This window comes from Vigna umbellata, chromosome 11, assembly GCF_029865625.1.
Source record: "Vigna umbellata cultivar VRB3 chromosome 11, Vumbellata_1.0, whole genome shotgun sequence".
Taxonomy (NCBI): Eukaryota; Viridiplantae; Streptophyta; class Magnoliopsida; order Fabales; family Fabaceae; genus Vigna; species Vigna umbellata.
In genome coordinates this window covers 20083805-20155893 of record NC_142175.1, presented here as the reverse complement: position 1 = coordinate 20155893, position 72089 = coordinate 20083805, and the positions used below count along the sequence as shown (strand labels likewise).

At 33.7% G+C, this 72089-nt stretch overlaps 3 protein-coding genes and 1 pseudogene across 3 annotated transcripts; 1 reads left to right on the top strand and 3 right to left on the bottom strand.

Annotated features, from left to right (window-relative positions):
• Positions 1-27192: 27192 nt before the first annotated feature.
• LOC148191119 (uncharacterized) lies at positions 27193-27854 on the bottom strand (the record flags this gene model as incomplete). The annotated part of the gene is made up of 1 exon (XM_088101302.1): positions 27193-27854. A coding segment is annotated over one exon (603 nt), but the record flags the coding sequence as incomplete, so codon positions are not given.
• Positions 27855-27857: 3 nt separating this feature from the next.
• Positions 27858-35703, bottom strand: LOC148191118 (uncharacterized; annotated as a pseudogene).
• Positions 35704-42306: 6603 nt separating this feature from the next.
• Positions 42307-46244, top strand: LBD19 (LOB domain-containing protein 19). Its single transcript, XM_047301407.2, has 2 exons — positions 42307-42848; positions 45495-46244. Exons 1-2 carry the CDS (start codon positions 42546-42548, stop codon positions 45828-45830), a joined length of 639 nt encoding a protein of 212 aa, XP_047157363.1. The 5' UTR covers positions 42307-42545; the 3' UTR covers positions 45831-46244.
• A 1330-nt stretch (positions 46245-47574) lies between these two features.
• Positions 47575-52680, bottom strand: LOC124828174 (uncharacterized). Its single transcript, XM_047301404.2, has 3 exons — positions 50801-52680; positions 50060-50190; positions 47575-48941 (listed from the first exon to the last, which is right to left on the bottom strand). Exons 1-2 carry the CDS (start codon positions 52561-52563, stop codon positions 50121-50123), a joined length of 1833 nt encoding a protein of 610 aa, XP_047157360.2. The 5' UTR covers positions 52564-52680; the 3' UTR covers positions 47575-48941; positions 50060-50120.
• Between the last annotated feature and the right edge of the window lie 19409 nt (positions 52681-72089).

Here is a 72089-nt window from a genome sequence, read left to right as displayed (position 1 = left end):
AACGGACGTCGAGAGTTTCACTTATTTTGAACACAGTCTCCCCTTCTGATCCATTCATTTTTGCAAGCAGGGGGGCGATCTTATGGCCTCTCTTTCTTACCGGAAGGGCAATCTTATGGCCTTCACCTCCCGCCCGGCCCGAAAATGTCCTTCGATGCTGTCTTTTCGAAATGTCCGCTTCAACCGCAGTTTCACCTCCCAAAAAGCAAAGTTGGCTTGACGAGCGCAGATGCGAGGAAGCGGGAGCAAGATAAGCGCTTTTGGTACTGAGAAAGCAAATGCGCGATGGTTCAAGCGTTGTAGTAGCGCCGGCCGATGCTGAGCCAAGGACGCTCCGCCTTATTTATAGAAGCAGTCAACCGAGTGCACAAACAGACGTCTGGCAGTGCACAAACGAACGTCCAACCCCAGCCCTACCACAAAACAATTCAGGCAGGTGGTCGTCGCGGGACGTCTGACAGTCACGTGGGACGTCTACGTCGACGTCCGAGGGTGTACACCGGACGTCTGGATGGGCGTCGGGCCTGACAAATCGGACGTCTATGTACACGTCCGATGTGGATCCCCGACGTCTTAGCAACGTCACCCACAAAGACATCGGAGGAAGGTCGGACGTCAAAAGGCCAAAAGAACGGACGTCTAAAGCCCTTTCTGCACTAGTGGTTGTTAGAAACTATAGGAATCTAAATAAAAGGAATATGGAAGACAAATGTAACTATCTGACATGCACCACAGTTGAAATATGGAAATATTCAACATCCTGTCTCCCCCAATCACCTTCAATGCATCAGGCAATGTGATATATACTAGCACATGGGGGGGACAGACCAAATACTCTCAAATCCCAGTATAATTCTAATGGTGCTCTCTTCAACCTGGGTAATCTTGTCATTAGCTTTGATAGAGGATCATCCTCCGCTTCAGCCATGTCATCATCTTCATGTATGACTGTATCATGAATCGGCTGCTTCTGAGGACGTGTGAACTGAAGATAAGAATTTCATCAAAGAGTTATCAACAAATATTTTTAATTTAACATAGAAATACTAATAACAAAGACATTACACCTGTGGAGTAGTGATGTGTGACATGATCAATGCTCTGGGCCAGGCTATAAATGATCCTATGGCCTCCCCCACAAAATTAATTTCTGGAGTGGGTACAGGCACCTGAGCCTGGGGATCCCGAATCTCGTCAATCGTCACACGCACGTGGTAGGGTAATATGGAAACACCATGAATAGTCTGCCCTCCCTTAAGCACTCGTCCGACAGCCACAATGCGTGGGGGATCCCCATCAACCAACAGCTCATATTGACCGTTATACTGAGTAGGTTCTACAGTAGAGCATGATCCTCTAGTGCTGACACGAGGTGGTGTGGGAGTTTCAGCGGGCCTCATGTTGGCCTGCATCATGGAATGCAGCTTCTCTTCAAGCGCTCTTTGTATTTCTTTTTGTTCTTGTAGCTACTTCATGAATCGTTGCTCCATTGATCTCATGCTTTGGTTGAGTCTTTCCTTCCACTGAAGATCCATCTGCCTCAGTGCCTCCTGACTCATTGATGAAGTGGTTTTCTGTGTAGGGCCAAAGTAGTCACGAAGAGCTATCGCCCTAGGAACTCCACGTACACGTCCTGGGTGCTCGGGCTTTCCAATGGCCATTGATAGAATGTCGTCCCTACCGTGGCCAGCAAATGTTCCCTGAGTCTGTTGCTCAACCAACTCACCCTGCACACAAAAAAACCAAGTTACTTAGAAGACATGTTGTGATAGATACACAATCAAACAATGTTTAGAATTTGAACTTACAATTCAATGTGAGATCAAGGCAGCTGAGGAAGATGTCATGTTCCCATCAGATTTAGTCCAAGCAGCCTTCCACAGCTCGTACCTAACAGGTGCAGGTGCTAGTTCCGGTGACTCAAGTCCCAAGTCATCCGCTCTAGACTTTCTATTTTTTTTTCCAATTTTGCATAACCACCTCGTGATAACAAGTGTGGTGCATCGTTTAGCCTTTGTCTTTCTTGGGCGGCTAACCTTTTACCCTATGAAACCATGTATATAAATAACTGTAAAATCATAAGAACTCAATGAAAGACTTTTCCGATGTTAAGAAACATACCTTCCATTCCTTAGACTCTCTAGAAGCACGAAACTGTATCCACTCCTCCTCTGTGAAGGTATACTGCTGACATGGATTTTCATGTTGTCTGTCTCCAAAGACATATAGTCATGTCAGCCTTGTCTTGAAATCCCTCCATCTTATCGCTATATGCGATAACACTTTCTTTCTAATTTGTATTGTGTTTGGAATATCATAATGTTGCTGTTTAAAACAAAAAAACATGTTATTGATAAGAAAAGATGAAAGAAATAAGTATATCAAAATTCTTTTAAGTAAACATACCTGAATATCTTGCAATAAGAGGTTCTTGTCGACCTTTGGGACGTCATCCCAAGTTGCATGAAGGATGGAGACATGGCTTTTTGCTAACTTACCCAGATAACTCCTAAACCTATCAACATTTGGCCTTGATGCCTGACCTGATCTGGGGTCAATGTCAACATGTCTCCTCTGCCCATCAACGCGTCCGGATGTCACATCTGCCAATCGTGTGACGTCTCGACCACGTCTAGTCTATCCCGATCCTGAGTCTGAGGCCGACATACCTGAAAAGTTATACAAGGTTAATAATAATTCAATTATGATGAACATAAATATAAAGTCAATACAAAAAATATCACAACCTATTAAGATATTGTTTTCTCCTAAATCCCTTCATTGTGATCACTACGAATTGCCTGGATGACATCGGTAACTGTTTAAGAAGTGTGAAGGTTCCACAAGGTTATTCTTCAAATATTAGTAACCTTGTTTCTATGCAAGAGTTAAAGTTAGTTGGTTTGAAGTCTCACGAATTTCATGTATTGATGCAACAATTATTACCTGTTGTTATTCGAGGCATATTACCTCCTTCTGTTAGGGGTATTCTGACACGTCTGAGTTTGTTCTTTAATGCCATTTGCAAGAAAGTTGTTGACCCTCGATGTTTAGATGAATTGGAAAATGAAGGAATAAGACTACTATGTCAATTGGAGATGTATTTTTCACCTTCTTTTTCTGATATCATGGTACATTTGATTGTTTATCTAGTCAGAGAAATTCGAATATGTGGGCCGGTCTTCTTAAGGTAGATGTACCCAATTGAAAGATACATGAAGATCTTAAAGGAATATGTCATGACAGATGACTTTGGTTTCACATTGGTAGACTTGAACAAGATGAATTACACTGATGAACCATTTATCATGGCTAGTCAAACAAGACAAATATTCTACGTAAATGATCCAGCGAATAAAAAATGGTCAGTGGTTTTAGAAGGAAAAACATGCATGGACATGATGATGACGATTCTCTTGATATACTTGAGACAACATCTGTTGCATATAGACCCATTGAAGACCCGCAAATCGATTGTGGCGACTCTAACTATAGGGGTTTGAAAAACCCCTGGAATCCATTTTGCAAAGGGTAAAAACCTCCGCAGATTGAAAAAAAAAACCTCCACTAAATAACAGTTTTTTTGTAGTGATGTGGGTCGTGTTCTTGGAGGAAGAGGAGGGAACCAGGGAAGAAGCTTCGAGGGCAGTCGCAACTCAGTCATTGGAGGTCGGGAGGGGTGCGGAGCAAGCTTTGACGAAGAAGCGGAGGACGAACACAGAGACGTTCAGAGGAGTTGGATGAAAAGAGTGGAATTACCCACTTTTGAAGGCACCGATCCCATGGGTTGGATAACAAGGGCCGAGAAGTTCTTTGAACTGCATAACGTGACAGAAAGGAAGAAGATGAAGCTTGCGTACATCAGTATGGAAGGAGGAGCGAGCTACTGGTTTCGTTTCTGGTGCAAGAAAATCAAGAATTCAACTTGGGAGGCACTAACGAGGCGATGATGCAAAGGTTTAATGGAAGGTACAGAGTAACCATATTCTAAAAGTTTGTAGCGGTGCAACAGAGGGGAACTGTGGAAGAATAGTGCAAGAATTCGAGATTCTTATGGCACAAGCGACGGGTGTGACGGAGGAGCAACTTCTTGGATTCTTCTTTGCGGGATTACAAGAAGGGTTGAGAAATCTCATCAGGCCGCATGACCTAAGCGATCTTTTAACGGCAATGGAAAGGGTGTGTGACTTGGAACAGGTCGGGCTCTTGCCGCAAGTGATTAATGGCGGGACGATGAGTAAAGGAGGTCAATCATGGGGGCGATACCCCGCTAGCATGGGATCGGTTACAAAAACGAAAACTTACAGGGGGGGCTCAAAAGGCTCTGGGAGTGTCGGTAGAGGGAACGGGTTGAAGAGAGAAGGGGTTTCGAATACGGTAAGCTCCAAGGTGGGAAGCACAATCGGGGGAAATGCGACAAAGGCGTTGATAAGGAGGTTCAAAGATAGAGATAAAGGTTATGTTTTTGAGAAGTTAGGCCAAATTTCATAAATCACATAAGCTACTGTTGAGAAAGTCGTTGGTGTTGCTGGGCTGCAATTTAGCATTCAGAGGAAACAGTTAGCACACACATGATGATGATGAAGAAATTGGATGGTCAGATCAACAAGTTCTTTCCTTTTTAGCTTCTAAGATGAAAAAATCTGAGCAAGGAGAGGGCTTAGCCTGTGCTGCGGCCATAAAAATACAAAAAAGGTTTTAGGGTTGGAAGAAGAGAAAAGAGTTATTGATCATTCATCAGAAAATAATTAAAATCCAGGTCCATGTAAGTGGTCAGCAGGTTAGAAGACAATATAGAACAATCATACAGTCCATGGGAATTTTGGAAAAGAAGAAACTCTTAAAGGAGTCAACAATTCTTTCATATAGACCACCACCCAAGCCTCCAAACCTGAATTGGAGGGTAGCAGCCAGTGGTTCCCTTCCTGTGATGAAGATGAGCCATGGGAACAAGCATTATTGTACCAACCTTGAAGACAAGGTTGTTTTGTAGTAGGATGTACTGTTAGGATATAATAAGATAAGTTATGATGGGTAATAGGTGCAAGACAGACATTTTTAGGAATTAATTGTTGTTGGGTAGTTAGAAGTGGGTTGCCTTTATAAGAAGGCAAGGGGGGTCTGGTAGAGGGGAGTTTTTGGGATTTGTGAATTGTTAGACTGGAACATTGTCCAGTGAAGGGAGGAAGGCTCCCTTGGGGGTGATTCTTTGTATTCTGATTCACTCATACAACAATAATACATAGTATTCAGTTATTTTTGTGTGTTTTTGAGAGAAGGAGAGATTTGATTGACTTCTTGACTAAAGAAGCCTAACAACATCAAGATGAAACATCATATTCCAACCAATTATAATCTTAAATACATCAACTGAAGTGATCAAACAAGAAATATTTAACAAGCACTCTTAAATAGACTCTTCCAATATCAGACAACACATATTCACTCCAAAATCATGAAACCAAACTACAAAATAGAAATATTTCAGCAAGCTCACATTCAACCATTCCATATACCAATTCATCAATTCCAAACCAAATCAAGCGTGCAACAAAATTGATTTAAACATTACCAGTATCAAAAAGTGGTAATTAGCTTGTCTTACCTATTAAACAACCGAATGACTTTATAGAACCCCAAACAGCTCTCACAGATCAAAGGAGACTATCTACGAACAACAGAAACATGATCAGATAAGTCATTACAACCATTGATCAGTAGAGATTTGCATAGGAAACTCAGATGACACATACAACCACAAATGGTGTAAATGCAAAGGAAGGGAAAACAAACTAAAGAAAAGAGCAAAAATCAACTTACTATTTTGCAGAAACTAATCAACTAGACTTAAAGATTTTGCCGCAAGGATTGCTCAAACGGTCTATGATCTTCAAAAAGAAAAACGAAGAACGAAAATCCTTAGAGTGAAGTCAGAGGATTCTAGAAAGTGGTTTAAAAAGAGATTTTGTGCTTTAAAACAATAAAACTCAATCATAATAAAACTATTTATATTAAAACCAATATTAAAATAGTTGAGTTTCACTATTTTTTTAACACCATGACTTCTAAAATGTCATTTAGTAATACTATATTGTATTTTATACTTTCAAATTTAAATTAAAAATTTTATTAAAAATTATCTGTATTTTATTTGGTAATACTTAACTTACATTCTTTTCATCTTTATAATTTAGTTACTTGTACTAATTTAAAACTTTTAACCTAGATTCTTTATTTTATGCATAATTTTGTAACTCTAAAAATTTGAATTTTCTTTTAATAATTTCTTTAATTATTCATTACTTTTAAATATTTTAGCATCTTTGTTGTTTATGAATTAAATTAATTAGATTTAAGAAATTACAATAACACAATATCTAAAAATGTACACATGTGCACTATAGCACATATGTTTACATTAGAATTAGCTAATATTTATAGGACATATGAAGGAGAAAACTTGGAATTTCATAGATTTCTCTTCTCACAACTTCATCTCTATAATTTTTTGAACAATCCTTGTACCTTATAAGAAATTTTTTTTAAAACAATAATAAGTTTTCTAAAACAAACTTTTTCTTAATGAAATATGAGAAGATTTTCAAAACGAATTTTTTGAAATAAGTTTTTTAGAATAAATTTTCGGAATATATTAGGTATTGTTGAGAATATAATCTATGAAATAAGTTCTCTCATAAGTTTTACTTTTTTTTTTATGAAATAAGTAACATATGTAATATATACTTTTAGAATAAGTTTTTTCTCAAACTCAGTGTTTTACATTTTATTTTCATCGTCTTCTTCTTAAAGAGTGTTAAATAAGAAAACACATTAACGATTATGACTATAGTGAACCCTCATGATTGAGTGAAAGAGACTATTTTAGTCTTTTTATTGTTAGTATGTGCGTGCAGGTGGTAATGAGGGGAGTGCAGAAAGAAAACCTTGCACACAGAAATGTCCAGCTTTTGTTGGGCTCTAGCCCAGCAGCATTTAGCCCAAACTCCTTAGCCCAAAATTCTATAGCTATTATATATATCTAAAATATGCTTAGCAAAATTCTATAGTTATTATATATATATATATATATATATATATATATATATATATATATATATATATATATATATCTAAAATATACTTTTTTTTAAAGAAAACAATCTTGAGTTTTATAATTATGGTTTTAATAACTTTTTTAACATTTAAACTTTGTAAGTATTTAAAAGTAAAAATTGGAGTTTCTGATTAGTTTGGAGTTAAATTACAAACACACTCTCAAACATACTCTTTTGAATATATTATTTTTTATTAGCTAAACTTTAATAGAATCCAAGTTTTATGACACCTAATTTAACTAACAAAATTGATTATTCATTGTTCCTGTTTGATTATATGAACAAGAATTTTTAAGTTTAATTGAAAATATTGATTATTCACTATTTATATTAATTCACTAGATTATTCAGTGTTCATAATCCATTATTTATGAGAAGAAAGATTTTGAATTTAATTAAAATAATTAATTATTCACCGTTCTTAATCAATTATATGTGAGAAAAAAATTGGATTTAGTTGATATAATAGACTATTCACTGTATATAATTAAATATGCGTTAAAAGAAATATTTTAAATTTCATTGATATAATCGATTTTTCATTATTTAATTATTTGCAAAACTCCGTAAAATCCAAGTTTGGTGTACCTTAAAATAAATAATTATAAAACTAGTTTTTAAGATGTAAATTTGCTTAAAATTATCTCAAAAATTTATTTATATATTATATTTTCAGCAAACTAAAATAATTAATAATAGATAAAGAAATCATTCAAAAATTATCGAAATCATCATCTATGTTTTCTTATAGTTTTCTAACAACAATATATTTAATTTAAATATTTTGAATTTGTTCAATAGTAATAGTTATTATTATGGTTAAATATGATAGCATATTTAGTAAATTATGTTAATATTGAAAATAAAAGAAAAATATATAATTTATCAACTAGTTTCAATAATTGGAAATTGCAGTTATGAAATGTTTTTAAACAAATTATTAGCTAATGATTTTTGTGTAGCAGACCTAAAGGGTCCAGATGGCCCTTCAAGCTATCAATGCAAACCACCTAACACAGTGACGGTGGATGACTTTGTGTTCTCTGGTTTGGTAGTGGAAAACACCACAAACACTTTCAATGTTGCATTAATCTTTGTATTTGTCACTGATTTTTCAGGTGTGAATGGTCTTGGTGTTTCCACCACACGGTTAGCCATAGCAAAAGGTGGATCAATCCTAATGCACACACCCCGGAGCTATTGAACTTTTGATACCGGTGGAAGGTCAAATCACTACTAGTTTTTTGACATTGTTTGCTCTTTATCACTTCTTAAACAATTACTGTAAATGGAAGCAATCAAGCTCAGAAAATGCTTTCTATCCCCAATTTTCTTCATCGTGTTCGCGACAATCAAAGTGGGCACGGTCAAGTGGAGGGTATAGCACAAGTCACAAGGCACTAAGAACTAATATATCGGCCATGAACATTCTAATATGGATTCTTTATTTTGGCCTTTAAACGTTCAACTGATAATCGAGCGGTCTCGCTTGCCCAGTCGTCCAGCGTTATGATAAAATACATTATTATTAATTGTTTAAAGTCATAAATGTGTTAGTCTGATTGTCTAACATTTTTTCTGATCGTTTAAGTTGAATTATTATTCTTCAGTGTAGAGGGCACGACTCTGTGTACAAATCACTTGGCCAACTAGAGCTTACTCCTCGGTGAGGAAAGTTCTTCGTGAACTATCACCTGATCTTTCCTACCTAGGGAATGCTTACGTAGCTCCTAGAGTTTGTCACTCGGTGATGAACGCTTCTGTAGCTCTCACTTGAGTCTTTCCGACCTAGGGAACACTTCCATAGCTCCTAGAGTCTGCCGCTCGGCAAGGAACGCTTCCGTAGCTCTCAGTTAAGCCTCTTCGACCTAGGGAATGTTTTCACAACTCGTAGCGTTCGTCGCTCGGTGTAGAGAGGAATGAAGACTTAAACTGCATCGAAAATACAACGTGAACGGTCTCTCTCAGGCTCACAATAACCCCTACGCACATCTTCCAATAAAGAGTTTGCTTGGGCTTGGGGGACTTGCGTACTGTAGGACCACCTGGTCAGCCAAAGGATCGGGCGAGTGACCGTCCAGCAAGAAAATGACTAAGAGATCTGGAGATTAACCTGAGCAATCAATGGGAAGTTAATGAAAATAATTGTCATTTATTGACAATTAATAGGAATAAGTTCATTTATTGGTGATTAATGAGTCAGACTTAATGGTAAGCTCATTATAATAATTTATAAATATTTGTCTGATAGAAACAGCAGTAAATTAATTCTAATTACTAATCTTTATTACAAGATTATTAACAAAGTCACTGACTTGAGTGTCAGAGTGTCTTTTATAGGCACCCTCCCCCACGGCTAGGACAAGAAGAAGAGACAAAATAGTACAATTGGATGATGAAGCAGACAACTTTGAATGTTTTAGGTCAGGGATCTCAATCCTACCAAAACAAATGTTATTTATATTAAGTTTATAGATTCTTAGTTAATTATGTTTAGGTCATAACTAATTACTATGATTAATCTTGTTTAACGATATTAATAACATGATTTAAGATTTAACTCCTTACCTATTGTAATGAGATCTACATTATCTTAGTTATTAGAGACCATATGATAAAGGGTAAGCAAAAGCCGAAACCCTTTAGATTATATACAAGGTTAAACCCCTTTAGTTGTCCCTATTTATGTAGGTTTTTCATAGTTCGATCCCGTCTTTTTAAAATCCCTAATTAAGTCCTAAATAGTGTTAATTTGAATCAATTGGGCCCCTGCTGTTAAATTAGGTTAACGAGGGTTAAGTTTTGCTGACCTGAGATGTTTACGTGGCTAGCTTTTTTAAACGTGGCATTCACATAGTTTTGTACGTGGAATTTAAGAATATTTAATCATTTAAAATTAGGGATTTTTAATGTAAAATGTAATTAAGGTTTGTTGGTGGATTTTAAATTAACCCTAAATGCTAATTACATAGGGCAATGCTATGCCGTCAGCGGTGACGCCACCATAGTCTTGCCGACAACCATCTCACTGCCACGGCCAACCACCATGCTCATCTCGCCAGACCACCCAAAGCCACCACCTAACCCTAATTTGCGCCACACTATCACGCCGACACCATTGTTGTTCATCTTCACAACCGCCGCAGAGACCACTCAACAATCGACGAAATCGTCGCGAGAGACCTCTATCGCTAACCCCATCTTCCTTCAGCCTTCTTCAAGAACAACAAACCCTAAATCCCTAAATCGGAACAACAAAAAGTGGGGAAAGAAACTTGGAAAAGAAAGAAAAAAGCGAAGGAGAAAGAGATAAAAAAGAGAATTCTTGTTGAAAACGATAGCAAGGAATCGTACTTGAGAGGATCCTCCAAGAAGAACTTCAACTATGCAGCGCGCTGAGCAGAGGGCCACTCCAATGGGAATCTGCACGAATCCTATCGACATCTCGCAACACTGCCCTAATATCGAATCGTAGTCAAACCCCTGCACGGGTAAACCCTCCAGCGACCGACCCGGCAGTCTCTGCACCGTCGCACGACAGATCGTAGTTGCCCGACCGCAATCCCCAAGGCACGAATCCAAGGCGTACGACGGGACCGACCCCGAAACCACCGCTTTGTTGAAGGATATGGAGCGTGGGAGAGGGATTTGATTGTGCTTTATCTTCGAGGCAGGGGAGTTGAGGAGCGGGGCAGGGGCCAGGGGTGCGAGAGTCTTCGCGGAGGACAGTCTCCTTATCATAGAGCTCGTTGAGGAAGGCACAGGAGGTGAACCCGAAGAAGCCGGTGAGGTAGACAGTAGAGGCGACGAGGGAGATGGAGGCTAGATTTTTATGAAATGCCACGTTCAAAAAAAATTGACACGTCAACTTTCAACCTCAGCAAAAACTTAATCCCATTAACCTAAATTAACGACAGGGACCCAATTGATTCAAATTAACACTATTTAAGACTCAATTGAGGATTTTAAGAAAACGGGGATCGAACTGGAAAAAACCTACCTAAATAGGAACAACTAAAGGGATTTAACCTATATACAACACAAGAGTCATCTCGGTCATCTTGGTTACCATATGATAAAGTGTAAGAAAAAGTCAGAACCTTTAGATTATACACAACACAAAGAGTCATCTCGATGATCTTGATTGTCATAAGCATAAGAGGCAATCCCGAAATGTGACATGGTTGAGATGCTGTAAAACAAGAGTCATCTTGGTTATCTAAATAGGGACAACTAAAGGGGTTTAACCTATATACAACACAAGAGTCATCTCGGTCATCTTGGTTACAATATGATAAAGTGTAAGCAAAAGTCAGAACCTTTAGATTATACACAACACAAAGAGTCATCTCGATGATCTTGATTGTCATAAGCATAGGAGACAATCCCGAAATGTGACATGGTTGAGATGCTGTAAAACAAGAGTCATCTTGGTTATCTAAATAGGGACAACTAAAGGGGTTTAACCTATATACAACACAAGAGTCATCTCGGTCATCTTGGTTACCATATGATAAAGTGTAAGTAAAAGTCAGAACCTTTAGATTATACACAACACAAAGAGTCATCTCGATGATCTTGATTGTTTTAAACATAGGAGACAATCCCGAAATGTGACATGGTTGAGATGCTCAATTATTTTAGCATTTTGAACTATGATAACGTAAGTAGGCTTAATATCTTTTATTAAATTGTTAATCATTTAACTACAAAAACTAAAAGAAATAAAAAGGAAAACAATTAAAATAAAATTGTAGAATTTTACATAAAAATTTGCAATATTGAACCCTAACATTTAATATAGTGACCAAAGCTAAGGTATAATAAGTCTAATCACTAAAACATATCAACTTTTTTTTATTAACCACTGGATAGTATATTATTATTAATAAAAACAAGTTTATTTAAAAAACTGAAAAACAGATATATTTAAATTTTTATATAAATGAGAATTGCACACCAAACTTTAAGAAAAGGTGTATCCTAATTCATTACTTTTACAAGTCATTATTAAACATGATCACAATTAATAAATTATAAAATTTACCAGAGAAATTACAAACTATAACATTTGTTTTCTGCAACAAATTCAGGAAGCAGTAAAAGGAAGTCAACAACATAACAGTACGGACTCATTATTGTTTTTAAGCGCAATTTCATCTTTTAACATGTTTAATTCTTTGAAAATTTGAAGTAAAAAAATAAGAAAAATATGTCGTATTTATTGTATGCAATTGGTAGAGAAAATTTGATGAAAAAGAAAATTGAAAACACTAAAAACTGACATCAAAATATTCCTTTGGTGTCAGAAAGAAAAATAATAGAAATAAATGAACAATTTTTAGTAACAGTTGATAGAAACAGTTGATAACAGTGTTGACCGCGCCGTCCGGTGTGAAGAGAGTTTTCTGTGGCAGAGGCTTTAATTAATGTGAACTGTTCAAAGATGCATTTTTTGGTGCATCAAATGAATGCAAGCATTGTTCAACACTCACTCAGTCCACCTATTTCATTTCAACTCAATTCAATTCACATTTTCAGTTAATTTTAAAAATATAGAATATTTCAGTTTACTTCCTTCAATATTCATTATTCACTTTTAAAATTTTATATTAATTTATAATGGTGAGACATAAAATATCAACTACATTATAATGGTCCACTTTTATCATTTAAAATATTTTTTAAATTATTTTTTAAATTATTAAACTCATTACATCAATCACTAACTTTTCCATAGCTTATTTCTCATTTTCTTTCACTTTTTACAATAATTTTCTTAATCCAAACATCATTTTGCTTTTTCTTAATCCTGAAACTCACTCATCTAAATTCGTTTTAAAAAATAATTCCACATTAAATGAGTTATTAAAAATATAAGAAATCACATTATTTATCTATTATTTTCACAAAGATTATATTGAAGACAAATATTGGACTCATATTAATGTCTACGTAGTTTAATATAGAAAAAAATAAGATTAAATATGTTTTACTCTATAAATTTTAATATAAAATTAAAATTTGTCTTTGTTCTAAAATTTCATATAATTATATTTAATTTTCAAACTTAAAAAATAATAGATATAATCCTCATCATCCAATTAGACTAAATTTTTTTTAATGTATCATACCACGTTTCAAGTTAATGTTCTAACATCTTGCATCGTTCAAGTCCAAAGCAGAAAGGGCTTTAGATGTTTGTTATTTTGGGTTTTTAACATCAGATCTCGATTCGACGTCTTTATGGGTGACATTAATGGGACGTCAGACTCTATACTGCAACTCGTGTCTTTGGGTAGCGTAGTAGCACCTTCTTCCTTTGCTAGTTTCGTCATAAGAAAATCTCTTATGGAATTTCAATCGAAAACCGAATCTGGGTCCTTGCCTAGTTCCATTCCAACCGGCAATGAAAACGAATACGGTGACATCCAAAAGACGCAAACTTTCCTTACGAGGAAACTAGCAAAGGGAGAAGGTGCTACTACGCTACCCAAAGACACGAGAAAAACTGCACCAAAACACAACGAAAACGCATTTTAATCGGTTCAAATGGAAGATAATCCATCAAAGACTAATTTAATCAAAGTAAAAGTAAGTTTAAACGGTTCAAAAGAGACAAAACGCACCTAGAAATGCAACGCCGCAGAGAGAAAAGGCGAGAAGGAAGACGATGAAGTGCGCGTAACCGCGGCTTTGATTTCTGATTTAACAAGAACCAAGACGTCGGGCATAGGGGGCACCGACGTCTATTCTCGACTAGGCATTGGAGACCTTACTAATATGACGTCCATTCGATTTAAAAATTAATATTCGCGGTGTATATCGACGTCGGACGTAAGGGGAGCCGACGTCCAAAACAACTTTTCACCTACCCTCTCAGACCATTTAGACGTCGGATGACGGGATCAGATGTCTATCTGGCGGAAAAAACAACTTTTCACCTACCTGTCAGGCATATAGACGCTTGTGACAGGGGAGCCGACGTCGATAATCGTATATAGACGTCGGGATAGCGGGATCAGACGTTTATATGGCGGAAAAAAAAGAACTTTTCATCTACCTGTCAAACATATAAACGTTTGTTAGGAGGGGCACTGATGTCTATAATATTATAGACGTCGGGCACGCCCCTAACCGACATCTATATGCACAACTTATTTACGAAAATGTCACCGGTCAATAATTTACGTTGGTTATTTTGAGGTCCGACGTCTACGGGATGACGTTAAAGGTCAATTCTGTACTAGTGAAAAGTATTGTTAATGAATTATAAATTACTAAAATCACAAAAAGTTAAAAGAATATATATTAGTGTTACTAAATACTATAAAACTATATTATTGTTTCAACCTTCATGCCTCTGACCTATTCCAATGTTTATGACTGTAGTAGTTGTGACTAGTTTAAAACTAGAGCTCTCAAAATGGGTCACACCCTGCGGGTTAACCTTACCCACCACGGATTTGAGTCGGGTTGGGTTTGAAAAAATTGTATTTTTTTATGCGAGTCAGATTTCAACCCGTCTCATTTAAACCCGACTCATGTGAGTTGAACCCATGGTGGACCGGGTTGACCCACCAACCCACCTACCTAATTTTATTTTATTAAAATTTAATTTTAATTTTATAAAAAAATATTTATTATTTTGTTTTTGTTTGAAAAAATTATTTAAGTTTCTTATTTTCAAAATTAATTAAACACTCATGTTGGGAATGAAATTTGTTTAGATTTAAATTATAAAAAGTTTGTAATTTTTTTTATTCTAAAAAAATTGTAATTAAGTGAGCTAGTGAGTCATCCTGTTTACCCACCAACCCGTGGTGGGTCGAGTCGGGTTCAAATTTTTTTGGCTAGCTAATAAATGAGCCGGGTTGGGTTAGCTCACTAAGTGACCAACTCGTGATGGACCGGATCGGACCGGGTCGGATGGCCCGTTTTGACAACTCTATTAAAAGCCTATAAATATTTATATAAGTTAACATAAATTCATAAATAAGTGGTAATTTAATTCATTAGTGTATTAGTGGATTATAATATATTACTTAATCTTCACCACTATCGATTTTAGCTCATACAATAGTCAACATTCGTTACGTTACATAATAATCATACTCACATCTTTAATTTGTTTATTAATAAACATAATTAAGTCAATTAATTACAAAAAAAACTAAGTAAAAATGCAATAAAAATGTCTTAAGTTACCTAAAAATAATCAATTAATTAATACATAAAAATAAATACAAAATGCAATCAAGCGAAATTTTGTGATATATAATACTTGTAAGTTCTACTTATCAAATGTTGGATTCTAATTATGATCTTAGTAATCATAAACTTATCTCAAAATTTATAAATACGGATAAAAAGTAAGAAGGTAAGTGATGAAATTTATTACGAATTTAAGATTTTACTGACCCTCGATCAGTTAGATTATTAACTTGAGTGTCAAAGAAGCTTTCACTAGTGTAGAATTGGGCTTTAACGTCACCCCATAGACGTCGGACCACAAAATAACCAACGTAAATTATTGACCGGTGGCATTTTCATAAATAAGTGGGCATATAGACGTCTGTTAGGAGGGGCCTCGACGTCTATAATATTATATACGTTAGGGCCCTCCTAACAGACGTCTATATGCCTGACAGGTAGGTGAAAAGTCATTTTTTTCGTCTTAGAGACGTCTGATCCCGCCATCCCGACGTCTATATTTGATTGTAGACGTCGGTGCCCCTCCTAACGGATGTGTATATTGTTGAACTTTTGGCAAGCGTACCAATAGTCAACTGTAGTATAATGATTTTAAAGTAAGAGTATCGATCCCACGAGGAACAACTTCAATTAAATAGATAAATTTATCTCAAACAGCATATATACAAGGGTATTCAAACTGATTCATAATGGATTTTGATAATTTATACTACGTTGCGTAAAAGTAAAATATTAACAGCAGATAAGTTAAAGGAAGTTTAATACGAGAAGTTAAGATTGAATTCATCTATCTCACTCGTCTACAATCTGAATGAATATAAACATATAGCAACTGAAATTACTAATATTGATGCAACACACAAAAGTCATTTATACCGATTCCTCGCGTATAAAATTCATAAGATCAGTTCCTTGAATATTGATTCCTCACATATCCAACAAAATGTCCAGCATTATAATCAAGTGTTAAAAGCAATTGATAAACTGAAATCTATCCCTAGCATCACACGATATCAAGTATTCTTGTTCAGATCAGATTTTAGAAATACTTTCCAGTCAAAACTAAAATCCACATTCATGAAACTATTGATCAGATAGAATCAAGCACTAAGAGCATAACAAAAATACCAATATTGAATAAAATAGAAATGCTATATATAAATATCACCATATTACATCTGAGTTCGAATCGATTACATTCAATCCCAAGAGAAAAGATCAGCCACTCATGGTGGCCGTTGACATTCTAAGAGATGAAGAAGAAGATCCTACAACTAAGGTGGAAGAAAAACTCTTTGGGTAGCTCTGTGTCTTCTTTTCTCTACGCTCTCTGTCTTCTTCTTTTTTCTTTCTAGCTCATGAGTATATATACTGCCCAAATTCTCGCTTAAGCTAAATTATTCTCGCTTAAGTGAGAAGAAACTTCTTGGAGAAGATAGTCATTCTCGCTTAAGCTAAATTATTCTCGCTTAAGCAAAAATGACTTTAAAATTAATGGCTTCCTGGATGAATCTAGCTTAAGCGAGATCAATCTAGCTTGGGCGAAATGTTGCAGGATTTACTCTTCTCTCTTAATTTACCTGAAATATATACAAAATAGGGATCAAATGATTTCCTTTTAATCAACAACTCAGAAACATGTGATTACTTTTCATCTTTCTTAGATTGGGGAAAATTGATACAAATGTACCCTTATCAAAACAGAAGTGCCAAAATTCCATATGAAAATTTACTACTTTTTTACACTTATCATATATGTTTTACAGGTGGATGAAAAGTTATTTTCTCGTGTCTTTGGATAGCGTAGTACCGCATTCTCCCTTTGCTAGTTTCCTTGTAAGAAAAGCTTGAGTCTTTTGGATGTCTTATAGCGTTTCAACCAAAAACCGAACTTCGGTCCTTACCTAGTTCTATTGTCACTGTTAGTTTTCATTGGCGGTTTTAATGGAACTACGCAAGGACAAAGATTCGGTTTTCGGTTGAAATGCCATAAGAGATCCAAAAGACGCAACCTTTCTATGACGAAACTAGCAAAGGAAGAAGGTGCTATTAGGCTACCCAAAGACACGAGCTGTAGTAGACATCGGTTAATGCAATGTCCGATATCTATAGAGCCCTTTAGACGTCGGATCATGCAGTAACCGATGTCTATAAAGACGTCGGACGTGTTGAGTCTGACGTTTGATTAACATCATCCACATAGACGTCGGTTCTGGAGCTGACGTTAAAAGGCCAAAATATCAGACGTTAAATGCCCTTTCTACACTACTGTTTGTACAGTTTGGAGTTCAAACATTAAGATTGTGGAAAGAATTTGACTAAGAGTGTTTAAGATAACCTAAGTTGATATAGAGGAAAGTGAGAAGAATTGTTTTGTAAAAATCATTAGCCTTACACCCGAAACATTCTATATATTTTTTTTTATATAAAGCAAATAATAAGAACAATTCAAATTGAATATATAGTTGACAAATATTTATATTGAATCTCAAATCTAAAACTAATATTAACTCAATGCACACATATGTCCAAACTTTTGGCAACTAAAACACTTAAAATACGAACTTTTGAAAATATAAATAATACAAACCAATAAATTCAACACACAAAGTAAACGCAATTATATATATATATATATATATATATATATCTAAATTTCTTAAATAATAAAATTAGGTTTAATGTCTCCATAGGTCCTTATTTTAGTCCGAAATCTTAAATAAGTCCCTTTTCTTTTCAGCGTATCAATTGGGTCCCTTTTATTGTAAAATTGATTCAATTAAAGGCTTGCCGTCAAATTCAACAAACGGTCGTTTAAGTTTTGATAACACGGCATGGTCAGTTGAATGAGTTATCACACGTGGCATTCAAATTGAGTTTTGTATTAAAAAATTTATATGGAAAGAGGTGAAATCAGATTGAGAGAAGGGCAAAGGGGGAAAAATGAAAAGAATTTAAGGACAGTCCCTTTAATTGAGATATGCAACTCAGATTTATCAGGGTTCGTTTGAAGGGGAAAAATCCCGTTCTTTGTTTGATTGGAAGTGCCAAGGTTCGTGGGTGAAGAATCCATAACATACATGATTCGATCCCAAAATAGCACCAAACAGAATTTGACGAATACTGTGATGCAAATTTTTTAATACAGTTGGAAAAGCAGAAGAAGTGAAGAGACAAAGCACGAAGAAGACGACCTAACTGAGGCAGTATTAAGCAACAAGAAGCAGAAGATGAAAGGAGAATACATAAATAAAAAATGAATTTTAAAAAAAGACGTTAAAGTGAAACACAGGTTAGTTTGTACAATTTTTTATATCCTCTGTGACGTTCTCTCTTCATCGAACCCTCCCGCGGATCCAGCACAGTACGCGGAGGATACCATCACACACCAGATCTCTCTCTCTCTTCTCTCTCTCTCTTCTCTCTCTCTCTCTCTATGAACAATTTCGATGGTCTCTTAACCAGCAATTTCGGGTTCAAACCCCAAGGAAAATCGGCGCCAATGGCAGCATCTAAAGCTTCGTCCAACAATTCATCTTCTGTCAACTTCGATTTAGGTTCGTTGTCCGCTCGAGCTTCCAATTCTTTGGTTGGCCACGACTCTGTCAACGCCGCTTCCTTTGACGATCTCTTCAGCGGCGGTGGCAAGTCAGACGCGTCCTATGACTTCGAGTCCGTTAACCTCCCGACTCCAAGTTCTCCTACGATGATGTTTTCGCTCCGGCCGCATTCGATGATCTTCTCAACGGGATAGGTAAATCGAAGCCTTCGGAGAAGGAAGAGCGAGGTGTCGCGGATTTTGATCCACTTGATCCCTGGATTCGGCAGCGAGTGTTTTTTTCATTTTCCCCTTTCCCTTCCCTCAATCTGATTTCACCTCTCTCCATACAAATTTTTTAATAAAAAAACTCCATTGTAATGCCACTTATGATTACTCATTCAATCGACCATGCCACCTTAGCATCACTTAAACTACTCATTCAATCGACCATGCCACGTTAGCATCACTTAAACGGCCGTTTGTTGAATTTAACGGCAGGCCTTTAATTGAATCAATTTGACAATAAAAAGGACCCAATTGATATGTCGAAAAGAAAATGGACTTATTTAATATTTCGAACCAAAATAAGGAGCTATGGAGACATTAAACCATAAAATTATGACATTAATTTTTGTTTTCAACATAAAAAATAACTTAATATATACAAAATTCTAAATAAAAATTTTAAAGCCTAATCTAACAATAATATATTTTAAATTTCAAAGTTGGTCTTATGGGATTTTGAACATAAATTTATGGATAACTAACAAGATCCTAACTGTTGTTTGATTGCTCTTTTTGTTTGAAAAACGTCTTCTTATTGTTGAAAGGGAAGAAATCTGCTTACAAAAGACTCTCGACACTAAAGTAAGTAAGATTATGGATCTTTGTAAATATCATGTGTATAAGTGTTTATCAAAGAGTGTCTATTCCTTCAAAATACTAGTTATGTTCCTATTAGAATAATACTCGCTTGGAAAATATAATAAAAGTATAATAAATAGTAATGGAATAATAAATAATAACCAATACAACAAATTACTGATATTTGGTTATATTATGTAATTATGACCTAAATAAGTGTAAATTTGAATTGTTCCATAATTGAGATACTTAAAAAGATTATTAAAACGTATTATTTAATATGTCTATCGAATCGACTAAAAACAAGAACATGTACATTAGGAGTATAATAATAAAAAAAATAACCAACAATAATGACAATAAACATAAAGACAAGCCGAATGATTGTGGGAACAACCACACCTGAAACAATCACCATCATAGAAAAAACAAACATCATAAACAATAAAGAAAACACAAACACAAAAACATATTAAATGACATATGACAATAACATGTAATCCTTTTTGTTTTTAACTTTTTAACTATGGTACACTTTTCATACATTTTTCATAACATAGAGACCTAATGTCTTCATTTTTAAAATCGGGTACTAAACAGAAATTCACCTCTTAACATGAGGACGAAGTAAACATTTAAGCATTTTTGTTATTATTATATTAAAATCGAAACATGTATTTATTTTATGAAACTATTCACTTACCCTTCTTTTTCACTTTTATACAAAATGAATACATTTATTCATGTTTATTCCAAGTAATAAATTAAGCATAGCATTATTCGGACACAACCATTTTCATCATGAAAAAAAAAACTCAAGGTGAAACTAAAAAAAAAGGGAGTAATTTAAGTTTCAGTTCTTAAATAAAACTTATATTTTAATAATATGTTTTGGTTGGTAAGACTACCGAAGCCCATAATGATTCAAAGAGAGAGTGAGAGCAAGAACATCAATAAGAGAGACTAATTAAGACCAACATCACAAAATCAAAACTGCCGTGAAAGAATATAACACAGGGTACCAACAACTTTAGACAAGGAGAGTGAGAAGAGAGACGAAAGCAAGACCAACAACTTTGCAATGTTGCGGTACTCCAAACCATAAAGAATGACAATGGAAAATCTGAAAAACGAAGAACAACAACGTTAGGAAAAGGAAAAGATAAATAAAAAAAAGATATATATGAATCTCAACAAAAGCTAATATTGAAGAAAACACAAGTTTGTAACAGCACTGAAGAGGAATGCAGAGTAAAAAGACACAAAAATAACAAAACTAAACAATATATTTAAAAAGTGATAGGTAGCCCAAGCCAAAATGTCAAGGATACGCAAATAATAATAATAACAACAAAATGAATATAAAAACTATTAGTTGTGCATTGTAGCACATATGATACAAGATCCAGAGTTTAATTCTTTGAATTGACCAAACTTAATTGTCTTGGAAGTGTGTTCTGATTAGGCCTGTCTAAGCTTCTGCTGACAGCAAAAAGAAATGCACCATCAACAATTAACAATTCTGATTAAGGACCCCACACGTGCGATCAACACATGGGGATGACAAAAATCAACACACATCAATTTAATTATCACCACTTTCAGGAATTTCAGTTTCAATAATTGTGTTTTGAACCACAACATGTCACCTAAACAAGAGGCAAATTATAGCTTCTGTAGAATTGTCTATGTGCCTAACAAACCATAGCCAAACAAAAACTATATATAAAAGATGTTCTTAAAAGACTTCAAACCAAAAGGGGTCAAACAGAGGGCATGGACCAGATCAATCATGGCATCAAAATCACTTTTTTCTTTTCTTTTCACTATTCTTATAATCTCATTTCTAGTCAAATTATGCATACAACTAGTGGCTCTAGGCCTTTATATTAGTTATGCTTCTATTGCATGCAAGAGCCATTTTCCACTTCATGGGGTTTCTTATTCTTGTGGATGAAGAATATGTGTGTTTGTTAATTTCACACAAAGAATCGCGTTTGTGTTGAAATGGCATATTATATGGGATACTTTCAAAAGAAGCCATAAAGTGGCAAAATCATTTTTTTGACCTAAAGTAACACTCATGAACTAGTCAAGAAGGCGTTTTCAGTTTATGTAAAGCAAGAGAATTTGACTTTTTTTTCTTTTTTGTGTGCATAGGATTTTCTTGAGCCTAGTTAAAGGCATCAACGTGCTTAAATATAATTAGGTTTATGAACTTTCTACATCATCTTTTTATTGGATCGAATAAAGTCTTGAGTTAAAGCAAACAATTTTTTGTTTTTCAAAAAAAACTTTCTATAGTAATTAATAGATAGCTTGCAATTATAGTAAGAAAAATAAATCATATGTACTACTTGATTGTAAGTGTGCATAGATGGAACTTTTAAGAGGCCAGAGCATATTGATTTATTAACGACTTATGAATTAGGAAAAAATTAATTTGCATCTATTTGGAGTCATACTAAATGGCACGTATATATAATTTTAGAAGGATATTTCTTTTAATATAATATTTAAAAATAATAGTGTTTTAGATATTAATTATACGATAAATTATACTTTGTTTCAAATGAAATTAAGATTATAAATATTAACTACTAGTTTCTAAGTGATAGGAGACAAGCCATGGAGCTCCGTTAACTACAATAAATTCTTATAAATAAAAATTAATTTTAAAAATAAAAATAATTAGTCACGCGATTAATTTAGATATCAATTTATAAACAAAAAAATATTATTATTTAAAATAATCTCTAGTATTTCCGAATTTGTTTTACCTCGAATTCTTTGCATGAATTTTCTACATTCATATTTAGGTGGAGAGTACTTTCCAGACCATCGCAAAATCTATTAAACAACAATTTTTGAAACCTTCGTCAACCAAGCAATACTTCCAAAAGAGAATGATCATTTTTGACAGTGTTTTAAGGTAACACGTAACACCCAAAAATAAAACATTTCACACACTAATTATTTCATAAATAATACATCGTACAATATCACAATCATCCATTTAAGAGTAAAAAAATTCACACTAGATATACATTATGCTTCAAACATCGTTAAAAACACTCATAATTTTTTTTCTTTTTTTTCTCATCTTAAACTACTCTTCATTTCTCTGTTGCTTCCTGCTTCACTTGTATTGGTTCAGACGTCGTTCCCTCATCTTCTCCCATATAACATAAACGTTATACGATCATCGCAAAAATAAGATTTTCCGGCACAAACAAACAAGTAAGGATGAGCTACCATGCAAATTCTAAAAGAGGCATAACACTATTATTATACATAATAAATTCACCATAAATTCTTGTAAGATGCAATTATTATACTAGACTCTATTTTCCAGATATAATGTTGATGGAAGTCTCGGGTGGTCATGCACTTATGGTGACCTCTACTCCTCTCACAACACAATCTTGGACAAATACAATCTTTCATATCACCCACAAGGTTAGTCCGTTAACATCTATGACCATAAATGAACATAGACTAGGACCTCCTACCACTCTCACCACATAACACATCCTTCTCTATTTGAGACTAGATAATTATTAGAGTATTAGGATAACCACCAACAATAGGACCTCAAGATCAACATATACACTAATATCATGACATTATAGAGTCTCTCCCCGAGACTCATACTATGTTCAAGTGCAAAATTTCATACCTAACATTGTAAAATACATTCATCACAGAAATTATACAAAATGAATATTTCACAAAATAAATTAAAATTTATAAAATATCACAATATAAACATTCTAGGGAACTAAGAAGTTGAATCTGGCATAGCTAGTTAGACATCTTCTTATCCTTCCAAAAAGATGCAAAAGAAAAATAAAAATAACCATAAAAGTTATGGGGAAATAAGAACACTAGTACAAAATAGGGATAAGAACACGGGTCATACGTCTCGGTTTTTAGAAAACCGAAGCATATGTAGAAGCGGTGGCATTTTCGCAATTTCGACAAACTTATATGCCTCGGTTGTAAAAAAACCGAAGCATAAAAACCAAATTAACTCGGTTAAAAATAAGATCGAGACCTGATGTTCTACCACGTCCCACCTAAAACTGGTTAATTTTTTACTACCTCGGTCCTCTAACCCAACCGAGGCATAAACGTTCCAAATACCTCGGTCCTCTGACCCGAGGCATAAACCTTCCGAAATGCAAAAAGGGGTATCCTCTACTACTCCCTCACTTGCAACATCCAGAGCACACATCCAAATTCGCTTTCCCCTTGCTTATCCATCCATGCGAAATACAGAAGCAACTTAACGTTGGCGGCGAGTGCGGCGAGGCATAGCGAGGTGGCGGCGAGGCATGGTGAGGTCGTGGTGAGGTTAGAGCAAGGTGGCGGCGAGATCTCTTCTTCCCTTGTTTCTTTTCAGGTTCAGACGCGATTTATCGTAGGTAGGGGCGACCGCCGCGACTTGATCTCCGCGGCGTGACGGTCCGTGTTCGTGGAGGTGGGAGGTTGTCCGCGGCTTCGATTTAGGGTTTCGATTTGGGGCTTGGCGACACTTTGGGGGGCGCGACTCAGGCTTCGTTGGTGGCGGCCGGCGGCTGGTGGTGGATCTCGCCTTCGTAGGGGATGAACCAAAGGGCGAGGTGATGGAAAACCAAAGGTGCGACGATGGACCGACAAGGGCGAGCTGATGGTGCGGCGGCGGTGGCGCGGCAAGGGTTTCGTTGGCAGCAAGGGTTTCGTTTTTGGCAGCGAGGGCTTCTGCGTTTTTGGGTTCTCTGCATTTTTGGGTTCTCTGCGTTTTTGGGTTCTCTGCCTTCAGTTTCAAAACTCATCATTCAATTTTATTTTTGTAAATTTTGCCTGCAATTGGAATGCATGCTGGAGTGATGAGAAGGGGCGAGAGAAGGCACCACGGAGGAAGCCATGGAAGCTTTGGAGATCCTGCAGGAAGCACTGAATAATGAGAAGAGGTTCTTTGGTCTCTGGACGCACTTCTGCTTGTGTAACCACTCTCTCTGGTCTCTGGACGCACTTCTGCTTCCTCATGCTCCACAAGGTGTGGCAGAAAAAAAAACCACTTTACTGCCTCGGTTCATGTTTCAACTGAGACAATATAAGACAAGATACTAACTCGGTTTACAACCGAGGCATAAGAGGAAGACTTTTTACCTCGTCCGAATATACCTCGGTTTCTCAACCGAGGCCTATGACCAAAAACAACCGAGGCCATTTCCTTCACCTGTACTAGTGGAAGTTGAATCTGGCATAGCCGGTTAGACAACTTCTCATCCTTCCAAAAATGCAATATAAATAGATAAAAACAATAAAAGTTCTGGGGAAACAAGAAGTTGAATCTGGCAAAGCCAGTTAGACAATTTCTCATCCTTCCAGAAAGATGCAATATAAATAGATAAAAGCAAAAAAAGTTCTGGGGAAACAAGAAGTTGAATTTGGCAAAGCCGGTTAGACAACTTCTCATCCTTCCAGAAACATGCAATATAAATAACTAAAAACAATAAAAGTTCTTGGGAAACAAGAAGTTGAATTTGGAAAAGCCGGTTAGACAACTTCTCATCCTTCTACAAAAATGCAATACAAATAGCTAAAAACAATAAAAGTTCTGGGGAAACAAGAAGTTGAATCTGGCAAAACCGGTTAGACAACTTCTCATCCTTCTAGAAAAATGAATATAAATAGCTAAAAACAATAAAAGTTCTAGGGAAACAAGAAGTTGAATCTGGCAAAGCCGGTTAGACAACTTTTCATCCTTCCAGAAAGATGTAAAAGAAACAACTAAACGTTCTGAGTAACAATAACGTAAATACAACATAACAACATCAATATCACGTTTTACAACCATCAATAGACTAGGATCTCATCACAGAAGCATGTTCATATTCAAAATTCAAGATCATACAAAAACAAAATACTCCATATTCAAGATTTAAGATCAGACAAAAGCAAAAGATTGCATATTCAAGGTTCAAGATCATACAAAAACAAAAGGATTCCATATTCAGGATTTAAGATCAGACAAAAGAAAAAGATTACATATTCAAGTTTCAAGATAATACAAAACAAAAGACTCAAGATTAGCTCCTCTTACCTCTATTCCAGAATTAATCTTCTACTTAGAAATCGTTCCTCGAAAACTTTCAGAATTTTCACTTTGCAACTAGAATTTCCTCCGGCTCTCTCTTCTCTCAAAAGTTTCTCAATTTTTGGTGCAATTTCAGTCTTCCCCCTACTTGCTATTTATTGGCTAAGATTTTGCACTATTTAGATTTTTATAATAATATTTTATTATAATAATATTTTATTAAAATAATATTTTATTAAAATAATATTTTATTATAAATAATATTTTATTATAAATAATATTTAAATCCCATTACTGAAAGTTGTTCCCTTAACTCTACTTCTAAAAGTATTTTTGTCTTTTTGCAATAATTTTTTTTTACTTTTCTTTTACAAAACCTTCTAAATTAAATTCTCAAAATTTTGAATTCCTTCTTCTAAAATTACTATCATCCTTTATCCTAAATTTTTAATTTTTCTTATCATAATTTTCTTATTAATTATATTTTCTACCTATAAAATTATTACTACTAACAAAGAAAAATTGATACTATTTATTAAAAGGGTTAAATATGTTTTTTCAGAATTTTCACTTTGCAACTAGAATTTCCTCCGGCTCTCTCTTCTCTCAAAAGTTTCTCAATTTTTGGTGCAATTTCAGTCTTCCCCCTACTTGCTATTTATTGGCTAAGATTTTGCACTATTTAGATTTTTATAATAATATTTTATTATAATAATATTTTATTAAAATAATATTTTATTAAAATAATATTTTATTATAAATAATATTTAAATCCCATTACTGAAAGTTGTTCCCTTAACTCTACTTCTAAAAGTATTTTTGTCTTTTTGCAATATTTTTTTTTTACTTTTCTTTTACAAAACCTTCTAAATTAAATTCTCAAAATTTTGAATTCCTTCTTCTAAAATTACTATCATCCTTTATCCTAAATTTTTAATTTTTCTTATCATAATTTTCTTATTAATTATATTTTCTACCTATAAAATTATTACTACTAACCAAGAAAAATTGATACTATTTATTAAAAGGGTTAAATATGTTTTTAGTCCCTAAACTATTGGCCGTTTCTGGTTTTCGTCCCTCTTTCAAAATAAGGTACAATTTGGTCCTCATTCTTTCCGAAACTTTGGTTTTAATCCTCGAAAACTAACACCGTTAAAAATGTGTTGACATGGCTAACGGTAGACTGACACACAGTATCGTCGGCAGGCACAAAAGAAAAATAATATTGCTGTTTGCAATTCTCTGGTTATCTCTTTCCACGAAAAAATATAGCAAGTCCAGAAATTTCAACTTTACAATATTAATTAAATTATAATTAGACTATAGCAAGAGATAATTAATTTACTAGTTAGGTTGGAGAACTTCAAACAATTATTTACGTACAAATCAATAAAATTTTTGAATCAATGAGAAGAGAAAAAAATTATTCTCAGTAAGGATGAACATTCCTGCTCAATTCGTGGAAATTGGCGAAGAACCCGAACAGATCTTGCCGGTACGGTAAGTAGGACTTGCGTTTATCGTTCTCTTTCCTTGCTCTATTCATCACATAATGTTTCTTGTGCGCAGACGATGCTGTCGTTTTCCCCTTCTTCACCTCAACCTTCTTCACCACCACATTTCTCGCCTTCTTCGCTGGCTTCGCCGTCGGCGCGTGGTTCAAGAACACGAATGTGTCCTTCCCGTCGCTGTTGCTTCGCAGTTTCACGTCACGGAATCTCCACAGCTTCGAGAATCCCGTGGAGTTGCTCTTCACTGCAGACTTTGGATTCCATTTGCAGTACGATCCCTCCAGCGGCGGAGCCGCCGTAAGTTTGTCTGTCGCCGAAGGCGACAACAATAGCGACTCTTCCGGATGTTCGACGAATAGAGTTAGTGGAGGGTGGACGCCGCCATCGTAATCATCAAAGAAGAGAAGATCCTGGTTGAAAATAGGAAACATCGGACGAATCTGGCCGTTGTCGAAGGCGTCGGCGGCGGAGATCGGCGATCCGTCGGAATTCACAAGCATGAAGCTAAATTCCTCCTCGTCCTCTTAGTAAGGATGAACATTCCTGCTCAATTCGTGGGAATTGGCGAAGAACCCGAACAGATCTTACCGGTACGGTAAGTAGGACTTGCGTTTATCGTTCTCTTTCCTTGCTCTATTCATCACATAATGTTTCTCGTGCGCAGACGACGCTGTCGTTTTCCCCTTCTTCACCTCAACCTTCTTCACCACTACGTTTCTCGCCTTCTCCGTTGGCCTCGCCGCCGGCGCGTGGTTCAAGAACACGAACGTGTCCTTCCCGTCGTTGTTGCTTCACAGTTTCACGTCGCGGAATCTCCACAGCTTCGAGAATCCCGTGGAGTTGCTCTTCACTGCAGACTTTGGATTCCATTTGCAGTACGATCCCTCCAGCGGCGGAGCCGCCGTAAGTTTGTCCGTCGCCGAAGGCGACGACAATAGCGACTCTTCCGGATGTTCGACGAATAGAGTTAGCGGAGGGTGGACGCCGCCATCGTAATCATCAAAGAAGAGAAGATCCTGGTTGAAAATAGGAAACATCGGACGAATCTGGCCGTTGTCGAAGGCGTCGGCGGCGGAGATCGACGATCCGTCGGAATTCACAAGCATGAAGCTAAATTCCTCTTCGTTCTCTTCTTCGTCTTCGTTTTGTTGTTCTATCTCACCTTCGTTGTGCTCTTCTTCATTTTTGTGTTCGTTGATTTTGAGCTTTGCAATGAAATCGTGTTCGAACTTTCCAGAAGACTCGACGAAAACAAGTTTAAATATCCAAGCTCCTGAATGTCCTGCGCCTTCATCTGAGAGGCTTGTATGAGGATTACGGACATCAGAGGGAGCAGGCACAGGGTCACCAGGTGTGACATCAGGTAGTGGTACCCCAGTTTCACATACTTCAGCTTCACGCTCTGCGAAAAATCCGGTAACCTTTTTTTCGACTCTTTCGAGGTTGAGCTCGAGGTTGTCTCCTTCGTGTCCGTCTTCGTGTTGGAACTCATAATGGATCTGACCTGATCTGAAATCTGGTTCCTATGAGAGAGAGAGAGATTGAATGGGTGAATGAAGTAAAAGGAGAATGATATATATGTAGTGAGTACGAAAGAGATTGGTGCGGTGAGGGTCAAAGGAGAGAAGCGCCGAGCGCTGGCTTCAAAGAGAGAGGGAGAAATGGTGAGAAACACTTGAAAAAAAAAATAGTGTGTCAGTCTACCGTTAGTCACGTCAACACATTTTTAACGGTGTTAGTTTTTGAGGACTAAAACCAAAGTTTCGAAAAGAATGAGGACCAAATTGTACCTTATTTTGAAAGAGGGACGAAAACCAGAAACGACCAATAGTTTAGGGACTAAAAACATATTTAACCCTTATTAAAATAAATAAATTTTCATGGACTTTACATAACATGTTATCAAACTTATTCTCTTTGCCTTAATGTATATGTTAAGAGTCAAATGCAATTTCATTCCATTGCTCTTGTAAATACCATGCATTGTGTCGTCAAGATGATTTGTACTTGATTGATTGTTACATATGAAGGTTTAGTGTAGACTTGACCATAAAGCCCAGATTCAAAATATTTCCATGCCAAAGCATCTCATAAACTTTCTAAGATGTTTAAAAATATTAGGATTGAAAATTTATGTATATATATAACCTCATATTTTGTTGCAAGCATAGGAGTTGGGATGATATTTGCTTTTTGATGAGGTATTTCAACAAACTCATCTTCGTAAAAGATAACCAGTTTCTTAAAGAAAAATCTTGGAGGACACATGTAAGAAAACATACTTACTATTAAGCTTAATTACTTACTTGGTCCCTACATTGGGAGGCTTTTTTTTTTTGTTTAGTACTAGCTTTTAAAAATGCATGTATTTTGTCCCAAAGTAGTAAAAATTGTAGTAATAAAGTCCCTTCTGTTAAATTGACAGAAACATAGTTAACTCTGTGCAGACTTGGTGAAGAAATCTGCACTTTTTCTTCACTCTCATATGTTCTTCCTACAACGCCCAACTTTTTTTCTCTTAACTAAATTTCATCAATTTGGATTCTTTACATTATTAAATCCAGAATCTCCAACAAATTTCATTAAAAAAATATACATAACACCACCAGAGAAACTTTTGAACTATAATTTTGGGAAAAGAAAAGCAATCATTCACATCAGTACCCACCTATTAAAAATGTATTTGTTCTTCACCACTTACTACGTTGAACAGGAATAGTCATTCAAAATAGACAACAAAGTTTATTTTCGTCTTGGTAATATAAATTGCACATGATCTTATTTTCCAAAATTATTTTTTAATTACAAAATCTTGAGATAACTCTTATTTAGTGTCTTTTCATACTTGCATTTCTAAACAATCTTATTTCTTTCTTTCAAGACGCGTACTCAAATTAGAATTTTGTAGAAAAAATATAAATTTTAAATGAAACTTTATTAAAAAAAAATCGTTATATTAGGTCATCATTTGTTTATACTTTTAATTAAATATTTGTCATAAATTTTCTTATGTTATAATTTTAAATAAAAAATTAAAAAACTTAGTTAAATTTTAATTCTTTCATGAATTTAAATACTTTTTATTAAATTTTTATTAAAAAATTTCTATTAAATATTTAATGTCTATATTTTGTTTAACATCATTTATTGAGATTAAGTAACTAATTAACTTTACAGTCTTAAATATAATACTTTGAACTTAGAAAATTAAATAGTAATATTTTAGAATTTTATAAATACATAAAACAATGACTATTTGTAAAAGTAATTAGTATTTTATAATTTTTATTATATTTTATTTAAAATTATTTAATCAAAGATTATGTAATTTTAATTAATGATAAAAGTTCGATTAAAAATATAAAAATTTTAAAAGTCCAATTAAACAACAAATTTTAGTAAAAACTTACTTGATTAATTTTTTTTTATATTTTTTATGAATGTATATAAATGTTCACAATACAAAACAATTGTAATCATAATCGAATTAATAATGAAATCACACATCAAAAAGACATTGAAACATAAAAAATTTGATTACTCGATCAAATCAAATTTTTTAATTGAAACTTATTATCAAACTTAAATTCATTGCTTAAATTATAACTAATTTCTGTCATGCTTTTAATGTTAAATTATAACTAATTTCTGTCATGCTTTTAATGTTGAGAGAAATAGAAAAGAGAGAGAAAAAGATGACAGAAAGAGCATAGGAGAGAGAAAATACATGCATTTTTAAAAGCGGGTACTAAACAGGGATCAAGTAAGTAATCAAGTCTTACTATTATTTACCTTCAAACTTAAAATTGTACCATATTTAACTAATTTCTCATTCTTTTTTTAACAAGAAGAATTTGAAACTAAAATTTCACATGCTAAATCTGAGCAATGATCATGTCCTAATGCATCAAAAGAGCATCATAATGATGATGTTGCACAGGATGAGATCATTAGGACTCAATGTTGGGTTGCAGTTATTGGTGAAGAAAATGATGGAAGACTATATGGGCTAAGATAACTTGCTACAATTTGCATTGGTTGAAGAGGTAGCCTCAAGCACCAACCATCTTCTTCCACCTATAGTGTTGAGAACATACTCAAGTAACGACTAGAAGCACATGATCAGGCTTATGAAAATTTAAGTCGTCAATTTCAATACTTAGCTCCTAATCCTAAAGATGTCTTCAACAACATCAATCCAATTCATCAATGTTCCAACATCAACCCACCCCCGGTCCAAGAGCCACAACTCCAACAATAAGAATAAGACCCTTAGATAGAGGATAATAATTCTATTGATTATGTAGATTATTAGGATTCTTTTTTACAGGTGTTCTCTATTATGTGTGAATACATTATTTACTAAGATATTATTACTTCAACAACTTATTTTCTACTTATGGATTGGCAGGTATTGTATGTCTTTGTTTAGGTAGAAATATTAACAAGTTTGTCTGGATGTAAAGAATATAACTAATAGCACTTTTATTGCATGTTTGTTGGTGATAAAATTTAGCATGTTTGTTTGCGTGTAGAGAAAGATAGCTCACTTATATGAATACATGCATACATTTATCGACAAAAATATTCATTCGTAATGTTTTGTAAATTATCAACAGAAAAATACGTCGATAATGTCCCATCACTAATGTAGAAAGGACTTTAGATGTCTGTTATTTTGGGCTTTTAACGTCTGATCTCTGTCTGACATCTATATGGGTGACGTTAATGAGACGTCAAACACTATAGGTCAGAATTCTATATAGACGTCGGACCTATATAGGTCAGACGTCTATATAGACGTCCGATCCATACAGGTCAGACGTCTCTAAGGTTGCTCCTGACTCATGGTGATTCGAGTTTACAACTTTATATTTTAGTTGAAGCGAATGTATTGTACATTTTTTTTATTGGATGGTTTTAAAAACGTAGTGGAGAAAATTGGAGGAGTGCAAAACGCAAGACATCGTCGCCGAAGAACATTGCTTAAGGACACGAGAATAACTACACCAAAACCCAACGAAAACGCATTTTAATCGGTTCAAATGAAGGATAATGCATCGAAGAATGATGTAATCGGAGTAAAATTAATTTAAAACAGTGTAAAAGTGAGAAAACGAACCTGAAAAGCGTAACCCGTAGAGAGACAATGCGACGAAGATGATGAACAATGAGTGCGTGTAACAGCTGTCTCGTGTTTGCGGTGTTTTAATGCCGACATTTAGAAGTCGGTTCCCCCATAACAGACGTCTAAAGGGCTTTAGAAGTCAGCTACCCCCATAACAGACGTGTAAATAGAGTTAAAAGTGATTTTTTAAATTCTTGGGCTGCGTATTTAGACATCGGTTCTCCCATAGCCGACGTCTACATGGCTTTAGAAGTCAGAGTGGCGGGATCAAACGTCTAAATAGAGTCAAAAAGTGACTTTTTAAATTTTTGGGTTGTGTATTTAGACGTCGGTTCCCCATAACAGACGTCTAAATAACTTTAGAAGTCGGAGTGGCGGGATCAGACGTCTAAATGGAGTCAAAAAGTGACTTTTAAAATTTCTTGGTTGTGTATTTAGACGTTGGTTCCCCCTATAATAGACGTCTAAATGGCTTTAGAGGTCGGAGTAGCGGGATCAGACGTCTAAATGAAGTCAAAAAGTGACTTTTTAAATTTCAGGGTTGTGTATTTAGACGTCGGCTCCCCCAATAACAGACGTCTAAATTACTTTAGAAGTCAGAGTGGCGGGATCAGACATATAAATGGAGTCAAAAAGTTACTTTTTAAATTTCTGGGTTGTGTATTTAGAGGTCGGTTCCCCTAATAACAGACGTCTAAATGACTTTAGAAGTCAGTTCCCCCATAATAGACGTCTAAATAGAATAAAAAATTATTTTTTTTTACTTTTTCGTTTAGTTTTGGCATCTATTGGGGGGAGCCGACGTCTAAATAGTTGTTTTATTTATGAAAATGCCACCGGTCATTTTTTACATTTGATATTCGATGATCAGATGTCTAAAGGGTGACGTTAAAGGTATTTTCTGCACTAATGTATAAAGAATACTCATTAAAGCCTCTATTATTAATGGAAAAGTCATTCGCTAATTACCGAAGAAAATACATCCTCATATTTAGTAATAGAAATGAGGTTGTTAGTAATTACCAAAAATTTTAACATTCTATAAGTAAATATTATCGATCGTATTATTACTTACAAACTTTTTCTTTCAAAATTATGTCAAAGAAAAACATTTATTGATGAAATTTTTTTATTTTTGACAAATTATAACTATGGATGATTTATTTAGTGCTAATTCTCTTCATCAATCTACAAATTCAAGATAATGTAAAATAAAAAATTGAGTTGTGTATCGATTGTTCTGTGTTTCAAATTTATTTTATTCTCTAATATCATAATTTCATGTTGAGATTATAATCTTCTATTGAGAATACATTTTCCCCAAAATTTCAGAATACGTTTTGAACGAGATCTTAGTTTAATAATAAGTTGAAAAATTAGATTTAATGAAATTTTCATATAGTTCGTAAGAATATTAATCTATCTCAATTAGGTATTCAATTAAATTACTTGATTGAATTGATTAGTTTTATCTTATATTTATATGATAATATTCAATTTACATGCAACTAAATTTATGGATTGATGTTTTATATTATCTTATTTTAGTAACAAAATATATTCATTTTACTTTTTAATTTTAAGTCTTGGAAGAACTCTACTTAATTTTGGTTCATATAATTTTAATTTTAATTTTTTGTTATTTTCTTATACTTCCATAATATTCTTTTCATTTAAAATTAGTTAATTTAAAAATTGTTAGAAAAAGTGATAAATGTTATGTAATTCATAAAGAAAAATCCAAAATATTTGAAAGTATATATATAGAAAGAAAAACATGACTATATTTCAATAATGAAAGCATATTTGTGTGTATGTATTGGATAAAAAAATAGTGAAAACTCAAATAACTTAGAGAGACTCATGCACATTACCATGTTCTTCTTCTCGTTTCCTTGGTGGGTCCTTTGTCTTGTGTTGTTGTAACTTGATGTCTTGTAATCACATCAACCATGTTTTTTTGTGCTTCCTAGTCACTTCACTTTCACACATTTATTTAGTTCTCAACTCACTCACGCACTTCACTTCACTTCTTCAATCACCTTTCTTCCATTCCTTATATTTCCTTAATATTCTCTAATTACTTTTTCCTACATTATTTAAATACTTTTATACTCTTATATTTTACTTCCAAGAGTTATTTAATAAATAAATGTTCAAAATAAAAGAGAAACACATGATCAATGAAAACATGTACCTACATGTGCAATAATTGGTCCAGTTTGAGCTTTATTTCTGCAACCGATTTAGTCAAAGTTATCGGAAGTGAAAATCTTTTTAGTCATTATTTAGGGTTTAATGAGTTTATGCCTTTTTCATCTTTTGGGATTTTGGATACAATTAAAGTTTTGGGAATAGGAGATATATGTAAGTTTTTCAACAAAGTTGAATGTGACAAGTTCTCTTCATAAACTTGAAGTGTAATACTTTGTTTGAATATACTATATGACAATCTTAGTAAATAAGAAACGTTATATTACATTAATTGAATGCATGATATATGATTGGCCATCTTTTAATAATTTCAAATTATATATGCCTTCGATTAAAAATAGAAGTTAAACAAAGGATACATATTTTAACATCATAATAAGCTATTAATAAGTAACTATAGTATTTTAGTTTATCGTACAAAATGAGATTAAGAAAGCAGGTTATATGTCTCGATTTTTAGAAAACCGAAGCATATGTAAAGGTGGTGACATTTTTGCAATTTTAATGAACTTATACACCTCGGTTACAAGGGAACCGAAACATAAAAGCAAAATTACCTCGGTTAAAAACGAAACCGAGGCATAATGTTTTGTCACTTTCCACCTAAAATTGGCTATTCAACTGACAACTTTTAGAAATTGTTGTACTGCCTCGGTTCTCTGACCAACCGAGGCAGAAAAGTTATGTAATTTTTCAATATGTTAGTCTATGTCCGAAAGGGGTAATCAAATTTCATTTTAAAACCCTTGGCCTTCATCATTGATTCTTCTTCTTCTCGCGGATAACCCCACCATATTGGTTCTTCTTCTTCATTATTTCTGGCTCGTGCAAGGGAAGTAGACTCGGGGAGGAGGAGACAACGGTGTGGAGATGACGCGACCAGGCGACGTTTGTGGTGGTTCGCGGTGGCGCATGGGCCGTGAGACGCGGTTTCGTTTTTGGGTTATCTTCTTCCCTTCTTTCTTTTCGGGTTCAGACGCGGTTTCGCGTAGGGAGCGGCGGCCGGCGCGACTTCGTTTCTGCGGCATGACGGTCCCTATTCGTGGAGGTGGCAGTAGCGGCGTCTCGTGATTTAGGGTTTCGATTTGGGGCTTGGCGACACTGTGGGAGGCACGACTCAGGCACGATCTTGCCTTCGTTGGCGGCAGCTGGCGGCGGATCTCGCCTTTGTAAGGGATCGTCCTTAGCGCAACAAAGGCGTGACAATGGAGCGACAAGGGCGCGATGATGGCGCGACGAGGGCTTCTACGTTTGACGGCGAGGGTTTGGCGGCGAGGGTTTCGCGACGAGTCATTTTTGGTGATTTGGGTTCTCTGTAACCACTCTCTGCACGCACTTTTACTTGCCCACACTCCACAAGGATCTGCCCCAGCCCATCACAGTACTAGGGTGTGTGCCCTTTCATGGCAGGGATCGAAACACAGGATCAAAACACTTTGGTCAAGCACAAGATCGAAACACAATGGTCAATTACAAACTATTTCTGATATTTTTTTACTGAAAACAGGTCCCAGCAGAGCATTCAAAGATGAGGAAAGGGGTTACCCTCCTTTGTATCTTGTTAGACCAATTGTTCAAACTGGGACAGCTACAACTGGTTGTACAACAGGGTTGGAGTGTCTGACATGGTTGGAGAAGCAACAAGATGGTTTGGTTTTGTATGTTTGTTTTGGAATGAACGAGTTGGCACATGGTTTGGAATTGAGCAAGCACAAGCTCTTGTGGGTTGTGAGAGCACCAAGCGATGTGGCCAACACAGGTTATCTCGGTGGAGAAAAAGATGTAGACCCATTAGAGTTATTGCCAAGTGGGTTCTTGGAGGACCAAAGAGCAAGCTATGTTGCACGTGTTTGTGCTCAAGGTCACTCGGGTTGAAAAAGTTTTGAATTTTGGAAGAATTTGCCTTTAACTAGTTTCTTATTACAATAAGCTGAACAAAGTGTGGCAAGAAAAAAAAAGTAAAAATCACTCTACTGCCTCAGTTCAGATCCCAACTGAGGTAGTAGAGTCCGACATATTAACTCGATTCAGCAGGAACCGAGACGAAATCCTACCCCTTTTTACCTCGGTTCACAACTGAGGCAAAAAGGAGTACACTTTTTACCTCGCCTGTATATGTCTCAGTTGAAGAACCGTTGTCTATGGACGGAAATAATCATTGTCGTTTCCCTTGACCACGTACACTTGACAAGATAATAATTTACTTTCATATAATTAAAAGTTATAATAAATTAACATTTTTAATTACATAGATACGCGAAACACAACCATCTTCAAATATGTAAATTATATGTAAAAGATTCCATAAATAATTTTAAATTTATATTAACTATTAATGTTTTATATAAAAAGTATTGAAGTTCAATTAAATTTATATAAAATATGGTATATTGAAAACTAGGAAAAAATGAACTAATTTAAAAAGAATTATTATAAATAAGATATACATATACATATAATTATATATAAATCTCATCACACTATTAACATAAAACACGAAACAAATAATAATTGAATTACTTTAAACAAAAAGAGAACTTTTAAATCAGATTTTAATAAAACAAAGTAACTTTTTACACTTAATGCTTTGCAAAAAGATTTATTTCAAGCATCTTCTCCTAGTGACTAATACATGACTAAAAACCATTCCAAAAATCAACCTCAATTATTATATTAATTATTATATTAAAGTGGTTTTTCTATAGCAGATGATACAAAAGCTCCTTCAATTGTGTGATTTGATCATTATTGAAGAATATAATATCTCTGTTTTTTAGTGAGTTTCGACCATTAGAACTAGAATAACTTTTAAGGCATTCTCTTTCTCACACACACAAATTGTGGTTATATCCTCCGTTATTTAGAAATTTCACACTTAAACACCTATCATTTGAGTGTTCTTGCTCTTTTAAAGATTGAGAGTTATTGTAACACTTAAGAGCTCTTATAATGCATTAGTGATGCATTTGTTATATCACACTAGTTTTAGAAACATCAAATACACAACTTCACCAACATTTGTTGAGTGTTATTGTTAAGCATTGCTGAAATTATACACACTATGTTTTTGAGCATTTATGTTGGCGTCCATAATAAATGGTATATATAATCATTATTCAAACCTTAGGCATCACTTGTAAGTCATTGTTTGAGCGATATCAATTTAGAGAATAAAATCTTTCTAAAACATACTTTCAACACTTTTAACTATATAATTTTACTTTAAACAATGTATTTTAAATCTAATAACTTTTAAGTGTGGGTGTGTGAATGAGTACGAGTGTGGGTATGAGTCGGTGGCATAAGCGTATGTGCGTGCGTGTGTGTATGTGAACTTTTGTTTATATATTTCTATAAACCCAATTAAGCTTTGAATAAATTCTAATTACCAACATTTACTTTGGTAATATATTCTCTTTACAAAATATCGAAGAAGAAAAAACATGAACATTTATAAATAATGAAATACTTAATAAATTAAGAATGTGATTAACTAAATTTGATTTTCACGTTACTATTTTTGTTATAGATATAATCTGACAATACAATGATATTCATATTATTATTATTTTTTTGTTATTAATTACAAGCTAAAATTTAAAATGATAAAATTATGATAAAAAATAAAACATAATATTTATAACCTATTTATAAAATTTCTATTTTATATTCATAAAAAATTTTAATTTACAAAACTTCATATTTTATTGTGATTGAAATAATTTTTCTTAGTAGTTACTTGTATGTGGAATGTTCTTAAGAAAATTTCAAAAATATTCAATTGATAAAGTGGAGATAATAAATTATGTATTTTATAATATAGAAGTAAAAATATTATATATGCTTATGGGGAAATTTTGAGACAAATTCTACTCTATTATATCAATAGAAATGAGTGTATTCATCATAAAAATTAATAGAATTAATTATGTTTTTGTTCTTAAACTATAATGTGATTTTAATTTTTCTTTTTATCTCAAACTTTGATCCCGTTAGGTTTAGGGTCAACTTAACACCTAAATAGGTAAAACTATTTCTTGAGGTCTCTTAAATAAAAAGGCCTCCAAATTTTTTTTAGTGCTAATATATCTCTATCAAATTAATTGTAAAATTATGTTTGAGAATAAAATTAAAATATTATAAGTGATAGTTAATTTTTATTGATACTAAAAATAATATTTAATGAGCTAACAACAATAAATCATAATTTTCTTTAGGAAAAAGGAGTTGGTAGTTATCTTTACTCTCTTCTTATTATCTATCAATTCTACTCATTGACTATTGTTTTCATCTTGAACATTGCTTTAGTTCAATTTGACATATTAGTTAATTACTCATTATTTTATTATCATTTCTTATATATTTTGCATGTGTCTATTTTCTTTATTTCAAGTGGTAGAAGGAGCCATAAAGGTAGAAGGCTAAAAGTAAAGAATCATTTGCTTTAGTCTAACGGTGTTTTTTGAAAACTAAGGATAATGAAAATTTATTTAAGTTAAATAATGTCTCAACAAAGATTAAATGGATTAATCTTATTATATGTTGAAAAATTAATATTAAATGAAATAAATTGTGACAATTAGATAATTTTTTATTGCTCAAAAAATAAATTTTAAATGAAATTATGATAGATTTTAAAATAAATTATTTTATTAGTAGATAAAAGTGACTCATTCTTAAGTTTGTTTCAGGTCTTCCAAATTCTTGAGTTAATCCTAATTAGGTCCTTATATTCAAGAAATACATGAATGCAATTATTTTTGTCCCTCTACATTAATTTTTTTTAAGTAACAAACATAAATCACCTTGGATGTGGTCCACAAGTTATCCTCCTATCAAGATCTTAAATAATCAATTTGATTTGTTGTTTGTCACACTAAAATATAGTTAACACAATTGGGTGAAGAGAGCTACATTCTATGCATTTTTTAAGTATGGAGACCTATCAAAATTAAAGATTTATATAAGGACAAAAATCGCATTAAAAATTAGGAATGAAAGACATAATTAACCCAAACTAATATTATGAATTTATATAACATATGATGATAACTATACATTAGACAATTGTCACATACCACATTGAATCAAAGTAAACAACAACACTAGTAAATTTGATTTGCACATAAAAATGGTAAGAAAAACTCAGTCTCTAATACTTCCAACTCGCATGGTAGTTAATTAAGTTTCATTAAACCTCACCTTACAAATGAGTTTTGTGAGATTGAGTTAGACCTAAAGTTCACTTTTTAACATGATATCAAAACCATTATTTAAAGTCTATCTTAGTGAAATTTACTATTAGGTATATTGTTTCACCTATTATTAGGCTGCTATAAGACTACCTATTAATGTCTAATCTCAAACATAAGATATATATACCTCGACATGAAAAAATGTGTTAAAAGTTTCACATCAATTAGAGATAAAACTATTTAATAATATATAAGTGGATAAAAATCTTCCTTTATAAATAAATTTTATGAAATTGAGTTAGACTTAAAATTCATTTCTTAACATGAATTTAAGCCTAACTCAACTCTATGATATTAAGAAAAAAAAAGAAAATAATTAAAAAAAAAACGAAAATGACGACTAAGATTTTTAGAAAAAAGAAAAACCTAATCTAATACTATTTAAAAAATTATCTAATAAGTTTTCTGTCTATTAACAAAAAATATATACAAAATACAAGAAACAATTTAATTTATCATTATAATTAATAAACTATGATTTTAATTAATCTTTAAACAATTAACACTAGATAATATTTTTAAAATAATAAACATAATAATATCTATCCATTACATTTAAAAAAAAAAACAGTGTTGTGTGAGAAAACAATAAGAACCTAATCAAACACTAAACTGAAACATGTATTATATTAAAAGCGTCACACATGAGTAAGTATTGGAAAAGGGTGAAAGACAGCACACTGGCGATGTGTAGAGGGAAAACAATCTCGTACTAGACAGAAAAACGAGGGCAGGAAGGAGGAGCCCTGTACGAGGTGAAAGAAAGTGTAACTTTTTTAGAAGAAGCAGAGGGCACCAATAGTAACTCACACATTTTCATGGTGTCACTTTCACAAGAGAAACAGCAAATTAAGTGAAATGGAAGCAGAGGTGACAACTGAGAGAGAATAAGAGGGTCTACAAATGTAGCATTAAATACAGATACATAGAAAAAGAGATTGAATTGAATGAGATGAGACAGATAAGATAGGATGTTTGTCCCACGTGCTGCCGTAGGAAGCTGGTATGGCACGTGGCTTCTTTTAGTGGCGGTTGGAACCTGATACTGATGCTGTCTGTCACCTACTGAATTCAACTCTCTTCTTCTTCACTCTTCTCACCATTTTTGTGTTGTGTTTTGCACTGTGTTTGCTTCACGCAAGACCTCTTCTTCCCTTTCTTTCTCTACTACCATACTACTTTGTTCCCTCCCTTCTTAACTTTCCTTGCTTTCCTTGCTTGCGTGGCTTTAAAGTTTCAATCTTTCGACCAAATTCAGACCCCCACTACACACATCGCTCTCGTAATAACCTTAACAAAATGCTTCTCATCAACCTCAGAGACCATTCCTGCTACCCACATTCATATAATATTTCAAAAACAAAGACTTTTATCGTGTCAGGGAAGAACAGAAAAAGTGTAAAAGAAATTACCTTTTAAATGTTTGTGTGCATTTCATAAAAATGTACAAAAGTAAAAGATTATCTTTTTTGAATTAATTCTTTTTTCACAAAGCTTCAGTATATTCTTTCCGTTTCTTTTATATTATCCTTTAATGAAATTGGAGTTTTATTATGTATTTTATAATTTAACTTTCTATTATGAGTGGAACTTAAACTTTAAATTAAAAGAGATATTAGTAACATATATTTTCAAACACTTTTCTTTTATTTAAAGATTACAAGCATTCTTTATTAGAAAGTTAATTATGTTCGAGCTAAAGTAGTGCCATGAAATTCTTTTTCTGAATGTTTAGTGTATCATAGGAAACAACCACGCTTCTAGTTCATTTACACATATATATTCAAGTGTTCTAGCACTTCTTTATAATTAAATAAATTTGGCTAATGGCTTCAAAATTTCTTAATTTTGTTAAATTTTAACAAATAAAAAATATAGGTTAATTATGTTTGCACTTCATAGATTTTATGCAAAATTAGAATTTATTTCTGTTCACTAATTTTAATACATTTTGATCTATTAAAAGTGAAACGATATTTTTAGTTAATATTTAAGAAGAAACCTACCAAAGCAATATAAATAATTTAAATACAACTAAAATATTGTTTGGTATATTAAAAAAATATAACAGTTATTACTAGAAGGATTGTATTTATTACTTTTTAAAAATTAAACTACTTCATACATTAATTTCAATTTTTAACAAATATTTGAAAATTTTTAAAAATAAAATAGTATTATCGGAATGTTTTCTTCAAGACTCTTCAGGGAAGAGTAATATTATAAAATACTTAAGAAATTCCGTCTTCCATTGATATACACCTTTCTCCCATTTCATTAATTATAAAGTAACGTGTGATAGTTCTCACAGAAATTTGATAGGATTACTGAAATCAAAGTCTTTGCTAGAAGCCAAATTGAAACTGAAGCACCAAGCTAGTCCATTTCAAGTGAGTGACCCACCACCAAAAGCATTCACTCATTATTCTCTCGACATCAAATCAAAATCAACTTAGCAAGTAACATACAAACCCCTCATCACCTCATCATCATCATCATATATATATATATATCTCTTTCTTGTGCCCCACAAAAATTTTTGGTTCAACCCTTTGCAAGGAAAAGATTAGGCCAATTTCTTGCTTCTTATTACCCTTTAGAGAGAGAGAGAAGGAATGGATTATGGAGGAAAGATTGGTGGAAGTGAAAGAGGTGGGCCTTGTGGTGCCTGCAAGTTTCTGAGGAGAAAGTGTGTGAAGAGTTGCATTTTTGCACCATACTTTGACTCAGACCAAGGAACTGCACATTTTGCTGCAGTTCACAAGGTGTTTGGTGCAAGCAATGCCTCTAAGTTACTCATGAGAATCCCTGCACACAAGCGTCTTGATGCTGTTGTTACTCTTTGCTATGAGGCTTTGGCTAGGGCTAGAGATCCTGTTTATGGTTGTGTTGGTCACCTCTTTGCTCTTCAACAACAGGTTCATATCATCTCACTCACTTCATTTCTCCCTTTCATTTCTCTCATTCAGTATACTCATCTCTTTATTCCTTCCTTTCCTTCTTCTTGCTCATCACAGAACTTTTTAAATGTAACAAAAGTAAGAGTCAAATCCAGCAAGGGTTTAAACTTTTATGTGTCTTTCTTTCTGGTTTGGTTTTCTGCAATTCTTGGTAAAACCAGATAATGCATTTTTGTCAGCTACTTAACCTTAAAAAATAATCTCTTCTCTTTAAGAAATAGTAAAAGGAAATGGTAAAATTCAGATAACGGTGTCTCAAACAAGATTACACAACATTACACATGTGAAGAACTTTAAAACACCAGAAGATGGAAAGCTTAGAAAATGGTTGTATAAAATGAATGACTGCAAACTAATACTATATCTCATCACTCACTTCGTCTTCTTACTTTTCCTTTTGTTTGTGAACCATGAATCAGTGATGCAACCGAATGTGTTGGAATAAGTACTTATGCTTGTTCTTGAATCCTTATTCATTGCACACTTTGTTTTAGATCAATCATTCACCACTACAATAGGCTTGATTATTGTAGTTTTTAACAGGGATTAATATTAATATTTTAACAGATAAACTGGCAGTGATCATGCTAACATGCGCCTGGGTGTGAACTGGTCCCATGCTTGTACTTTGCAGTGTAGTCTCTTGACAAGCATCACTGTTCTGTATTCCTCGTAGGTCAAGATCTTACCATTTAGGATATTATTATAGTTTGTACATTGTACTGTTTGCTTTGACACGTTTGTTAGCTTTTGGACTATTTTTCCATGGAAGCCATACACTACTTAATTAGGACGCCCCCTATGAGTGTAGGTAGGTTTTGTGATTTCAAGGTAGCCATAGATATATCCATAATCAGGTATACTATACCATTATCACTAGCTACTACTAATCAATACTTAAATACCATGTTATTACTATGGTAGAAATAATGAACAAAACCTACCCAAAAGGTCAACATTTAGCATAAAAACTTGGGCACCTGAAATCCATGTGCTGTTGAAAATTAGGTTCTCAATGAACAAAACTTTGTGAAATTCATGGTAATTATTAATATTAGTATAGTGTTTTTTATTTTTTTTACAAAGAGAGAGGGGTGGTGGTGGTAGCCGTCAACTGGGTGTAGCTGACTATGGAGGCTTGTTTTTGTTGCTTGCCGGAGCCACCAAGCAACAAAATTAGCAGCTCGAGAAATATTCTAATATTTTCTGTCTTGACTTTCAAACTTTGCTACATATATACACATTTGTATATTAGCAAATGGTGATTAATGTTCACAATGCATTTAAGTGATGTGATTAAAAATAATGAAAATGTTTCTTCACGTGAATATATTGCAGAAGTTCCTTAATATTATTATTTTGTGAGGAAATTTCAGTTTAATGCAGTATTGTTTAACTATGAATAGTGTCTGATTTTGTACTTGAAATTTGGTGGTGTTAATAAATTTTATAATGTAATGATCACTGAATTGCAGGACATTGTCTAGTGTATAAAAGTCTTAAAAATTCACACGCTTGTATTCATTGTATATTATATTCAGCACGCTAATCAACTCAGTTATACCATAAACTGAACTATTATAGTCCAAACAATGAGTTGTTTTATCTACAGTTTTCTACAGTATATTTTTAATCTCCAATTTGAGAAATTTTGATTTGTATGAAACTTTGCAATTGAAACTAAGATGTAAAGTGGTAGATTTATTTATTAAAATACTTACCATAAGATGTAGCGCAGAAAGACCCTACCAGATTTGAAAAGTCTTATGTTATACTAAGGTTATTGTTTATTATTGATGATCTTAGTAGATAAAGTTGCATAGTCTTATGCGTGATATAATAGCAACAACCATTTTCCTTATATTGGAGAATGCATCAAGTATTATCTAAATTCTATGATGCAATAATTGACTTGTAGAATCTCTCTACATGTTCATCCATGATACCTGTGATTAACAACAGCAAAAAAATAGAAAGATAACATCTGCACGTAGTACACTATATATATATATATATATATATGTTTCTGTTCCAATTTTGTGGTCATTATTGGGCAGAAATACACCAATTGCTTCCTCAACTTTAATTAGGTAGAATTCCATTTTCTCTGTGATTAGTTACCAAATAACAATTAAGTAATCCCCCTTCTAGATTCTGCAGAGAGAAAGGAAAAGCAGTTCTGGATAAGATTGATCTTGTCTTTTGCTGCAATTAAACAAGCATTCAAAATAAAATACTGAAGCTTAAGTTTATCTTTTAACACTGAATGAGAATATTCTTCACATGCATGCATAATTTGGAGTATGATAAATTGTATTAAATTGCCGACACATGATTGAGGTAAGTGGCCATAATCTTTATCTCTTTCTCTCTGACATTCTACTATTGTCTGTTCAATGATATGGTTAAAGTACTTTTTGATCAGTTGATGATATCTTAATCAGACAAATTGTGCTATTACTATGGCTACAGAATTATTAAGTTATCATATTTAATCAAAACCTCCTTACATGATATATGAATAGTTGCAATTGAAATGCAACTGATGTGTACTGTAGTTGTTTAACAACAATGATTAACTAGATGTTGATTTAAATTGTGCAGGTTATGAACTTGCAGGCTGAGTTGACCTATGTTCAAGCCCGTTTGGCCACAATGCAGCGCATGCCAATGGCAGTGGCTCCTCTTCCACACCCTCAAAGTTCATCACCACAAACTCTTCCTTCCTCAGATCATTTGGCATCAAATGCTGAAATGCAGAGTGTCCCTATTATGCAGTATGATCCTCTTCAACCACATTCAGCATCATTAGAGTTAAGCAGCATCCTTTTCAACCAATCAGATCAACAACTGGAGGATAGGGAACTCCAAACTTTGGCTCGAGAATTTGTCACCAAATACTTGCCCGGAGTAAGATTCCAGCAATCTAACTCTCCCTAAGCATAACTTTGCTTACCATTTTCTTGTCTTTTGCTTTTGCTAATCATGTCTAATGAAGTCATATCTACTTTCTCAGTTTGTTGATAACTGTACTTGAAGAATCATGTAACAACCAATGGCTATCTCTTTCTTTGGCTAAGAAAATTTTCCCAGTTCTTCTGTTGGAAATTAGACAGTACCATGCACTGTGTACAAGTTCATAATACTTTTAACTGGTTAATCATAGATTCTGAAACATCTAAATGTTAAAAAGTTCAAAGTTAAGCTATCAACAATGTCGAGCAGTGTTTTCGTGGCAGTATTTTTCGTTTAGAATTCGAGAAATAGAGACATCCTTAGAAACATCCATGTCTTGAACATGAGAACGTTCTGTTATAGATAAATAGTCTCGTCGTTTGATTGGTATAAATTTGAGAATTTTGAAATCAAGTGTAACACTGAATAAATTATGTTTTTTAATAGAAAATTGTGATAAGATTGCGTCAAAAATCACCATGTAAGTAATATATACTGATGAAGGGCTTCAAAAAACACTCGTTAACATTCATAAAGAAATGCAGTTATCATCCTGGATGATAATCATTACCTTACGAAGAAAGTATGGGCACCAAGTTCTACTACGTTCACAAGAATCAACAAGGCTGATTCTGTAAGAACCTTTCCATCAACGACAAGATTACAAATAGTAAAAATTAAAACTTTCACTTATAAGTAGCCACCCTATTGGAAATTTACCGAGTCTGTACTGATAAGCAGACACATCAACCACAGACCAAACAAATAACAATAAACAAAACAAGAATGAATAGTACATTCAAAGAACAACCCATGTGACAAGTGAACCTTAAATCTCCACCCATTCTGCTGAACTGTTCCATGAATGATACTGAAGCAACAGTACTTAAAAGTTTCATGCAACTTTCTGATCATGTCCGCTGTTTATTAAACTCAATGCATCACAAACTTGGAAAGAATTAGTACACAACAAGTAAAAGTGAAGAGAAAAAGAAATTCATGTTGATGCAATCTCCAAACAACAACGACAAAACATCACCATGATTTAACAGTTGAAATTAAGTTTTTTCAGAATACGTCAATCACTATGAAAGAGATAACCTATGTCAAAATGACTAGGAGAATCCTTTCTATGTACCATGTGTATTATTTTTCAACAGAAGTGTATCATCTAAAATAGTGTATCAATGATATTTTTGCATTACGACCATTATTCGAACCATTATAACACATGTTAACAACATAAGAATAACCAATGTCACATTTGATAATCTGCACACGACTAATAAGCGAACGACACTGATGGAAATAATAACTAAGTGATGTGAATCACTTATTAGGATTATCATTCTCATTATCTTTAAGTTTAGTTACTTCGTTTCTTTATATTTTCCTATCTGCATAAGACACGCACATCTGAATCCCTAATTTCAGATCTATTACTTTTTTTTATTAGGACAATTGTGACCTATGATTATATTAATTAGGATAATTACTACACATCATCCCACTAATCAAGGATTTCTTCATTTCTTTATTTTATCAATTGGGACAGTTGTTAAGAATGATCCTATTAATTATGAATATCTTTGTAAGTAAGCCTTTGTAAAGGCAGATCTGAGGGAAATATTATTAATGAGAAATTACTTTTAGAAAAACTTCTTAAAAGGGTCTCTGTCAAAGATGAGGCTGCTTCTCACTTTACCAGTCACAAGAAGGCTCATAACACTAGGATCCACATCTTCACAGCTTCACAATTTTCAGTAATAAGCATACACATAAAAACAAAAGACAAGAAAACACTGAACGGTGACAGAGCAAAACAACAGAATAGCCAAGGGTCAGAGATGAACGATTTCACAATCCCAATAAAACAAAGCAAAGAGTTTTGGTCCCAGGTCTGATGTTCCTACATTCATGTCAAAGTCACGGACCTTCATGACAAAGAAGGATGGATGCATGACTGTGACTGTTTTACTTCTCCTTTCTTTTCTACTAAGCATTTGCCAAATCAAAGCATGTCAGCATCTGCATGTTTCCCAGCTTTCAAAGAGTGGTGGAACTGAAGCTTTTTACATCTTTTGAGATGTTCAAAAATATTAGATGGTTTATAAAACATGTATCAACTCATACACATTCTCTTGTATAATTCTCAATAAAATAAATGAAAACAATATATTCTTCCACAAAACAACAAAGCATTATCCCATTGGGTATATATTCTTCTATATACTAATCTAAAATTCCAAATCTTTTTTGTTTGTCATCGTAAAATAACTAACTTATGATAAGACTTCAAAACTATGAAGTCTATTGTTGCTAGACATCAAAAACGCAGCCATTATGGTCCTGCAGTTGTTAGTTGTAGAATATTCCAGAGCACAACAAAATAGTGTAAAAACTGATATCACATCAAAATTCTTTGATTATTACTCAATGTGATGAAACCTTTGAGCATAATTATATTACAAATAATGAAGATTATGATTGAATTTCATAAATGTTAAAAACCATGTATAAAAGCAATACATACTTCCATATTTATCTGAGATTTCAAATGCTGTTCTCTGTCTATGTAAAAATTGTATTAATACCTTGAAGCTATGAAAAGTCTAGTGTTGCTTGACTATAAACAGCATATGGTGTTATGTTCTGCAGTTGAAAGTTAAAGAATATTCCCAAGTCCAACTAGGCATACACTCGTCAGATCAGATTAGAGTAAAATTCTTTGATTCTTGTCTAAACCTTATGAAATATTAGAACATAATTACTATTATAAAGGTTGAGAAAAATAAACAACGAATGACTATGACACAAACGAAGAACATGATCAAATTTCACACAAATTACAAGTATGCAAGAGAGTGTACCATCATAGAGATTCAAGACTTCAAAATGGACCAAATCTAGCACAGTAATGAATGAAACACAATGAGAAACAAGAAATGGATTCTATGGTGCACTTTCAGCTGAAAACGGCAAGCCTGCTAACAATATATGGAAGCATACCTAATTTCGGGGTATACCATGATCTTCTTGGCCCTTACTCCTTGCAGTGTCTGGTTCATGTCTGGTATATTTCTCCAGATCAGTAGCCTTCAGAGAGCCAATGGGAACTTATGAGAGACAGATGTAATATTATATTTATGCATTTAAAAAGGTTACTAAACTGGAACAAAAAATAAAGGACATATTCATCTAACCTATATGTATGTTACAAAACATCCATAAGCAGCATACAGTTACAACTCACAGGAAATTTAATATGCACAAATACCAATTAATCCAGAACAATAATCTAAGATTTTGATCATAGGAATTGTATCCACAGTACAAAGAACCCTGATAGCCTGTTTCCCCCAGACTTACAATATATAGCCAGAACTGAAAATTTAATTTGACAAGGAAAGATCCTATTTTAAGAGTATATATAAAGAGAACAGTTCTGGTCAAATTCTCTATGACCCTAACTGGAGCATTCAGACTTTGACCAGAACAAGAACTACTTAAAAAATTATATTAGTGGCAGCCCAAGAACTCATTAGTTGATATAAAACATGTTCATCCACATCTTCATAAAATTCAATTGCATTGGACTTCCAACAAGATACGCAACACAATGGTAACATTTAAATGCAGAATAGGTTCAATACTGCAATCAAATTTTGGTACACATCTTTGAGATTCTTCACTGAACATATCTAACAATGTTGTTACATTTAAAAATAGATCTTCAGGCAGGATGGTGCAACATATAACAAAACCAAAAAAACCTCTGAAACATTTATTCAACAAGTAGACCAACTCCTACACATTAACAGTTGAAAATTGTGTCACCCTCCATTAAGCATAAATTATGGTTAATGTCTTGAATGCCTCTTGACAAAGAGAAGGCAAAGATCTGTCTGAAAAATATCAGTTGAATAAAAATTACAAGGGACGGATTCATATTTGTGCCAAAGTTCCATCTAAAGTGTAGAATGGTATCCCTTTCACCCAACTAGAGATGATATCTGCACCCACCCAAGGAGGTTGTGTACTTTCGATTTTATTCTGGTGATCAATGATATCTGCCTCTTATATTGTTTAATTTATTAGCCAATCATGTATTCAAGCTTCATATATCATGGCATTTGTCACAAAAACAACCCTGGTATAAGAATCCATAAACATCATAATTTTGAAGTTCTAGAGAGGGGGGAAACTGGGTGTACCTGAAAGCATTTGTTATGGCACCAAAAACCTTCATTCTTCAATTCAATACTAAGGAGATATTCACGGCATGTGCCAAGAAGAAATAAACAACGAGGCTGAGCTACAGATGCTGTATTGGGTTGTCTCACCCCTATGGCATAAAGTCAATGATCTTCAAATTGAACCAGAAGCTAAATGATCTCTTGCATACAAGAAATGAGAAAATATATAAAGCAAATGGCCAGAGAGTACGAAGCATACAAGTCAGAGAAAATTTGAGGCACACACAATAGTTAAATATGAAAATAAATAACCAGTAGTTCCTCAAGTACATACAAATATCTTTCTAAGTTCTAAAGCAGATCACTCAAAACACTGATGTGCATTATAAGGACCAAGATTAAACAGGGAAAAGCCGAAGGCCATGAACAAGGTTAACTGATATAGTCATACTCATAACGAAGTTATGTGCAAGAAGCATACTGGTTACACTTTACAGATCCACAAGCAATAATAATAAATAATAAATACACCTAAAAGGCATGAAGTGAGCGGCTCCAATCTTCTGTATACATAAATGTACAATCCCTCTTCTTCTATTTGTTGGAAGGGGTAAATAGCCATTAGCCAGGACAACAGAATTTGATCTCTAAGTTAGAGTAGATTAACTTGAATGTTCATGACACTATAAAATCTCTCCATGACGGAATCCACTATCTCCACAATCAGCACCGGTATCCAAAGCACAAGGAGAATCATACCATTTAGAATTGTCCTGGTAGAAACTATCAACCTGAATACAGCCAAGACCTACTACATCCGAAACTATCCCCTCATCATGTCTGATCATTCTGATGGGCTTGGATAGTTTACTATCCTCCTCACAATCAAGAATGCTCTTCTCATCAAAGTCACTGCACTTCAACCACTTTTCAGGCTTACAACTGTCACTCATGAGATCCTTCTCACTCCTGCACTCGGTCCTCATCTGATCCCCCCATGAAACAACCTCCCCCAGTGTCCGGCCAAAACTGTCCTCATCATCCTCAATCAGCTCTGTGTCCTTGCCATCACCATAAATCCTCTCATGATGGTTACTCCAGTTAGCAAGATCATTATCCCCAACCAACACATCATCCACCTTATCTGTGATCAACTCGGCTGGCTTCAACCCCACCTCCCCTATGCTCCTAACCTTATTCAAAACCTCGTATAATTCCCTGGAAATCGACCCCAACAAATCCCTCGGCATCTTTGCAACCTTTCCCTCCAACATCCCCACCTCATTCCTCAACTCCTGAACCTGTTGCAGCACTGAAAACTGCAAATCCCCACCATCCTCCTTCCCCAACAACCCAAACCCCCCCTCCCCATCCATCTCCTCACTCACCCCATACACATTCTCCTGATCCATCAAATACCCACCACCCTTATGCCCAACAACCCTATGCATAATCCTGGCATTCCCATCCAAAGGCCCAGGCTCATGCCCAGAATGCACAGCATAAAGCTTAAAAACCGCCACCCCTTCTTCCTGATACACAAAACTCTTATCCTTCTCATTGTAATTCGCAATAGGCACAATAGCCCTAATCCTAAACCCACATCCACACCTCTTGGAAGCGTAAGGCTCCCTCTTCAAAACCTTAGATTTCTTAGCAGCAGGTTCACCAGCCCGATGGCAAGCATAGTCCTTTACCTCAGCCATGAAAGGCTTATACCTAATATACTTCTGTCTGATGCAAAGAACGACCTTATGCTTAGCCGCAAGCTGCTGGAGCCTTGAGGGCACTTCCCTAGCCGGAACATCGAAGCTCTCAGTATACTCAAAGCGGCGGCGCTTACCGCGAGAGGCGGAGGGTTCGGCAGAGCCCTCCGCCGCACAGCAGGCGGGGCAGGCGGCGACGCAGACGCGGATGAAGCTCTCCGGGATGCCGTAGAACTTGGCCCCGACGGTCCAGTGCTGCTTGATGCGTTCGAGGGTGTCCTTGAGGTTGAGGTGGTTGAGGTCGGTGTCGGCGTGGTGGGACATGACGATTTGCTGCCATTGCTCCACGTGGGGGACGAACTGGTGAGGGTTGGTTTTGAAGCAGAGGAAGTGGGAATTGGTGGAGGGGTCGTGGTGGGTGGTGAGTTTGTCTTGGATGCGTTTCCAGGCAGTGAGGTAGGCAGTGTCCTCGTTCCGGTCCTTCCAGACGGTGCGCCAGGAGGCCAGGACGTTGCGCGGGGTGGCGCCGCGGATGTCGGAGGGGGAGGGAAGGCGACGGAGGAGGAGAGAGCGGAGCATGAGGGCGTGGGAGGATGGGGTGAAGGTGTAGAACTGAGAGGAGATGTGAGGGTCGGGGGAGATGAAGAGGGGTTTGGAGGGAGGAGAGGGGGAGGAGTGGGAGGATGAGGGCGAGGAGGGGAAGAGGAGGGAGAAGGACGAGGAGGAAGGGTCCGTCAGAGGCGGCGGCGGAGGAGACAGATCCGAAGGGTGTGGGAGGAATAGGTCGTCTTCTTCCTCTCGCTTGTTGGAATTCATGGAACAAAACTCTGAATCCAAATAACCAAGAAGAAGAAAATGGGGAAAGTGAACAGTGACTTTATCTCTCTCTCTCTCTGCTTCTGTTGCTGAGGTTTTGTGTTGTGTTGTGTTGAGTTGTGTTTGATGTGTCTGACATGTGTGTCTGTTTGGTTTGGGTTTGGGTTTGGGTTTGGGTTTGGGTTTGGATTTGGGTTTGATGAAGGCTCGTTTTTTGTTTTTTTCTTCTTGGTGTTTTCTCCTTTTATCGTTTACCTCACTCTGCCTTAGGAATAAAAATAATAATAATAATAATAATAAATAATAATAATAATAATATTTGGATGCTAAAACAACATCCTAACAAGAAAGATTTGTGTTCATTTATAATGGTAATTTTTAGACTGTGATAAATGTTTGTATGATGGACATTTTATGTAGTTTGTTTCTTGTAATTTAACTTGACAATGTAATTATAAATTTGATCTAGTAAAAACGGGAATGTAAAATCTTAAATTGAGGAGATTAAATTCAAACTAAAAATTAAGATAAGAATAAAAATTTATTTTAACTTGGGTAACATTTTTTCTTCAAGTTTTATCTAAGGAATTCATCTCATTTGTATGAACCTAATACTTTTTCTCAGGATGACTCTGGTATATAACAACATACAACTTTTATGAGTAAGGATGAGGTGGAAAAAGTTGTTAAGTGCATGAAATTGTATAAAGCTCCAAGGTCTTTCAGTTTTTAGGTAATTTTCTTGACATTTTATTTATTATAATTATTTTGATCATGCAGTATGTGAACATAGTTTTTTTTATTGTATATAATTTAGAGATCATGTGTCTATTATCTACTTAAATTATTGAGATTATTCGTCACCTTATATCTTTCTATTTAAAAAAAATTATTAAATAATGTTGAATCTAGTACAAGCTAGATTTTAATTAAGGTTGTGTTTGTTTCGGAGTTAATATTATTAAAGTGGACGTGTAAGGATGTATTTGTGAGTGTCATATGTTTCTTTCGAGGAATTTGAAACGATGTGAATGCAAGGATACGTGATAGGGAAGGAGTTTCACATTTGTGCATGGAGATGAGATGTGGAGGAATGTATTGTTTCACATTTTCTCCAGTTTTGCTGAATAATGTTAATTCAGTCCCTCATGTGTTTGAAATTGGTCCTTACTTATTAAATTTTGCGTCAGCGTCGTTCCTTCCTTCCGTTAAAGAGAAACAAACGGTGTTAATAGATTGATGACCTGGCAGCAGATAATGCTTACCTGTCATTACTCCTTCGACTCAATCACTCATTCTGCCCTTTCTGTTTCTTCCTCATCACATTCAAGCCAGGAGCTTGAAACTTCTGTTTTTCTCTCCATCGCGGACGATCAATGTTGGAGCGAGGATGATCTACATCTTGCTACATCTTGAGCAGAGACAACGACCTCACGGCGACGATGACAAAGCGAAGGCGCGACTATTGCGAGGTAGAGGCACGACGAAGGTGCAGCGAGAGCACATCGAAAGCTTTTGCATTTCGCGGAGAGGGCATCTGCGTGTTGCGACGAGGGTTTCGTTTGAGGATTTTTGGGTTCTCTGTTGTCGCGTGAGGCTAGCGTTTTGGGGTGGATGATTTTGGTTCCCTAATCTGTAGGTTCTGATTCGTGGCACAATCCTCCTCCTCTGAAATTGCATTTAGGGTTTTGATTTGTTCTCGGATTTTGGGGGTTTTCGTTCTAGATTCTGCAATTTCTATGATTGCAAATCGTTCTTGCAATTTGGGTTTTGAAATTGGGGTTTTATTTTCCTTTTCGATTTTGGAGGTTTTGTTCTGATATTTGAGTTTTGTCATTTATGAGGTAGGGGTTCGTTCCAAATTGATTTCTGTGGTTTTTGGTCTTGTAATCTTGATCTTGCAATTCTTGTTCTTGTTGGGGTTGAAGATGGAGTGGCCATGGGGTTTCTGCCAAAGAAATCAGCTTGACGATGGTTGTCTGGGTTGCTGCAGGGGAAACACTGTTTAGGCTTTCAAATTTTGGGTTTCTTTCCTGATTTCTCTCTTGGGTTGAGATTCTATTTCTTCTACATTGATTCAAGGCTTGAATTGGAGCTTCTGATTCTCTTTTCTGTTTTGCGATTTGAGAAGGTGAGGTCTTCGGTTTTGGTTTTGGCTCTTCGTGTTGATCTGAGTTTGGGTTTCGTGAGCTTGCATCTTTGTTTGGGTCAGCGTTTGGGTTTGAGGGTGGTGGTTTTCTAACTCAATTTTTCCCTAATTTCAACCACCAAATTTGTTAATATTCAACTCAACCTGTAATTAAACCACATCATCACCCCCATTAACTCCGTTTGGTTATATTTAACGGAATGGACTAATTTGACCCAAAATTTTAAAATGGGGATCCGTTTCAAACACTTTTATAATAGGGACTAAATTGAGATTTGTCAACGAACTGAGACTAAATTGACTATGAAACCAAAAGTTTTTTATAATTTATGAATGATGTAATGGATGTGATAGATTAAAAAAATGTTCTAATTGATATAAATATATGATTAAGTACTAATTTACTCTTGTGTAGAGATGTGATATAAATTTAAATATAAATAGTGGAAATTATATTAAAATGAAATTGATTTTTTTATTTATTAGAAAAGAATATTAAAAATTTTAAAAGAAATTTGTAGGAATAGTTTTGAATAAAATTTCTTAAATAATAACTTTTATATTATTATTTAATTTGCATCATGGTTTATGCTTTATTTAAACTTAATTATGATTATTATATCTTTTTATACATAAATTAAATTAAGTTAAATTCTAAAACCAGGTAATTAAATAATTAAATATAATCCTAACGAAATATAATATGAGTTAAAATTAATATGAAGTTGCGATTTTTTTTATTAAATTTAATTTAACTACATTATAATTACCATATGCTTTATACGTTCAATGCAATTAAATTACTAAATAAAGGAATTACAATTAAATATACTAAAATGCATAAATTCAATTATCATAAAATATAAAATATTATACAAGACTCACTTCTTATGATTAAAGTATATATAATTAATAAAGAAGAAGTATGATAGCTCCAACACTAACATTGAAAATCGAGTCTAATCAGAAATAGAATAGATTTCAGTCAGTATTGTCTAATGAAACAAAATTTGATTATGGTTAAAATCACAAAAAAACTTAGAATCGATTTCAAACTTTTTTAAGACGTGTGAAATTGATTTCATCCCAATCTCAAGTACTTGAAAATCGATTCCATCAACATTTCAAATACACTAAAATGGGTTATTCTTCTTATAACATAAGGAATAATCAATTTCACTTTCCTCCAAAATATATTAATTATATCTCTTACCACAGATGAAACTCCTCTAAAACTCACCATGCATCCAACGAATAAAGGTTATTTTTTTCTTTCATCGAATTGTGTACAATATTTCTGTGTGAGGAAAAATATTCAAGTAAAATAGCTACAAATCTTTTAAGGTTACGAAGAAAAGTTTACAGTCATAGGCTTACGAGAAAAACTCATAAGTTTCATAGTGCAATATATCAAATAATGATTAAGACACCTTGAAGGATAAATTTCTAAACTTACTCAAAGGACAATAATAATTGGAAATAGAAAAATTATACCAAATTTTAAAGGAATGTCATTACAAAAAAGTCTAAAGACTTTATTAAAAACATGTCTAAATCTAGACCGTCAAACACAAGCATTTTCTTACCATAATCGATGTTCTGAAAACAATATTTATACTAGTATTGTATGAAATAGAATTACAATTATTTTATAAAAACTTGAAAGACACAACAAAAGTACAATTGTTCAATAAGATTACCATAAGCAATTTTCTTGAAGTGAATAATCTCTTGGATGAAAAAATTTATAAAATTTGAATATTATATTGCAAAATATAATTTTTAGAACGTTGGTGCTTTTCGCAAATTTCTCTTACAGTTTCTTCCACTTTGAATGCTCTTTCTCTTCCTGCAAAGCTTGGGATTGAGTTTGAACTCTTCCTTTAGTCACGAGGTTTTTACTTATATTGTGGGTACAATGGCTCCTTTCTAGAGCCTTTCATCCATTATGAAAACATCATCACAAATTACTCTTCTTTCATTTTCTCTTCTTTTGGTTTCATTCTTTCCTTTTTCTTCTTTCCTTAAAAATATTATGGGTTTATTTATTCTCTTTATAGAGATCCTTGCTAGTTCTTATATCCTCAAAAATTTTGAGAAGTTCCTATTATATACTGGGGGCTTGCGCAATACATTGCGAATAAGTCCTTAAGAACAGTGATCTACACGCCTTAGGAAATCCTTTGTTCGTGATCTTTATTCTTTTATTGTCAGCTTTTACAACAATCTTAATGACTTATGGCTGACAAATACAACAAAATCTCGAAGAATCAGAATATTGTTTCCGGAACTCAGACAATCTTCGTGAAACCCTTTCTGAACGTGTCAAAAGTCGAGGTTTTCTCTGGATAGAACTTTCGGAGGCTGGCAAGGTGCTCGTAACAACAGTGGCTTTTGATCGTATTTGTAGGGACTGCGGATGAGGATGAAGAAGAGGAAGACGAGGAGGCAACTTGGAGTTCGTTGGAGTTAGGAAGATGAACCCTAATTTTCATGTGTCATGTGTTTGAAATGTTTGAGGAAAGATGGAGAAGTTTTTGTCTCTAGAGAAAGAAAAAGAAATAAGAAGATGAGGCTGGGTACTTGAGTAATATTTTGTATACTTTATCTACAAATAAGAGAAGCATAACCAAGTATTTTCTCGTTTACCAATCTTAATTATTTTAAAATTGTGGGGGTATAGCTAATTTTACTTAATTACTTGAAGAAATAACTTTGGTTTTCACATAATGATATTAGTCTAAATCTGGAAGTAGAGAATATGTCGTTATATATTTATATATGAACGACATGTTAATGATTGACACATGCAATCAGATAATCTCTAAAAACTAAGGTTTCTAGGATCAAATTTTGAAATGAAAGACATAGGTGAAACCAATGTAATTTTAGGTGTTATAATCATAAGGAAGGGAGATAATATATTACTATCCCAAGAACAATACATTGAGAAACTTCTTAAGAAGTTTGAGTATTATGATTTCAAACTCGTAAGCACCTCTTATGATGCTAACTCTAAATTAATGAAAAATAGAGGAGAAATTATATCACAGCCTCAGTATGCCCAGATAATTGGGAGCTTACTGCACTTGATGAGCTTTTCTAGATCTGATACTGCTTATGCAGTAGGTAGACTAAGTAGGTACACTCAATGTCCAAATCAAGAACATTGAGATGCACTTTTCAGGCTTATGAGATACTTAAGAGGTTCAATGAATTATGTCCTTGAATATACTAGATTTCCCGTTGTACTAGAAGGGTACAATGATGTTAATTGGATCTCTAATTTAGATGAGACAAAATCCACTAGTGGTTATGTATTCACACTTGGGGGTAGTGCGATTACATAGAGATCAGCCAGAAAAACGATTATTGCAAGATCAATAATGGAATCTGAGTTTGTCACTCTTGAGATGGTTGGTAGTGAGGCTGAGTGTTTGAAAAACTTCTTAGCAAACATTCCACTAGGAATGAAACCAATCTCATCGGTGTCAATACACTGTGATTGCCAATCGGAAATAGTTATAGCTAAAAACAAGAATTATAATGGAAAAAATAGACATATACAATTGAGACACAATTTGGTGAAGCAGCTACTAAAGAGTGGAACTCTTTCCATTGACTATGTGAATCAGAACGAAATATAGCAGATCCTCTAACAAAACCCTTGGGAAGAAATATGATCTTAGAAACATCGAGGGGAATGGAACTTAAGCCATTGGCTAACAAACAAGTGATGGTAACCCAACCTTTGTTATTTGACATCCCATTAATAAGGTTCATATGGTAAAAACAAGTCACTTGTTAGTTCTGATAGCACTAATTTGATTTTAAATCAAATATGTACATTCCTATGGTTTGTGTGAAAGTGCTAGAGACTACATTATTGAGAGGTTAAACTTTGTAATTAAACAAAGTTTTTAATGATTTTCATATCCCTTATGGGTGGTGTATGATTTGTAGCATACACTTGATGAAATCACCTATATGAGTGTCAAGTGGAGCCGCTTGCGTGAGATCTTTGCATGATCTCTAGAGCACTCATGAATACCGGGCACATGCATGACCTAGTAAGTGCATCACAACGACAACAACAAGGAGATTGGGGGTGTACTATGATTGATAAACCTCTAACATACTCAAGTATCTTTGGTTCATATAGCTTGTTATACCAACTATATTGTGTGTTAAGTTTCTCGATCTAGAACTGGTTCATATAGCTTGTTATACCAACTCTGATGCATTACATCTTATAAAACCCAGGATTTTTCTTCTTTTCTTTATTTCAATCATTGTTTCTTTTCTTTTTCAATATGTGGGGGATTGTTATAAAATTTGAATATTATATTGCAAAATATAATGTTTCAGAACATTGGTGCTTTCCGTAAATTTCTCAAGCAGTTTCTTCCGCTTTGAATGCTCTTTCTCTTCCTACAAGGCTCGGGATTGAGTTTGAACTCTTCCTTAAGCGACGAGATTTTTACTAATATAGTGGGCACCGTATCCATTATGGAAACATCATCAGAAACTACTCTTCTCTCATTTTCTCTTCTTTTGGTTTCATTCTTCGTCTTTTCTTCTTTCCCTAAAAATATTCAAGGTTTATTTATTCTCTTTATAGAGATCCTTGCTAGTTCTAATATCCTAAAAAATTTTGAGAAGTTCTTGTTGCATCCTGGGGGGCTTGCACAATACACCACGGATAAGTCCTTAAGGATAGTGATCTGCATGCCTCAGAAAATCCTTTGTTCGTGATCTTTACTCTTTTATTGTCAACTTTTACAACAAAAATTATATTTGAGAAAGGTTATTTACAAATGGGTCAGTAAAGTTGATAGACAACAAATTAAATACAAATTGAATTAAGTTGAGGTACATAAAAAGCATTATAAAGCATCAATGTAAGAGAGAGTTTAACAACACCAATAGTTATTATAGGAACAACAAATTGATTGGTAATTTACTATTGATATATCCATAAGATTAAAGACATGAGTATTGACATGTGAATCAATGATTCATCTAACTTAAAACAAAGGATTGATAAAGTAGACACAACCATACTACTAAAAGCAGTCGATCATATAACATTAAAGTTTTCATCAATGACATTAAGGATAAAACAAAAAATTATTGGAATAAAATAAAAAAAAACAATTTTGATGCCATATTAAGAAAGAAAAAAAATCAAATAATTTATTGAATCAAAATGTATTTCATTTACATACAAGAGAAGACTATTATAATAACAAACATCTTAACAAGTAAAAAAAATAAAATAAAATAAATAATTATATAATATATGTAATAATTTAATATTTAATCAAATTTTATATTATAATAAAAAACATACATTATACTTGATAAAAATGTCTTTTTATATGACAATCACTTTAAAACTTATGCTGAAAGTCATTTGTAATCAATAAAGAAGTAAATTTTTCACTGGAAATAATAAGTGAAAGGCATCAAGGAGGTGTTCAGGTTCATGGATTTTTCTCTTCAATTTACTACCCTCCACCTTCGGTATTTTAGAATTCCTCCATTGTTCTATTTCCATTAGAGTATTGATAGTCGAAGATAATTTTTTCCATAACATGTGGTATTGGTACACATTTAACATTGAATGATTGTACCATAAATAAATAAGTCTTGTGGTTTTTGTAGTTGATATTGATTTTTTATTTGATTTACTTAATCAAATTGTGTTGGAAAAACCAGGATTTGCATTCATTGTTAGTGTAGAGTATGAAAAATTGCCTTTATTTTGTTATAATTATGAAATTATTGATCATGATTTATCTAATTGTACAAGATTGCAACAAGATGAAAACGATAATTGTGGTGGGGAAAACAGTTAGTGAAAATCCAACAACATTATCATCCTAAAGTGGTTGATGTTTTGGATGAAACATGTTTTGCATTCTTTCTTGTAGCCTACGGTGCAATCTCTATTGTAGTTTGTGGTTCAGTAGCCTATTAATGTGGTGCAACAACCTACTACAAGTTATTGGCATTTATGGTTCAACTACTTACACTGTTCGTCGCTCCTTATGGTCTACCATTGTTAATCTGAGAAAATTTTCAGTACATCCTCGATGATTTTAATGATGTTCTTTGTGCTAAGGATGTGAAGGGTGATGTTTCCCTTAGTGCAATTTCATGTGCTAAGTTTTTATATTAGATTAATTCTTATGAGCTTGTTGTGACTCCATTTTATGTCTTTTCACTTGGTTGAACTTTCGTGAAACTATGCATCGTATTGATAGAAGACTTAGTAAAGTTTTTTTTTATTTTTTTTACTTTTTTAATTTTTTCTTGCTTTGAGAATTGGTCTTCTTGTCAATGTTAAAGTTTTACACAAAAATTGGTCGAATCATCATCCCTTGCTTCTCTTTCTCATTCGGCTGAGGTTTCCATACCATCTTTTTTATTTGTGAAGATATGGATGTCTCATCTAGACTCTTGCTCTTTCATTTATTACTCTTGGAGTACTTCTACTTCTTGTTATCCTATGTTAATTTTGCAAAAGAAATTGCAACGTCTTAAGGTTCTTTGAAATAGTGAAATAAAATGTTTTTGGACATACACATAAGCTATTGGTTGATAATCAAGGCCTCATTTCTTAGATTCAATAGCATATTTTGAATGTTCCTCCCTTTGATTTGAATATTTTGCTAATTCATGAAGCCTACATAAAATATGATTTAAATTTTACTCTAGATTGTCGGGCTATTTATTGAAAAAAAAAGGCTAAGATGAATTGGTTTAAAGATGGGGATAGGAATATTGCATTTTATCATCTTGTGGTTTGCAATGCAAAACAAATGGCAAGTGCACTGATCATAACGTAACAAGTGATAAATATCGTTCTCCCCCAAGAGACTTGTGCAATACTTGACAAATCTTGCATTTTAACTCAATTAGATCACAAAGTTTACAAAAACACAAGAAACTCTTTTTGGTATTTTCATTAAAGAGTTGGTGTGCAAGGAAATGTAACATAGAGTATTTACAATTTATTAAGACTAGAGTTCATCTACTTCACTCTCATGTGTTGACAAACATCTCAATTTTGTATTCAAGTCAAAATCAATTCGCAATTATACTCGAATATTATTCCTAGTTTTCTTTTCTTATTTAATAAAACTTTATGTGACCATAAATGATTGATGGGCTTGAAAAACTCTCTTCCCTGCATAGATAGTCTGTTCCTCTATGATCGAAGAAGATATTTGCAAGTTGCTACCAATCTTCCAACAAAGGTTCACAATTGAGCAATTGCCACTAGTCATAGTTATCTTCTCAAAAGTATGCAAATTTATTATTGTACACAACTCATGGGTTGTTATGGATAAAGTGGAACGTTGTAACCTCGAGCTTGTGACCGTGCAAATATATCCTTTATGCTCTTTTGAAATACACTTCACTCATTCATCTTTTCTCCACTTCTATTCTCTCTTTTCTTATTATCCTGAATTTAGTTGTTACTCTTAATGTATCTTATTAGGATCTGAGTTCCTCAAAATAATTGAAAAATTCATTATGCATCCAGAAATATTTATACAACACACTGCATATATATCATAAAGGACCGTGATATAAATGTCTTAGGAATCATTGTTTTCGTCAACATTACAACATCAACATTATTTGGACAAATGCAATTTAAACTCATACTTATAAACTTAATTTATTTAAGAATTTAGTTATTTTTTTATAGATATTTTCATTATTATAATAACAACTTTAGTATTTATATTTTAAGAGGGATTTACGACTGCTAGATAATATTACTCTTTCTCCAATAATAATGCTTCAAAATTAAATTGTTTATTAGTTTAAAATCTTGTTAATTTTATTTTATGATAAAACAACATCGGTTATAGGTTATTAGGTTGTTGTTCAAACTTTTTTTATTCTGATGTGTCTGACAACTTTCTGATAATAATCTATATGTCATTATTTGGTTCATGTTTGAATTTATTTTTAAAAAATTATTTGAAATAGATCAATCAAGGTCGTAAAAGAGTTATAAAAAGAAGTTGTTAAAATATATTTTCTAATTTTTTTTATTGATATATACTATATGCTTGGATGATATAATGTATTTTTCTTCTAAAATGTTGAGAAAAAGATACTGTTATTTTTTATTTTATAAACAAGTAGCAATTCAATTTAAGAAACTATACTTAAAAAATTAAAGAAATAATATTAAAAATGAATTTGTATGGTCATATTTCACTATTGTTTATATAGGTCAAACTCATGTGATTGTATTGGTGGATATAATATTAATGAGTTTTAACTTATCATAATCTTTTTTGTAAGGTTTTTTATTCAAGGTTCATAATCTCTTATACCTTAAAATGCCAATATCTATTATCCAAAAGTATAACCGTATTAATCAAATAATTTAAGTTCAAATTTCAACCCTTTTTACTGCAACGTGATTAAATTACAAAATTCTTAGAAATATAAAAATAAAAACAAACTATATAATTACCTTAAGATTAATCATTATAATTACGTTAATTAAGTAAATAGTACAAATTAAATTAAATAGGTAATTATGTTTGAACCTAGCATATGGATTTATCAATTCGTAGTGAAATTTTAATAAATTTGGATTTTTTTGCAAAATCATATATGAATCTAGACATGCATTAAAGTTTTGAAAAATAAACTTTAAAAATAGTTGCTTCAACGAAAAATTTAAAAATTCTTGGATATTTATAATTGAAGGATTAAAAAAACTAATAACTCGTGAAAACAAAAGTATTATACATATAAAGCATAAAAAGAAATCCAAAACATAATAATTCAATCATAACAAATATCATATTTACATTCTTTTACCATTCTGGTGCAATTTCACATTAATAGTGTAACTTTTATTAAAAAAAAAGTTAAGCTTGAACTAATGTGTAAACTTGACACATCTTCAAAATGAAGAAGTTATATCATGTTGAAGTGACTTCATCACGGATGAACTAAAGTTGTATCAAATCATGACAACTTATGTCAAAAAGTTGAAGTCGTTACAACTTAAGACGACTTCATTATGTAGTAAAATGAATTGAAGTTGTGTCATATTGTAACAAATTCAATTTTGTAATGACTTCAATTTATTTTATTACAAAACTAAAGTCATCATAGCATGATACAATTGTAATGCATTTCATTATAGAACCACAATCACTACATTACAAACTGAAGTCGTTCCAGCATGACAACACTTCAATTCATTTTATTACAAAATTGAAGTCATGCCAACATACCACAAGTTTAGTTTTTTCGCAATGAAATCATTTCAGCATGATACAACTTCTTTGTTTTTAAATCATGCTAACTTGGCACGACTTACCCACGATTAAATTTTTTTAAAACTTGAATCATTCTTGTAATTTCATATGAAATTACATCAAAATGGTGAAAAAAGCCTCACATTGTAGTAGTGCTTAAAAATGTTTTGGACCACATTAATGATCGTTATAACTAGTAGGTGAATTATGTTGTTGTTCATTTATAATCATTCATTGTCCAACCCTTGACTTTCGTGTTACTGTCTATTTGGTGGTAAAAAAATATGGTGCAATCATTATTGCCAAAGTTTGTAAATATTGGAGTTTTGGACCAATAAAAGTTTAGATGGATTAGAAATGGTAGCTCATATAAAGAAACTAATCATCAATGGTTGTTTGTAATTGTCTAAGTTGATTAATCTCTTGTGAATCAACTTGTTAACTAGAACATGTTTGTGTCTATTGTAGGTAACTTCGAACACTATCATCATGAGGATGAACGTGTCCAACTCCATACACTTGTCCCTCATTTCTTCCACCTACAACCTCTAACCAACATTAATCCTTTGTCTCTTCCTAGCAACAAGGTCCAGGGGAATGCATTATAAGACATTAATAGATGCATACCTAAACAATGCTCAAAAAACTTTTCGCAAATGTTGTATGATGAATGTTTAAGAGATTAGCGAGCAAGAATACTTTCAGACGATGTCATTTCACATGACTTTATAAAAGCTTTGACGGAAGAAGAACTGTTAGATACAACTTTTAAAATTTTATGCAAGGTAGTGTCTAATAACTTTTTTAAGACAATATGTATATATAAGGTTTGTAAAATGTTTATATGCTAGTTTTTGTGATAATAGTAAGTGAAAACTTTTGGATAGTCAGGCAACAAACTATAAATTTTATACTAGTTCACTCAACCTAAGCTATGTCCAGTTCTCCCTTAAGAACTCTTAAGAGGTTCCACTAATCTTTTCAAGATTACACGTGTTTTGCCTCTCTAGGATCTAACCAAGTATTCTTACCACTCTAGGTTACAACGAGTATTAACACCATTCTTGGTTCCCTAGTCAACACGACTAAAACGAGTTTAGTCTCTCTAGGATTTAACCTTAGATAACTATTTAGATGTTCAACTCAACCTGAGTTGAACAACCAAGTATTTGACTTCTCTTTAAAACTTACAACAAATCCACAAATGAATTTTCTACAAGGTATAGACGAATAACTCTCAACAAGAGAATATATGTTTAAATATAATACAATATGTAACACTTGAAAGTTTCTTTCTTTACAAATATTTTTCTCTCAAAAGATATTTAGCATCAGACGATATAAGAAAACTTTGAGCTTTTCTCTATTTTCACGTTCTTATTCTTTTTATGTTATCTTTCTTGCATTTTTCATCAACAACATCTTCTTTTCAAGATTTCTTCTATATATAGCTTCTCTTGAAAGATGATCGTTGAACCGAGAAGTTGAATTCTGAAGAGTTGGTAGCCTTTGGATATGAAGTTTGACTTAAGTCTACTTTGTAGGGTTTGGATCTTTTTCTCCTAACCTTAAGAGAAACTTGAGCTTGTACGATGTGACAGAATAGATGGCTTTAAAAAAACATTCCAGAATGTTCTTCTTCTCTCACATCTTTTTTTAGGTGTTGTAATTACGATAATATGTTTCTTCTTTATTGATCTACACAAATATCAAGAAGAAAAGTATACAAGCATCAAAGTACTCTTTCATACATGCATTAAATGTTTTGAATGTTGATAAGCGTTAAGTACTATAGTGTGTTCAAGACATTATATCATTTGTCATTTCATTAATAAATGCATTGTTTGGTAAGACAAATCACATGTATATTCATCAAATGGTATAAACAAAAGATCCTTTCTCAAGGCTAAAGACAAACACTTTTCAAATATTTTTGCAATGTATTAATCAAATGAGTTGGTGATTTATAAAAACATAAGATCCATAAGATTTTTTCAATGTATTTTTTTGCAATGTATGCATCAAATATTTTTGCAATGTATTTTTTCAAACATAAAATCCATAAGATTTTTTCAAATATTCATCAAATGAATTGGTGATTTATAAAAATGAACACTTTTCAAATATTTTTGAAAAATTAGAATGATCTATAAACTTTCTTGCAATGTAAGTAAAATGTGTATGCAATGAAATGTAAAAGAGATAGGGAAAGAAGAACAAACACAATGTTTTATCACGGTTCGGCCTCAATGCCTACATTCAGACACCCCTCCAATCAACCTTAGATTGAAGGATATTTCACTATAATGATTTGAGATTTACACCAAAGGTTTTACAATGAACACACTCTCACAATGTAAACACCTCTCCCACTCACAATCAAATAGAACAGAAAACACCTGCACACCCAAAACCACACGTTCTTGCTGCAAAAACCTTTTGAGAAACACCTCTCAAAGTCCAAGAGCTCCTCACTCTTCTTCCTTTCGCACACGACTAGGACAACCACAATCCCACGATTGTAGAAAATGAATCTGATCAATGGAGAAATACACCTCACTTATGCAAAATTTGATCAACAACGTAAGTTCAAAATAGATCTTCAAGAAACCTTCAAGATGTATCAACCTTTATGAATCTTGTATCTTGGAGCGTCTCAACAACCTGTAAAACTCTTATAAACTCAAAGATATCAAATATTAAAATTCAAATGATCAGAAAGTTCTTAGGTGTTAAGAACATTGCGTCAATTTATACATTTCTCATATTAGACCCAAAATAATTGATTACGTTGCTAATGTAATTACTTACATTAAAATCAGATGTAACAGAATTACAACTAAAACAGATCTCAATTGAATGCACAATTAATGTAATCAATTTGCATTTAATGCTAGTCAAACATATTTAAAAATATGACCTTTATAGTAGTTATGACTTAGCTGAAAACAATTTTCAAAAGATAACATACTTAATTGGTTACATAACACATGTAATCGATTAAGCTAAGCACTTAACCGGATTTTGAAAACTTTTTCTCTTTAAAAACTCATCATAGCACATTTAAAAAAAATATATGCAAAGACATGAGTTTTAATCAATTTAACACTTAATGTAATCGATTCAAACATGTTGTTTTGCCATAGTTTAAAACTTAAGTTGTCTGATGAACTTAATTGATTATAACAATATTGTAATCGGTTATGTCATACAGATTTGGTTTTGTGCTTGTAGTTTTCAACACACATAAACATACAATATGCATACAAAGATATAAACACATCATAAGCAATAGTATGCAGAACCAACAGTATGTCAACATATGCATTTATCAACAATAAGCATTTACACATTCACATATGTATTTCATCACACAAAAACATATTTATGTTGTGTCATGACAACATCTATGTGTTGTTACTTTCAATGTGTTATCATCATAAAAAACAAACACACCAGGGATTGGGTTCAACACTCATATTGCTCCCCCTATCAACAAGTCTATTGAGAGATTTATGTCCTATACACTTTCTTCTTGATGTTGTTTATGATTTTCTAATTTATTTAAATAGTTTGGTCTAGAAAGCCTTACTTTAACTCTTGGCTTTAGATGTTATAGGATGCTTCTTCATTAGACGCTACAATTTTAAACAGTTTTTCCTACACACCAATATTTCGTTTAATGCGCTTTGTTAAACTTCAAAACTTGGGTTGCTTTAGACTTAATAGTGGAGCAAAGGGAAACAACAGCGATTGTTTTTTATAATATGCTTCAGTTTTCGAACCGAGGGATATATCAGCGAGATTAAAAGGTAGAGGACTTTTGGCCTCGATTCAAAACGAGGTAATATGTCAAAGGTTTTTGCTTCGTTTTCCCTTCACCCGAAGTAGTAAGAAAGGAAAAAAAAAGGGTAAAAGGGTTATTATCTCGGTTGAACCGAGGTAATAACATGGGCTTATGGCAACGATTCAGGCTAGAATCGATGCCAAAGCCTTTTGTTTTGTTTGCAAAATAAATTAATTTCTAATTCCAAAATATTTAATTTTAATTAATTTAACTTTCAATTAATTTAAAATCTCTTTAAAATTATATTGTTTTCCTTTTCAAACCAGCTAACTTTTATTTCCAATTATACTGTTAATATATTTTATTTTCAATTTCCTTTTTAATAAAGTTTTATTTCTAAGCCTTTTAAATTTCCTATGTTTATTTTCAATTCTCTTCCTTTATTATTAAGCTTTTTAAAACTACCCAACAGGTCTTTATGGCCCAATCAGATAGCCAAACCCAAATGTGTCAGCCCAGCCCAAACCATGAATTCCTTAGTCAGAACGAAGTTGCCAACACCAGCCACCTTGACCCCATGGCAGCACACACCAACACATTCATTGGTGCCACCCATGCTTCAACCACACAGCCACCAGGGAACCTCAAATCCACGAATAAAAGAACCCAAACCGCTAATTGCTAAAACAAAACAAGATCAAAACCCCAATTTCAATCCTTAAAATTCCAATTACACCATAAATCCCTAATTTCTCAATTTCAGCAAAACCTAATCCCCGAAATCAGAGAACAAAACAAAACCTTAAACCCAAAACTCGATGTCACCGCTAGCTTCGCCAAACAGGGCGTCGCTGCCCTTGCCATCTTCATGCATTCAGAATCGCGAGCTCTTCACTCAGAAATTCAAACCCCCAAGATCAAAATCGAAAACAAGAACAGAAAACTCCAAAACCAAAAAAAAAAACTAAATGAAGAAGAACACCTCCCCTTCTTGCAAGACAAACCAAAAAAGGAGAAGAGGAAGGAAGCCTCCATCCTTGCGCCACAAACTAAAACAGAGAGAATGAGAGTTCTCCGAAATCGTTGAACTAGAAACAAGGAGAAGTGGAAGAAGAAATCGGTCTCCTTGTGCGACGAATAAGCCCTACCCAGATCGCACCTTCATAGTGTCGTTGCCTCCTTCGAACAAACGGGGTCGCGAGCTCTTCACTTAGGGCCTAGAGCCACACTACGAGTTACAAGCCTATATTCTCGCCACCACAAAGCCACGAAACAACAAAAAACATTCTTCCCCAATCTGAGTTTTGATTTTGAGAAGAGTAATTCTCATATTTAGGGTTCGTGAGATTACTCTGACCTAAGGATTTAGGAAATCTGATTTATGTCCCTGCACAAATATTTCGCAGACTTTATTGCCTCGGTTACCTTCATAACCGAGGCAGTATCTACCCTATGGCTTCGGTTAACAAAGAACCGAGACATACACATTAGCGAAAATTTCAAAAATGCCACCACGTCATATTATGCTTCGGTTTTTTATCAACCAAAGCATAATAGGCGCGTTAGTATCCTCTTTTTTTACTAGTGATTGTCTATTCCCTACACGATTTTGTCTTAACAATCTTTCCTTTTTTATGTTTAACAAATACTCATGCTAAACAAAATATGATGATTCGAAAACATCTCGATATGTTTAGGGTTTTTCTATCTTACAAAACAATGTACATTTTAAGTGTGTTCCCCCTTACTACTAACTCTTCCTGAATTGTTTGACCTTTATTAGAGAAAATGTGATATTTTTCAAGAACTTCCTTTAAAGCGTTTTTATGACAAAATCCATATTTAGAGCTTTTACGGTTTTCATATCAATTTATTGTATCAGAGTATTATTGCGTTTTAATAAGAAAGTATCATTATAGATTATTAGACATTCATCAAAGTAAACATACCATCAGTTTTTCATGTATCATAATACATATCGTCTAATAATTTTTTAGTAAAACATTATCAGAGCATATTAGATATATATCATAAGATGATTATCATTTTGTAAAGGATATGACTTCCTTAAGTCATATTTATGCATGATATGATAGACAACAACAAAGACCATTGTATGTATTATCAATGCGCAAGTGCTTTCATATACCAAGGTTAATATATAAGAGCATAAATATCTTTGCATAATGATACTTTGACAACATTTTTTTGACAACATTTTAACATCCTCTACGTGTCATTTTGTGATTGGTTCATGTTGGTGTTTATAATTATTATTATTGATTGTGGAGTAATTTTGGACCAATCACAAAATGACACGTAAATGATGTTAAAATGTTGTCAAAGTATTGATAAACAAATTTTTAATCCCCGAAAACGGAGTCAAAAACTTGTTAAGACCTCAACAAGTGTACCGAATCGTATCAAGTAATAATAAAATGTAAGACCAAATATCGTTTCCCAAGAGACTCATGACACTAAACAGTTATGTGATTACTCAACTAATTAAGGCTAAACACAAGAATGAATTGATGAAGTTGATGATATTGGTATTGGGTTTAGATTTCACCTAATTTACTCTCATGCATATATGAATTCATCTTCTTCATTAATGTTAATGTAACTTTCTAATTTATCTTAAACCCGATGTCTCGGTGAAGAAACCCTACTCCTAACTACTAGTTCACAATGTCTTGTCTCCCTAGCAATTAATCATGCATTACATTCGCACAGAAGCTTAAAGGCAACCGATCCTCATATTCCTATGTCTAAGTAATATTGCTTCCGGGAGAATTTCCCCAGTTCTAGATTTCTCCATATGTGTCCATATCGACAAAATCAAATATCATGCAATTGAATGAATTAAACAAAGCATGCAAAGAGTAAAGAGGAAAAACCCTAACAATTAATGAAGTAAAGCATATACAATCAAGAATTAATTAAATACATGAGAGTTTAAGATGTTACATCTTTCCCAACAACAAATAAGGTTTAGTTCTCCATCCTCATGGAAGAGCTAGATGAACAATGGAATGAAAGAATGGAAGATATAGAAAAACCCTAGAAAGAGAAGAGGAGAGCCATCACCATCTCCAAATCTACCCCCAAGGGGTGAAAAGTGTGTTTTTGTGCTCAAGCCATCAAAAGATACAATCCCTAGGACATGCAAGTCCTTAAATAGAACATAAAATAACAGAAAACAGATCCAAGCCCATAAAAATAACAGAAAATAGGTCAAAGCCCACATTGTCGGAGATCAGCGCCAAAATGGCGCTCAGCGGTAGCGATGGCACTGGCGCTCAGCGCAACTTTGGCGCTCTGGTTGACTTTTCTGCATTCTGGTTGACTTTTCTGCATTCTGGTTGACTTTTATGCATTATGGTTGGCTTTTCTGCATTCCAACCATTCGGTACTTTAACTCTTCTTTCAAATCATTCCAATAGCCTACAAAATCAAGGGAATCTAGCACAAAACCATTAAATTCACCTTCAATTCTCTTATTCACAAAACTAAAGTAAAAACATGAGTTAAAACAAGTTTCTAAGTTAGAAAGGGTGTTTTTAATATCACTCATGAATGCTCATCATAGAATGATTAGTCAAGATATAATGATGCTTTAGCCAATCCAGCTTCAACTATGGTGCTCACATAATCAAGACATACACAATAGATGCAAACCTCATGAATAATCAACCAAGCAAGCAAGAATGTTATCATATAGTGCATGGAACAATTCCTCACCAAAGAAAGTGTCTCATTCAAGCACTCAAAAGTGTTTCACTCAAAAGTGTTTCACTCAAACTCAAAGGTGTATAGTGAGGTGTCACTCTTACACTCTACCATCACAATGTCACATCAATCAACTTTGCCTTTCATTTAACCACATATCAAACACACTCACAAGCAAGTTATCATCACAAGGACTTTTCAAGGATTGTATTGAGGCTGGGCTAAGAGAGTGCACAATTCATTTATTCACATTAACAATAATTTCTCTTTCTCCTTTTATATGAGAAACCAAATCTTCAACTTATTCGCAACTTTCCTTTCATTGACCTCAACCTTTTGTTTTCTTTCTTTTCTTTTCTTTTCTTTTTCTTTTGCTTTTTGCTTTTGTTCAATGCTCTTTGATAAATTTCACAAAGTTCTTTTCAGTTTCTCACCAACTCAAGGTAAGGATTTCAAAAAGGGTTTTTCCACTTTTCAAATTTAGGCTCAAGGTGCAAAGGTTAGAGAAAACATTGATCTTTATTGGGTTCACCTATAAACATTGGCTCTAAGGGAG

Coding starts and splice junctions, on each gene's coding strand:
- LBD19 (XM_047301407.2), top strand. CDS start 42,546: ATGGATTATGGAGGAAAGATTGGTGGAAGTGAAAGAGGTGGGCCTTGT. Junction 42,849..45,494: donor TCTTTGCTCTTCAACAACAG/GTTCATATCATC, acceptor TAAATTGTGCAG/GTTATGAACTTGCAGGCTGA.
- LOC124828174 (XM_047301404.2), bottom strand. CDS start 52,563: ATGAATTCCAACAAGCGAGAGGAAGAAGACGACCTATTCCTCCCACAC. Junction 50,191..50,800: donor TACCAGGACAATTCTAAATG/GTATGATTCTCC, acceptor TTTATGCCATAG/GGGTGAGACAACCCAATACA.